A 72,089-nucleotide genomic window follows, 5' to 3' on the forward strand; every position below is an offset into this window, starting at 1 on the left:
ACCTTATAAAAAAACTTACATTTTTTTATTAGAGAAAAATACAGTATAATTATATACATATAGGGCTGCATAAACTTTTTTATAATATATTTCTCATTTACGAACCGAGCGAGTGTATTTGACGGCCAATTTTCATTTCGACGCGCCCAAATCATGATCAAAGACTTTTCTATCGCGTCATTGTAATAACAAGGGACGGTAAAAATGTTTAATAAATAACAAAATAAGGAATGCCCGTCATGTTTCGCGAACCATTGGTCCCTGCAATAAAATTATATACGCCTACCAAATAACAGCGTCCCCTCGGAGACGACATTCTGCATGCAAAATTTAATTTTACAATCCAAGCCGTTTCAATATAGGTAATATTAGAAGTTTATGTTCCATGTTCGAATTTGAATTTCGGAACCCCGTTTGTCGTAAATTTTATGTTGTCTTTCCGTGCTTCAGTTGCGTTTAGTTATTACAATTGCATTTATACATGTACATACTTGAATCCATATCCTCGCACTGTCGATGCATCTATCACGTAAAGAATAAGCTTCTAGAACATGAAAAATAAAAAAGCTAACGGTAATAATAAGCTGCGGGCGTCAAAATTTAATAATCTGACTCACAGGTCCCGACAAGAAAAAACTTTGTAAGACGCAACAATTAATACAATTATGATTGTGGGGGAGGAAAACACTGCGTTAAACTCGTGTTAAAAGGCAAAGTAATATAATTTTCCCGCCTTTTTCTCCCCTACCTAATTACGAGTCGTTTTATTAATAAAGTAGATCGTTACAATTAGAACGATATCATTTCTCAAATACCCGCGAAGATAGCATACAAATTTCTTGATAGTATCAAAAATGAAATGTCTAACTATAAATGTGAAACATTAAAATCATAACACAAATTAAAACTCTAAGAATTTACAAGCAATAAATCACTTGGAACGGTCAGGGCTGCCCACTGAAAATATTTAACCATCAAATGGTCGCGTGGGCTCACGGGTCAACCATTCAACGAAAATATATTTGAATAACGAATGATATACGGTTTGTTTATTGGCGGGCCTGTTCGTTCCTTTTTTGAATTTCATTATTCGGGTGACCGACGCACGGTCGGGTCGCCGTCGGTCATTCAGAGGGGCGCCGTCGCCCTTTCATGTTCACTACATTATGTACAAAGAAATTTTAATATTTTCGCAGCTTGGGCCTCGGAAACCGGTCCAGTTGGTTTCGTGTTTCGAGTTTATTGGAAATTTTACGTTTAATTTATAATTTCGTCGCACGTGTAGTGTTAAAAGGTTAACTTGGGGTGACCTGTCTTTTAAGGAATTATCTACTAAGACGCCGTCAGCGCAAAACTCCAAATAAAAACTATTAAAATTATCGTACTGTTAATTTTTAATTAAATAAAGATAACTCATAGTATAATTTTTAGCTTACTGAAATGTAGTGCAATATTAAATTTACTTAAGTCACTTGAAAAAATATTTTTGATGAAAAATTAAAATCTTTTTTCAGGAAACTTGAAACAAGGTTTTACACATACGAGACAGAATGGAAATTAAAATGAAACGATATTATTTTGTAGGAAATTCGAGCGGCTTCCCTTCAAGGGTCGTCCCCGGGGGATGAAAAACGGGAAAACTTTCCCTATCCTACTTTGTTTACTTTTACACTAGTTATGTTTAAGCGCAGAGAGAGGGTACGAAACAATTTCTTAGGCGTGACGCGCTGTTTGACGAATTCAATTCTGTGATTGCTTTTCGATTTATTTTTTGTTCGTAATATATTGACATTAGAAATCTTCTCTTAGAGACTACTCACAAATGCTTTTTTTTAATACCAACAATAAAAAAAAACTAAATATATAATTATAAGGATTTTGTCGAACATATGTGATGCGTCTAAATATAGTTAATATTGCGTATCGTGTACCGATTTCTGAAAGCATTACGTAAATCGAAATACATAAATGCTTAGAACTTATTCGGCTGTTTGTGCCTCTTCTAGAAATTAAGTAATTTTGATTTGCATGGTACTGTTAGCTAAGCAATGAAATTTCGTTCTAATTTTAAATGTACTGTCCTAAGCCTACAGATAAACTTTTTTTTTTAAATTTACTTTTGCCATTTTTCAGAGTAATGTCACAGTATAGCGAAAGTTACAGTAATCACGCATTCTTGCAAGGCTGTACATATGTAATTAAACAATTAGAGTTGTCCGTTATGCTCGTTGATACTAATTAGTATTCAGATATCGTACTAGTTAGAATGCTGAGATCATTCTACGGTAATTAGCATATACTCCCTCCCTGTGACGTTTATAAGTTAGTTACGTTCACCCTACAAGATGCTGAAGCTGAATAATTAATATGTTCACTCGAATCAGCTTAGAATTTTAAAAATACTGGTGCATCACTGCTTTGGCGGTAGGACCTCGTGTGAGTTTGCACCGGTAGGTGCCACCGCCTTGCCTATTTCCACCGTGAAGCAGAAATGCGTTTCGGTTTGAAGGGTGGAGCAGCCGTTGTAACTATACTGAGACCTTAGAACTTATATCTCAAGGTGGGTGGCGCATTTACGTTGTAGATGTCTATGGGCTCCAGTAACCACTTAACACCAGGTGGACCAGTCACCAGACTGTGAGCTCGTCCACTCATTTAATCAATAAAAAAAATGCTCTGTATTTTTTTATAGATTTAGCTTAAGATTACGTTTCACGTTTTCAAAATCAACATTGTCAGTACGATAAGTTATAATAAATCTTTATTTTACTTATCATCTCACTAGATTTGTTGTTAAAATGTTTGTATAATTAAAATTATATTTACATATACCACAGAACTGTTTTAAATAATGATATATACCTATGAAAATCCTTGTAAATTTTTACATACTTATCCTCTTGATTTTTTATTTATTTCATTAATTATAGAAAAAAATGAATCATTCTAAATGAGAAAACATTCGAATCATGCGAGTAACATAATAATTTTATTTAAAAAGCAGCAATCCTTTGTCATGCAACTCACACATGAAGACGCACATAAATAGGTGTGACCTCTGCGGGTCTTCGTGTAAATCACGACTCACACAACAAACGTGTATGATATGATACTGTCACGCCCTACTGTCGATCTCTTACGTCATATGTGTGTATTTAAAAACCTTATGACTGCATATACTTTGGCTTACTTTTCTTAATAATACGATTAATCAATTGTAAATTATTTTAACATAAGGCATGAACAGAATTCTACTAATAATTTGTTTGACTAATAAACAATGTTACATTAAAAACATATTTTATTACAGAATGAGCGTTGTGTGTTCAATATTAGCTTCCTAGAAATCTACGCTACAAGAAAGCTCGCCGCTAAAAACTCTTCGAAACAATGTATCTCCGTGTACTCTCAAACAATGTCGAAAATGCGTAGGTACATAATGTTCGGACCCCAACGCACACTACTCTAGCCACATAGTAACAAACGCACACATATATACCCCGGTCTCACATACGGGACGTATGTGGACACGTGTGCGCGGGAGGGACACGTGTGAGAGCGAAACGGGGTTATCTTTACAATGCCGCGTAAGAAAGGGATGGTCGGTGCAGGACGAGCGATACAACAAATCAATACGAGCGGTGGTGACCGGTAGCCTGTGTAGCCTGTGTCACCCCCTCCCCCCTCCGTTCTCCCCAGACCGCACGCCTCCACCTACATTGTCAACTACCACAGAGTAATTTAGACCTCCCAAAATTGCTCGCGAGTATATAGCACAAACACTTTGTGGCTTCTCTTTGTTACAATATGCTTTCAACTAACGCTCCGTTGTTCTTGTTAAGGGTAGACGTGAAAATATAAATTATAGTAGTAATTAGCAAGATTGTCACCATTGAGAAACTGTACTTATGTCACGAGTGAACAAAATTATATAGGAGAGAACATTATCCCTCCCTTTCTACATACAAAATAGGTATTAATATTTCAAAGATATGTTAGTTCATTTAAAAATACGTCATAAGTTTTTCGTGAACTAAAATACAAGTAAATTATGTCCTTCTAACATATTAGTTGCCATAGATCCTCTCAAGTCTGTTTTTAACAGCGCTTCTGTAACTTTCAATGCTCTATGTCACAAAATCCGCTTGACCGCGCGTATGGAAGGCACAACGAAGCTCCGACTGAACAAACTTGATACTTGAGAAACTTTCAACTGTAGCATTTGTTAATATATTCGTCGTATCTTTCACTAAGAATTTCTATTTTAGCAATATTAGACACATTTTAAATATGTTTTATTGATGTATATATTTTAGTTTTTTTTTATTGCTTAGATGGGTGAACAAGCTTACAGCCCACCTGGTATTAAGTGGAGCCAATAGACATCTACGACGTAAATGCGCCACCCACCTTGAGATATAAGTTCTAAGGTCTCAGTATAGTTATATACAGTATAGTTATATGTTATCAAGTTCTTATAAAGGTGAATTCTGCCATCTTCCTTGAGATACAAGGTCTAAATCTCATTTGTATGACGGCTGCCCAATTTTCAAATAAGATTTATGATTTGCGATAAAAATATAGGGAATCTTGACATGTAACCGGGTGGGATAAAAACTAGATAAAACGTAATTAAAATTAAATCTAAAAAACACTTCTAAAGTATTTGATGATTAAAACATCGAAACTTATATATAGAAAAATCAATTGAAAAAAAAAATGCTTACAGACGACCTCGGAATGACATAGCACGATTTAGAACAATTCGTATCTGACCAAGGAGAGGACCGGAGAGGGGCCATTTTTGCGTTACTGCTAAGGGTATATTTCGCTGAGTAACATTCATCTAATTCACTACCCTTCGCCCTTCGTTGCCTCATACAGGGAGGGACGATAAACTGTAAAACCGCGGGAGGGACCCACCGCCCCCTCCCGATAAACAGGGCTGTAATTTATGACGCCTAGCGGAACCCTTCCTTGGATGGACTCGGCTTTAAAGGGATTTGGGTGTTTCAGTTATATACGCATGTTTTAGTGTAATTTAGTTCAGAAAGGAAACTACGATAAAGAACAAGGATATCCCCTTTTTTATAACGTGAAATGTGAGTAATCTAAAGTATCAAGTAATGCATTTTATATGTATTTGTTGATTTTCTGACAATAGTAAAAGTTACTATGTAGCATCACAAACTAATCATCTTTTTAGTGATAGAATTGAAGACATTGTATAGAATTTTATAATTTATCTACAGTATTTAGTATCCAATAAAAATATAATAAGATTATATGGTTTAAAATCTGAGAAATGAATGCAATTTCTTAACCTGCAAGAACTTTTTATTTCATTTTTTAATATTAAGTTATGAACGTTCTTCTCATGACGTAAGTGATCCTAAACAAATGTTATTATGTTTTTGGCACACGTAAATGAAATAAGCAAGTTTGCGCAATTAAAAGATAAGTCACCATCTTTGTAGTATGATATCCAAATTGAGGATTAATATCAGTATAGGCTTATGAATATTGAATAAGAAAATACTTTGAAGAAAACCATCAAATGAAGCATTGTACTTGTTTAATGTAAAAATAAGCTTAATAGTGATAAATTAATTAATCCTTAACGAAAATAAATATATAAATGGCAAATATCGTTTTTTTTTTAAATTACCTACAAGAACAAATTTTGCCTTATTGCGAATTTAAATGACAAATACTTTAAGATATTATCTATATTCACATAAAAAGCCACAACAGTCTATAACAATATTTCAAAAGAGCTTCTCTCGCTACGAGCCCCGCAAGACCTCAGGCCACAATCGATACTAACCCCTGACCAATACCAGTACAAACAGATAAATATATCTTTACCCTTATGGCCGGCACGAGGTTCGGCCATCTTGGAATTTTCCCCCTCCCCCGCGCACGCCCACGCTCAATCTTACCCCGAGCCTCCTCGATTCAAGGGGCCTTTGAAAGGCCGAAACCCACTAATACTAATGTCCTCTACGTATGCATGTGTGAGTAACACAGGTTGTGTGCTCAAATTCTGTTTGCGTGCAATTTGATTTTCGTTTGTTCGGAGGGCGTTTAGAATTCGCGTTCACGGCTTAAATTTGTATGTTTCCTCTTAATTTAAACTTCTACGATACGCTTAGTCACACGAGATCGCAGTCCATGACGCGTTAAAGACTACCTTTAGAGTCTTTAGCCGTGTATTAATGTGGCCATTCAGCCCGAGACATGAGGACAATTATAATAGAATCTTCAAACGAGAACAATGGCTGATTTTAATAGAGATACTAAATCTAAGATACTATATTTATGTATATCTATATATTTATGTATTTATTTAATAACGAGTATTTGTATCTATAAATGTAATGTATGTTATATATACACATATGTTTAAGTAATATCACCTTCACAACCTACCAAGGTTCATCTCAGCACTCCCCTAAGGTAGACTGTAGAGAATGCCTATGGCATTAAATCCGCCTTTATACTGTCTAGTATATAAAGCTATAAATAAATAAATAAATCACAAGGACCTCTAATTCACCATCTCACAACCACAACTCCGTATATCATACATGTATTTTCTACATTAGGCCACAATTATTTGGACTATCGATACGCTATGCTTGCCTATGTAGAATAGTGGTATAAATATAATATGGAAATAATATTCGACCACTGAAGGCTGTGTTAATATAAAATTTCATTGTATTGCCAAAAAAAAAGTATTAGTCCTGTTTTTTAATTCTCTATTACCTTAAATCGACTTCAAGTTTACTTGCGTAAATAAATATTTCTAGTTTGGTTGTTTCCCAGTTTACGACAGAGGTTTATAGCACAGTTTTATGATATGTTACGCACATAAAAGTCGAGATTTCCCCTCAAAGGATTCGCTCCTGAATAATTTAGAACTTTAGAGACATGAAAAGTTATAAATACCTCAAATACATTTAGTATTCACTTACTCATAGAAACGAAAGTTAGTGCAAAATACAAATAAGTTTTTTTTTTTTTGTTAAGCACGTCAATTCCAGCAGCACCGATTCAAAACTAGGTAATATCGCTCATGTATACAAGTTTCATATCATAGTTGCTTTTTTATTGCTTTATGGTAAGAGGTGAACCAGTAGGACCTCTTGTGAGTCCGCGCGAGTAGGTACCACTACCCCGTCTATTTCTGCCGTGAAACAGTAATGCGTTTCGGTTTGAAGGGTGGGGCAACCGTTGTAACTATACTTGAGACCTTAGAACTTCTCAAGGTGGGTGGCGCATTTACGTAGTAGATGTCTATGGGCTCCAGTAACCACTTAACACCAGGTGGGCTGTGAGCACGTCCACCAAATGAGCAAAAAAAAAAGAAAAAAAGTTGCAACCGGAGTACATAAATCTAACAATAGTACATTACTACCCACGTCTCAATTTGCATTGAATAACGGTAGTCCCAAAAACTAGAAAGCATGAATGTTTCGCGGCAGAAATATTAATGTTTTTGAAACTCGTTAACACGATCAAAGTGAACCCAACGTTAGATAAATGTATAATGTAAGAAGCAAAATACGAAACATACTCTGAGTTCTAAAAGTATTTACGGTCATATTTCATTAAAATAAATAATATGAATAGGATTAGGTTGACCTGTCAAACTGACATAAAATGTTAGCTATCTTGTACGAACAAAAGAAAGTACAATCACTTTTAACACAAATCTAACCACGGTCCCCCCTACCCCAAAAAAAGCGAAAACAAAAAAGATAAGAAAGTGAAACTTAAAAGCAACCGTTGCGATCCAATCAGTCACCTCAGAGATCATTCGGGGGATAATTGGCAAAGCGCTCAAAGGACGCGGTTGCCGACCCCAAATGCTCACGATGCATTAACAAAATAAAAAAAAATTCAAATCGGCATTCGAAAAAGATTTCCAACAGTTCCGTAACGGTGGCTAAATACAAAACCCCGAAGGTGGCAACACACACACGTGAATAATTCAGTCGCCACTCCATCATTCGTCCGCTGAGAACGGTTCGACACCAATCTTCCATTTGGCAAGAAAATCGATACACGTCCTGGCCATATAAGCATTCCGGGGGAGGCAGACGGGGTGTCTTAAGGGGGAGTTAAGGTTTAGTCCCGAATATTGAATTTCCCTTGGGACAAACCCGTTTCACTTTGTCCCTTCGGTCGGGGTCGTGTGGGCCACGCGATGCCCGGGCGAGGCCCGCTCCATACATAGCTACACTTACACATGCGTACGTGCGTAAGTGTTAGGATAATAACATTGCGAGGCCAGGCATACGTGACTTTCAGGGCGTTTGACGGTCCCCGGAGCCATATTCTCTGCATATACGTATATGTGAGCGTCAAGTGGGCGTTTTACCCTATATGTGATGTAAGGCCTCCCTTCAAAGCCTTTAAATTGGGCCGCTCTAAATGAAAAGCTGAAGGACGAACGCGCTTCAGTCAAAGAACATTGCGTCTATGTTAGCTAATTAGTTTCAATTACAACGTTAATCCACATTAAGTCGCTATGTGAATCGAGCTCTGGCGTCTCCTATTAGATATATAATATTGATCCTATTAAATTACACGGATCGGTATATATTGGTTACGTTATGTATTACCTGTATTATCCTAAAGCTCAACAAATATATCTAGACCGATCAACAGACAGAGCATTCTTTAGCCAGGATAATGAAGTTCATTGTTTCCATAAATTTAGTACAGTGACGTCATAAATTTTAAACAGAAACTACACCGACGTTTCCCTCCTCCTATATATTTAGTTAGTCCCCTTGGACTCCGTAACTGTGTGCCGCTTCACTTAAACGCGCGACGTTTTGTATCATTTGTCTGAGGAATTAAATTGCTACTATTTTATATTAACAAACAACAGTAAGACAACAGTTAGGGTAAAAGACAGACTTGTAACTGTACTGAGACTGTAGAACTCACATCTCAAGGTAAGTGGCGGCATTTACGTTATAGATGTCTATGGGGTCCAGTAACCCATAACACCAGGTGGGCTGTGAACTCGTCCACCAATCTATGCAATAAAAAAGAGATTTTCGAGAATATGATAAACTGAAAATATTAGTGTTTTAGTAGACAAAACAATTGTATTAACAACATAAACGTTCCACAGGTAACGGCCTTAAATTAGGACTATATTTTATGCTATGAGCATCATTTATATACCTCTTATTTAATAACAATTACATGCAGTTACATTACATTACGCCAAACACTATAAGCAAAGATATTGACGTGATTCAGTCTCGGAAAGAAACAGAACTCTATGGTACAGAACCGATAAGCTATTCACGAGTTTACGAACGAGCCAATAAATCATACGAAATCAACGTACTCAAAACTATTGAATAAATTCTAAAGATATATTTATTAATAACAGAAGCGTAAAATAATAATATGTTTAAATATCTAGTCATATGTAAAACACAACACAAACAAAACAAAAAAACACACGAAATTAATTAATTTTTATGACCATAATAGAATTGATTATTAGATAATTATTCGAAATGATGGATAATGTAAAATGAAAACGAATTTTATATTGAACAACTGTTCTTTTATCACTATAAACATGATTATAATAAAAGTAACAAATTTTTTTTCATTTAAAGATTATCTTTCAAATATAAAACATAATTGTATAGTAATATCTCCAGCGAAAAAAAGTATATTAAATTCGTATATTGTGATCCTGTGACGTCACAGACAACAGACTGTGATTGTTTTCATCGTCTGTATTCTAAATTGTCATTCTCGAATACACTTATAAGTCTCGTGACTCAAAGAAGTCATTTCGACGTTATACTCAGAAACTCTAATCACTGATCACTTCTACCGTGAAGCAGTAATGCGTTTCGGTTTGAAGGGTGGGGCAGCCATTGTAACTATACTTGAGACCTTAGAACTTATATCTCAAGGTGGGTGGCGCATTTACGTCGTAGATGTCTATGGGCTCCAGTAACCACTTAACACCAGGTGGGCTGTGAGCTCGTCCACCCATCTACGCAATAAAAAAATAAAAACTTACTAATCACAGCTCTTAGAAACAAAGAGTAATTTCGAATGACCATAGATAATACACATAAATTAGTTATAGATAAGCAACTCAAGCACTCAACAAAAACATTTACAGGCCTCGGCCACTAGATGGCTTCGCTTCGATTGGTTACTCTACTCATTGCTCCTGTAGATAGCAGTAACACATTACCTATCCTACATTTTACTTTTGATGATAGATTTTGTAAGTATTCTACAACAAATAAACACTTGTATGTTTTTTTTTTTTTCTGTGTTTAGTTATACAATCATCAAATGCCTTAACTTTAACAGCATATATATTTAGGGGCATCCGCTACAAGATGTCGCTAGTTTCCAGACAAAAAATATTTGTCTTAAGTAGCGCAGCCCTGCGAATGAATTTAGTTGCAACCACAGATCATACTCTATTATTTTATACCTACTTACTCTCTCCTTAAAATGTTTCCATTTTATGAAAACCAAGAATATAGTGTTCGATTTGTTTTAATTACCTTTCTTTTATTTCGTATTCCCAACGACAAACGTAGCCGCACAAAACACGTAATAGAAGACTTTTATTAATATCCCTGCTCAGCACAGAGCATCCGTGTTACCTGTCGAGGGTGGGGCGGGCAGAGGCGGCCACTATAAATCTCTGTCACAATAAGATAGAGACAAATTCCTTTACGCTCTCCGCTTTCCACCTTTACAACTGAAAGATACTGTTGTACTGTAAATATGAGAAAAGGATTTTCATTAATACAATTTTGCAGTTTGTATTTTAGTTTTATTTTATTTTATTGCTTAGATGGGTGGACGAGCTCACAGCCCACCTGGTGTTAAGTGGTTACCGGAGCCCATAGATATCTACAACGTAAATGCACCACCCACCTTGAGATATAAGTTCTAAGGTTTCAGTATAGTTAGAACGGCTGCCCCACCCTTCAAGCCGAAACGCATTACTGCTTCACGGCAGAAACAGGCAGGGCGGTGGTACCTACCCGTGCGGACTCACAAGAGGTCCTACCACCATTAATTATACGCAAAATGTGGACGTCCTTAATTAAGTTTCCAATTTCACTATACTAAAGTATCATTTGATCGCCTTGTTGATTGGAAGCTTAAAGTTCAATATTGCGTTTTTAAATGGAATACAAAACAACCTTCAGTAAATCAACCTTATACGCCTTAACAATTTCTTAGGTAACGCGTTTCGGCTTTCGGTTATGTTTATACACGATCAAAATAATATATTTTTCCTTTAAAACCTTTCTACAGACAAGCAAAAATACAAAAAATTATATCCACGAAGGCAGCATACGATAATCAGGCCACAGAAGCCCATATTTCCAGATGCACGGTTTTCCAATCAAGCCCACCTTTGTATTGATGTGAACTATCGACATGAGGTGACAACAAAGACGTGTCATCCGTTCTCGTCTAGCCCTGAGATTACTTCGAACATATATTACAGTATATAATACCTAATCTATAAACCGAATACAATATATAAAAGAATAGCGAAGACAGCACTTAGAAGATAGAACACATACATAATATACTTAGTCTGGCCATAAATACTGTTACAAAGGAAAACAAAAACAATTTCTATGGCAAATAACATTTATTACTTTTACAGTGTGTTAGTTTTAATACATAAATATAAAACAATTTAAAGTATAAAAAGATTATTCGAAGTGGTCTCCATTGGCTGCAATACAGTCCTTTAAACGTTGAGGCCAGTTATCAATAGAAGCACGCACTCTTTCCATGGAAAAATTTTTCACTGCCAATCGTACGGATTGTTTTAGGGACTCCAAATTATTATGGCACTTAGAGCAAGCCGTACTCTCAAAAACTGACCATAAATCATAATCCAGCGGATTAAGATCGGGACTAGACGACGGCCAGTCTTCACCTCTGATGAAGTCCGAAACGTTCGTTTCCAACCAAGACTTATCAACTGGAATGAAATTAAATGAAATAAGATGAGATGAAATGATATGGGATAAAATATAATCTTAGTAAAATGGTGGTCATTTACTGAGATTTTTCAGTGGACTTTTTGGAGGAACCCGAGAAGTTACGTCCAACGGCTTTGTTTCATTTTCCCAAATTTATGCACTTTCACAGATATTAAACAGTTAATAAACCACCATTATTACACATTTAAACCTGAAGAAACACTAAATAGACAAAATAAAACAAATCACACAACTTCACTCCTCGCGTTCCCGTCAAATTATTAGACAGAAACAAATTCATTAGGTACTCACGAACGATTTTTAGTTTTTGCAAACATAAGCTTGCAGTGATTAATGTACAAATCAATTATGTATCGTTACATTTACCCCTTCCTAGCTCGGGGCTCACTTGTTAAGGCATCATCGGTCGAGGATCACGTTCTCTTTGAAAAGCGTCCTTTGATGCGCTCGCTTGTTATCAACGTAACAACTAGCGTCCTCGCGACACGTGTATTAAACTTTTATTTCGATATCAATCGAAAACGAACTTACGAGCCTTGTTGATAAAGTCGAAAAATGTTTGAAAACGAATAAAATAATTTCGAGTAGGCTTACCTACGTGCTTGGGAACTGAACCTTTTACTGAGCTGATGAGAAAATGTGTTTTTCACGACTCGGGTGATTTTTCATTTTCTCTTTTTTTTCTCTCTATTAATATTTGAGGTAAGCCACCTTTCAGTCATAGTCACGTTTATTTAGATCCAAAGGGAATAAATAAATATCTTTTCTATTTTCAGGTAAATAATAATAAAACTCTTGATTAAATGTAAAATTATAATCGGTTATGGAATACTAATGAATAAAATTAGAAAAAACTTATACATATGTAAATATGATTAAGAGCTTACAAGTCACGTGAACGATTTTTTTTTATTTATTTTTTTATTATTATTTATTTTATTTATTGAGGATACCAACCGAACAAAAAACAAACATTTACTATACATATTTAGAAAATGGCTAAACGAAAACAAAGCTAGTTTCCACCGTCAAAATCACATATTAGCAGATCTCTGGAATTCGTTGCCATCAGCGGTCTTCCCCAACAACTGCGACATTGGGTTATTCAAGAAAAGAGCATATTCTTACCTGAAGGGTAGGCAACGCACTGGCGTAAACGCTGGTGACCGTGGGCGGCGGTGAATCACTTACCATCAGGTGACCCGTCTTGCTCGTTTGCCTATTAGTTGATATAAAAAAAAAAAAAGTGAATGACAAAAAAAGAAATAATAAATTTTAATTCACAAAAAAAAGCAACACAATACGCACATAATATGTACATCTACTTCTATTTTATTTGTTTACACGTGTATATGCATATTTTAAAACTTAATAATACACATCGGACCTAATTCACCTTCAAAATATTCTAAAATGACATTTCTATATGCAGCGAGTGATAAACAAACATGAGAACCAATCTCAGAGACTTCTCCAAATGAGAAATTAGTATCATACAACCTACAAGATCTACGGACAAAAGAGTTAGAAGCATATTTAGTTCAAGCCGTGGAGAGTTGGAAGGTATGTTTAGAACGCGCGAAAATATGACTACATTTAAATTAAATCTTGGAAAGAAGATATTCTGAATCAATTTTATAATAATCATAATAATAATAACTTAATTTTTGTTCAAAAAAAATCACGCATGGTCTGCGGTCCCAATTTAGGATTTCCTGTGTTGTAGGTTTTTACTGGTGGTAGGACCTCTCGTGAGTCCGCACGGGTAGGTACCACCGCCCCTCCTGTTTCTGCCGTGAAGCAGTATTGCGTTTTGGTTTGAAGGGTGGGGCAGCCGTTGTAACTATACCTTAGAACTTATATCTCAAGGTGTGTGGCGCATTTACGTTGTAGATGTCTATGGGCTCCAGTAACCACTTAACACCAGGTGGGCTGTGAGCTCGTCCACACATATAAGCAATTAAAAAATAAAAAACCTATGTAAATACCATACATCACTACATAGTATAAAACAAAGTCGCTTTCTCTGTCCCTATAGGTATCTGTCCCTATGTATGCTTAAATCTTTAAAACTACGCAACGGATTTAGATGGGGGTTTTTTTAAAAGATAGAGTGATTGAAGAGGAAGGTTTATATGTATAATAACATTCATTAAATAGTGGAGAAATCAATCATAAATTACAGTTTCCGAAGCGAAGCGAGGGCGGGTCGCTAGTAAATAGGTAATAAATACCCAGACATAGAACAAACAAACTTGTTCATCACACAATGTTTGCCCGATGTGGGAATCGAACTTACGACCCTCGGCGCAACAGTCGGGCCCGCTAACTACTGCACTACCGAGTCAGTCAAATCTAAATCCACATTTTTTTTAAATCATGTCAAAACGGGTGTCGCATAGAAAATTAAAACAACTGTAAAATTCAGTGCATCGTAGTTTGGATAAATAAAACCTTAATACCAGAAAAAGCTTGTGATATCTCAACCATAACGTATAAAGAATCCCTCTGATTACCATTTGACGAACAGAATATTCCGCTCTGATAGACTTTTTGAAGCCACGGCCGTAGTCTGCAATTCTGTCGGGAGTAAAAAAAGAAAGATTTAATTTTTTTCAACATGGCTGAGTATTTATTACTTTCTCTCGATGCTTATTTGCTCAAGATTATTGGGGACGGTAGCCTCCTCAGTCTTGGTTTTATTTTAGTTTTTAGTAGGAAACAAAATAGATTTGATACTTTCAATTTTTCTCCTAATTAATCTTCGTAAAATGAATTTTAAAACGCACTTTAGATCGATACTAAGCTCGCCGTTCGAACAGCACCGTTTAAAACAAACAAAAAAATAAGCGAATTAAAATAATGCATCGAATTAACGGGACTATTGTTTTAATCACAATTCGAACAATAAGTTTTGAAGTCACATGCAGAGTTATAGACTTGAGTCCTTTTGTAGCTTAACCCTTTGTCACTGCGGTCTCTTATTGTTTCGGCAACGCGAAAATTAATCTCAGTATATTCCTTTGATGGCGTCCGGGTACAAAGGACCCAGGATTGACAGATTCAAACGTGACGGATATGTAAATAGATGCTTAGTTGTTGTAATAAAACAATGACGACTCAATGGTGCGTTTTTTTTCATTGTTTTGTGTATGTTTGCGTGCGTGTCCGTATTTTCTATTATTCGTTTAATGAAACTTAAATTATTACGGCACCGGGGCAGAACTTAAATGTCACCTTATTCTTTTAGTGTTAGAATTTTATTATTCTATTTGTCAGGATAAACAAAGGTTCTGCATATCTGGAAATCGGTGTTAATGGATTATTCTCATTCAATAAAATAGTAAAGTAGTAGTAATAGTAACTTTTTTTTATTATATTTCTATATTTATAGAAATTCAACTACAAAATCAAAATTATAATATATAAAATGTATCTAAATCTTTCAATTGTTAGGCGAAGGCTAGTTAATTTTAATAACTTACAAAATTTGCAGAGCATGCACTGAAACGCGTATATCTCATTGCAAACAAAAGCAAAACGAATTAGCCAATATTGAAATGAATTACATTGATTTCGGCGTTGTCTTTAGGCATATCCTCTAGTACAAGAGAGCTAATGTACTCGTATCGAACTATGCAACTCTGCCAGTGCTCAAATCATACGGTCAAATATAAATTATTTTAATGAAACCCCCGGTCACCATCCTCTCGTAGATTACGACGAAGAGTTCGGCGAGCGAACTAACCCATAGACACAGCCCACTGAGTTTCTCGCCGGATCTTCTCAGTGGGTCACGATTCCGATCCGGTGGTAGATTCTGCAAAGCGCTGCTCTTGCTAGAGCTAGTGTTAGCAAATTCTCTCAGGTTGAACCCGTGAGCATATCTACATGTCCGGGTGAAACTGGAATAGCCCTTTAGGCTTCCAGCGAATCCGGTCATCGTCCTCGTCGAACCCGTCGTTTGCGACGAAGGGCTCGACGAGCGAATTAACCCATAGACACAGCCCACTGAGTTTCTCGCCGGATCTTCTCAGTGGGTCGCATTTCCGATCCGGTAGTAGGTTCTGCGAAGCACTGCTCTTGCTAGGGTCAGTGTTAGCATGACTGCGGTTTGAGCCCCGTGAGATCACCTACACACGCTAGGGTGAAGCTGAAATAGTCTCACAAGGCTATCAGCATAGGTAGAAAAAGAAAAAGGTAGTGAAACAAAAAAAATTAATGAAACAAGTTCTTATCTCACATTCACGAATGACTTCCACAGTAAATATATATCTAATATTGTATAATAAAATAAAATGAACCGCTAATACTTATATATGTAGATACATCTATAAATTAAAACTTTGTTCCCTTATTAAGATTTACCAAAACACTAAAACGTAAATTATTAAAATTGCAATGTTCAAATGTAAACATATAACACAAACATACTATATGTATATAATATGTAGTACTACGTACATTATTTCACATTCACGTCGGTAGGTCGAAGCAATATCCGGCTGGTATCGCTGTTGCCTGTCAGTTTATTTATGCGAGAACATGTGGAGATCCGGGGAGATCAGGGGGGATAGGCAAATATGTAACCGTGCGGATATACTGTGTACGGTAATGAGCCGAAACGGGTACATAGGTAACGGTCTTCTGTTATGAAATTTTATACACGAAATACTCACGGCTTCTAACCATTTAATATTTGTTTTTCAATTTTATAATAAATAGTCTAATTCGCGAAAAGAACGCGGTTCGATTCTTTTTTTTTTTTGACAATCACTTTTACACTGCTACATATTTGTATATATGTGTTCGCACCAAGACTATTTTTATGTAAAAAATCAAAATCACGAATATACGACCATCTGTCTCTAAATCGCAATTTTTTTATATCGAATCGTTATATGTAGATACAGCGAAGAAGCCCCCAATAACGTATGTGACGCATTGCTTAATATCCCATTACACTTACATCCTAAATTACAAGTGTAGGCTTAAATATTTATCTAAAAACGCAACTAATTATATATTTTTTTAAACACGAGCTTATTAATCTAAACGGAACAAAAATTACTAAACTCATAATTCACATTTGAAATTAAAGAAACCATTGAGCATCGTAACTCGACAAGCGACCTATTTACTGCCTACCAATTTACAACGTCTAATTCAAACCTTAACGAGACAGTATCCGTGAACTTGTACACGCACACACACACATAACAGCGATACTCGGTTAAGCTTTCCGAAAGTGGCAGTATGTGAGGTACGCACACAGGGACGCTAAAGCCGCAAGGCCCGTAACATAAGGAGCTTTGAAATTAATTTAGCTCGGAACTAGCTGGCAAATGGATAGACGTGTGAGCGGCCCGGGTGGGTTCAGCCCCACCTCCCACTTTTGGGGGTTGGGGGGGGGGGGGGGACGTGTGTCGGAAAATTCGGCGCTTAGCCGAACCTTTGTGGCGAACAGTTGAGCTTAGCAGTAATTGTGTTCTGTACGTGTAGGCTTTTGTTATGTGCTCTAAATTAGAATTAACGATGTGTATCGTTACGCAATACGTCTAAAAATGTTGTTTTGATGGAACATAGCACTCATAAGTGTTAATGGATAAACTAGCGATCGGTCCGCCCGATGTAAAGTGGTATGAACACGACAGCGTGAACCACGCGGCCCGCCTGGAAACATTTATTCAATATCACAATTGCACGCGAATGACACGTAATAAACTATTCAACAAGAACACGTGACTTACAAGCTTGGGGATAATCGAAAGATAGACATAGAGAATAATGATTAAATAACATCGCCTGAAAAATAAAACGCAAGATTCTGCAATTTAAGTTAAGATCCTAAGCATAAATATATTACAGTTATGTTATTGTAAATTAAATTTTTTTTAAGACTTAAATTACTACAGCGATTAGACGAATGATTTAAAAAAAATCATACCTATATATATTTTTAATAAGCTTACGTTTTAAGGAATAACTATCTATAAATATACACATAAGTGCGTTGCCTTTGTATGTCCCAGGGATTACCAATATTTTTTGTTGTTAAATTGAATCTTCTAATTTTAAAAAAGCAAACAAAATCTATATTAATACATAATCGCAGATTATTATGACATCCTATCTCCAAGCATCTGATCACACAACGCCCTAACGAGCAAAGAAAACACGCACAAACAACCGCACTTCAATATAGAAACATTAATATGAATTTCTTATTAATATCCGCTCCGTGATGCCAAAGGCCTTTATAATATCCGCAGCGCACGTTCCGTTGTCGCGTGGTGTATGACACTTTATAATGAGAATCTATCACAAATCCGTAACAAGCTAAGTTTTATACTATATACATACGTTTAATTCTTCATTTCTCTGGAAATAACAAATGAGTTGTTTTTCCAAGAGATCGAGGCCTATTACGCAGAGATAATCACGCAAATTTAAATTTTATGGGTTCGGTTTTAATTAATCGATATTTTTTATTGAATTTCGATAACGTCCGCGTTGACTGCCACCCATGGACTTTGAAAAATAATTACATATGAACATTTGTTCGGATATTTACAACAGACAAAAACAAATAACCAAATAGGTGGAGCCATTTTGAAATGATGTTATGTCAATAATATATTCGCTTACAATTAGACAAAATACGTACGATGCGAATGTACTAGGCACCTTATCTATTGACCGTAAAACACTTAATAAACGGACGAGTCGACAAAAAGCTATGGTTTTATTTCGTATTTTTAAGATAATTTTTTTTAATGCTTAGTCAGCTGGACGATTTCACGTGGTGTCAATTAGTTATCAGAGCCCATAGACATCGACAACGTAAATGCCGCCACCCAACTAGAGACATAAGTTATAAGCCTCAGTTCTCTGCTGCCCCACCCTTCAAAATGGAACGCATTATTAGATCTCGGCAGAAATAGGTAGGGTAGTGAAAATACGCTTTACTAGTAATAACTCAAATATTTTTATAGAATTTGAACATCTTAATATTCTTATCGCTCGATACTGGACGATTCTTATCCATTCCATACCATCCTTTCCGTTATAATATCCAAGAGCTCCGGTACTATTTAATACTAGCTGAGCTGTGAACTTAAAATACTTATAAAAAACATAGGAATGAAGTTACTCCTAATACATGTTTGAAATAATAAGAATATCTCTGATTTCATCCCAAATAGATACATTGTTTTTAAATGCAAAAAAAAAACCTAAAGATTTGTCGTCAAAGAAAAAATGCAAAGCAGATATTCTTTTCCTTCGAACGATCACTGGATTAGCTTTTATGATTTCCGGTCGAGACCGCTGTAGGTACATGAGTGTATTTTGATTTTTCATATCAGTTTCATAAAGAAGACTTCAAAGATTCGTATATCAGAAATTGGTATGAAACGTGAACGCCCCGAAGAAAATAAATTAGATTTCTCTTTCTTCTTAACCCGTAATCGATTTGTGCGGTCGGGGGACCTGTAGGGTTCCTCGCCATCTTACTAAGCTAAGTAATGTGTGATAAAAAAAATCTTGTTTTATACTTTTCTAAAAGTATTCACAGTAGCTTTAGTCAATTAAAAATGGCACCAAAACTTCCGTTTTCTGAACCGCGCTTGTATTAATATGGTAATATTTGACTAATTGAAATCGTTTGATCCGTATTTGGCAGATCGCAGTCCTTAAAAAGTCCAAGTGCAGAATGACGTTGCTACAGTCTCGCAATCTGTCTTAAGGGCCTATGCAAACCACGTTTCTAAAACGCGCGTCGACGGCACGCTTTAATCCTACAGAGCGGTTTGTTGTCGTTTGTATCGATACAAACGCGATGCTAAGGCGTGTTTTTATCGCGATTCAAATGCGTATTTGAATTTATACAGATGTGCAAAGGTCTACAGGCTTCGTCTGACTTGCGTGCATATCGCGTCTGTATCGCTACAAACGCGCGTCGACGACGCGTTTAAAAAACGTTGTATGCACAGGCCCTAATAGTCATTCTGGTACACGCATGCATGGGATCAAATCGCTCCATAAATTCTTGGCTTCTTCGCGAGTCGTCGCCAAAGAACTTTTAGGACTCACTTCGTGAGACAATGTAACGTGATGTTTGTACTTAAAAACACATATGACTTTGAAATCAGAATGGTATTCCGGTAATGGTATGTCATGACAGACAGTACTAAAAATTTTTTACGATTACCGATACCGATGTTGGCGCGTAAATCCAGCTCACCATAAATAAACTAATCTGACTAAAAACTAAATAAATTTACTGGTGGTAGGACCTCTTTTGAGTCCGCGCGGGTAGGTACCACCCCCTGCCTATTTCTGCCGTGACGCAGTAATGCATTTCGGTTTGAACGGTGGGGCAGCCGTTGTAACTATACTTGATACCTTAGAACTTATATCTCAAGGTGGGTGGCGCATTTACATTGTAGATGTCTATGGGCTCCAGTAACCACTTAGCACCAAGTGGGCTGTGAGCTCGATCGCCCATCTAAGAAATAAATAGAAAAATAAAAAACATCCTCTAATCCTGTAAGGAAAGATGAGAAGTGTAGAGAAGCTTTCTCATAAATTGCTTGTCAAAATATTAAACAAACTAGTATCAGTCCCATAACAGATCAAAAGCTTTTCTTTATCAAGCATCAGCTCACTAGGCGCCCTGTATCTCGCAAATTTAGTACAGCTCAAATCTTAATTAATAAATAAAAACAAACTTACGTAATTATACATAGTTTTCAATGAGTGTTTCACTAATCCGTATCCCGTTAGGTGTTCCAGCTGATCAACATAAGATAAGAAAGTTTGCTACACTTATCTAACCAACTCTTATTAAATCCTCCTTCGCTAATCCTTCTCGGTTGTAACTGTATGGTTAGCAAAAAAAAACCTAAAGAATTAGATTATTTTACTTAATTGTTTACTCATGTCATTTATGTTCAATATGCAAAAATTTGTTGTTAACACAACAACTTTGAAATAAATTTAATGACATGAGAGTTTCCCGTACATTTTACACTAGTTTTTATACGCGCCTCCACTCGCGTTAACTTATATCTCTTCAATCGATTCACGCAGTTATTTTAGGACGCTCTTATGTACAATTTTGCATAAATTTCAATATGGCGCCAAGACATACAATCTGTAGGCAGTAGTTATACACAAACTTATCAATATCACTTATGTAATTGTGAACAACTTTTACAAATGTACCTCTCTTTATGATATTATGATAATGCAGGTCCGTCATAATAATAATTTTTTTTTCCAGGAAACCACAGGTCTGTTTTTTTGTACCCTGGATTCCTAATCAATACTTAAGGCATGAAAGCATGACACAAACTCGCTTTCATATTAGTATGGATTACGATCAAATTAACCACATATATTTTAATTTTAGCTTTCGTTACTATTCATTTCTTTTCTAAATTTTGTGATGTTTTAATGTGATACTTCGTGCCCTTTTTAACAAAAAAGACAGACTAGATAAAGTTTCACGAAGTTTTTTTTTAATAAACATTTCTTTTTGGTACGCGATTAATCCAAATCGAACACATTTTTAAGATCAAGTTGTAAACTAATTGTCGCTTTTAATAGTAATTTACTCTGTCAACGGTACAGGTAATTAGTGCGACCGTCGTACATAGCCCGCCGTACATAATGTAATTATGCACGTACATACATACGTACGCTTCTAAAACACTCACTCCTAGAACAATTTGGAACTGGAGCCGAAGTTGGTAACCGCAGCAGACGGCAGCCATCTTGTCGTAGCCATGGCAACCGGCAATTGTCTGTTCTCTATGTGTAAATAACTTTACGCTGTGCTATTTAAGAGCTAGATTCTTGCAAGTTGAAAATTGTAATCGATATGAAATATTCAGTTCTTTTTTTTTTCCTACCTATGCTGATAACCTTGAGAGGCTATTAAAGCTTCGCCCTAACGTTTGTAGGTGAGCTCACGGGGCTCAAACCGGAGAGTTGCTAACACTGACCCTAGCAAGAGCAGTGCTTCGCAGAATCTACCACCGGATCGGAAACGCGACCCACTGAGAAGATCCGGCGAGAAACTCAGTGGGCGTCAGTTCTAAAGTGAATCGTTCAAGCTTCTTTGATATAAACAAAGTTGATAATTTCTGTGTATCGCATTTTATCACATAACGTACATTGCGCCGATAAACCACATTATCATACCCTAATAATCGAATGAACGAACGGATGGACACATTAATAAAACGAAAGTCAAACTTATCGTATACGTATCGCAAATGTATTAACGGACATTTTTAACCCACAAAATGAAAATCTTCAAAATTACTACTAAAAAATTTGTCCGCGTAGATATGACATAAACAAAAATCCGAGTCAAGATACATTAAAGATCGTAATGCATCTTCACGGGAGGATTGCTGTCGTTAGCTACATAACAATCGGTCGGAGTATTTCAATATAAAGTCTGGCCTGCCATTAGTGTGCGATGAGTCGCGGTCTCAAGATATGAGTATGCGCTACCCTTAACAGATGCTCAGCTAGCATGGAAAGCGAATATGTAAAAAATAATTTTACGGAGGATACTGATAGAAATGAGATCTACCTATATCTCTTCCATTATTAGTATGGGCTAATCTCGGTCTATTAGTAGCATCTAAGTTGCGGATGATACCAATATAGTTTGAAATGTAATTCACTGGCAAAAACTAGCTAGCAATACATAGGCTATAACTAGCAAAAATTGGGTTTCAACTCGCTTTTACAAGAAAATTTCTTAAGGATCTATTCTGACTAGTTTGCAGTACTACAACTAGAATGTTGTTTTTGCCCTCCCAACTGCTGATGGGTGGACGAGCTCACAGCCCACCTGATGTTAAGTGATTACTGGAGCCTATAGACATCTACAACGTAAATGTGCCACCCACCTTGAGATATAGGTTCTAAGGTCTCAGTATAGTTACAGCGGCTGCCCCACCCTTCAAGACGAAACGCATTACTGCTTCACGGCAGAAATAGACAAGGCGGTGGTACCTACCCGTCCGGACTCACAAGAGGTCCTACCACCAGTAATTAAGCAAATTATAATTTTGCGGGTTTGATTTTTATTACACGATGTTATTCCTTCACCGTGGAAGTCAATCGTGAACATTTGTTAAGTACCTACGTATTTCATTAGAAAAATTGGTACCCGCCTGCGGGATTCGAACATCGGTGCATCGCTAGATACGAATGCACCGGACGTCTTATCCTTTAGGCCAATTAGATTTTCCAGGTTTATCCAGGTTTAGGTTAATCCAATCACTAATCAGATTCAGTTTAAATAAATGCCTCTATTGATTTAAAAAAAACGACATTGTTGTGCACATGATCTCACTATCAACTTAACGTTAGGTAGAAACCCTAACGTGAATACCAGCTCAAACTTCGAGATATGACAAAACTTTATCTCCGATTTCTTTTATAGTCCGACTCCATGCTATATTATAAAACAGAGGACAGACAGACGCAGTTGTGGAGCACTCTTCATTTCGAATGCCTGTCCACGCGCCGCCTCCCACTCTCTTCGTGTGTACACGCCCTATCGAGATGTGTGAATGCTTAACTATGCAACTCTCGATTCGGATGAGGTATTTTAATAATTAGAAATACCTGTAACTATGTTTGTTTATTGAGAAGTACCTGAAGTAGTAAGCGATTGTGCTGTTTCCTTGGCAATTTAGACGTCCATCATTTAGGTAACAACTTAACCGTACGCGAGACATAAACTTAAATTATGTTGATAACATAATGATTCGATATAATCCAGTAAGATAGTTTTATGTCGAAAATAATATGGTTTAAATTGAAAGTGAGAATTTTGCGAGAATTTTTGTTCGAGATTAATCTAGATTAAAAATTGTGTAACCAAAGAAAGTCTTCTTTTTCTCTACCTTATACCACTAGGTGGGGTCAGCACTGCGAATGTTTCTATTCCATTCTCTTCTATCAGTGCCGACATCTCACCGAGTGATTATCTCAACACTCACTCCTCTCTCTCTCATATCGTCATTCACACACTCCATCCTTGTCTTCTTCGGTCGACCTCTTCCCCCTCTACCTTGCATTACCATTTCCATACATCTCCTAGTCACATGCATCTTCTCTACTAACCAAATAAAGTATAAGCCGATACATACGATTTATAATCACTACTTTTTATTATGGCTTAGTAACCAGACCTCTAAGCCAAGTTTTTATTTTCAGAAAATCTTGGTAACCAGACTTTTAAGCCAAGTCTTAATCTCGGACAATTTATAGTAAAAAATTGTTTTCAATACGAAAAGTTACCACATCCACGGATTATTTATTCTCGATCTAGGCACGCATGCCCTTCGCTTCTAGGCGAGTAATGAAGGGACGTGTGATACGAACTCTTCATTGCGGTTATTTCAGCGGGCAGAGGGTGATATGCTGCATGCTTTCAATCGACAACCCACACTAAATGTACACTTTCAGACAAAAGAACGTTGAAAACAACGCCTTTGTCAGGTGTGCAACGTATTGATATTAATACTTCGTTCTCTGATACACAAGTTTGAACAATCACTTAAGAAGTAGAAAAACGCAACATATAAAACAAACTAATGGTACCTCAGTAGTCGAAATTCGGCAATAATTAATTGAAATTATAAGTTCGAACAGTAATATGGCTCTATTGTCAAAGACTATTATTATACCTCAATATTCACTGATTTCGCCAAGACTACACTATGGACACATAATATTAAAGACAAACAATATGAATCTATTCTCAATTTGACTACAGACTTTATAAAATAACAAAAGTTTCACAATAAACAAAGAGTATGTGTTGTGTCAAATACATTATAGTGTGTATAATGTTTTTATTATTGATTTAATTTATTTGTTATGCATTTTTTTTTAAATACATATTAACATTCTGCACTCCTTCTCTATATTCTCTATAAATTTGGGAAATTTTATACTCCTCTGTCTGCGCAAAAAGGGGTACCACAAAGTTTATACTTCACATATTAATTTAAAGATAGTTAAATAACGTAATTTTTTTACTAAAATTTTTTTGCTCTACAACAAATATCTGAGGATGATTCTCCAAAAGCTCTTGACGATCCAAATATCTGCTTTTCAAAGACACGAAGCACTGCTTTTCAAAGATTCAACTTAAGCTACAAACCAGCAGACATGAGTTCGGAGCCTCAGTATTTCAACGGCTGCCCCACCCTTCAAACCGAAACGCATTACTGCTTCACCGTAGAAATAGGTAAGTGGTACCTACCCGGACGGACTCACAAGATATCCTACCTACTACCTGCTACCACCTACCTACTACCAATAGTTAAGCGAACTTCGAAAAATAACCAAATTCGACCGAAACCGAATATCAGAGTATTCAAGATTGAATACCGAATCTACGTAATATATCAAAGGTAATCCGTTTAAGTTTAAGGGGCACTATATATCATGCGACGCTACATAGACCACCCCGCGGTGTTTGGTCGTCTAAGCAGGGTGGCTTGAATGCGTGCCTGGCTGCGGCATAATTGATAAGCGTTTGTCATGAAAACGGCATAGCTGATCTACAAATACCGGTTTTTTTTAATTGCCATCGAAGGCAGACGAGCATATGGCCCACCTGGTGTCGAGTGGTTACCGTCACCCATGGACTTCAACAATATCAGGGGCAGAGCTAGGCCGCTGCCTAAAAATGTACTGGAGAGTCCTTCGGAAAACGAAAATAGGTGTCGGAAATGGTGATTTTCAACAATTTCATAGAACAATAAAACCTGATGCATGTATTCTGCAAGCTTACGTAGCGAACATCTCTATCTTCGCGCTGTAATGCAAATTCCCACGACTTTTACTCACTAGAAGTATGTTCTCAAATTCTGAGATTGATTAAAAACGATATAATTCTTGTTACAGGACAAACTCTCTATTGGATTAACAACGTAGAGCAGAACAACATATTAGAAGAGAGGACATTAACATGATGGATTATTTGCGCCAAAAATACCGAAAGAGAATTTGAAATAGTAAACGCAAAAACGTAAAAGCAAAAGAAAAGAGAGGAGATAGGGTGATTTTTTAAGAATTAAGTTTTTCAGGTTGGCAGCACTGGTTGGTAATGGCGTCCAAACGTCATCTGTCAAAAGTGAAAAGTGTTCAGTATACTCTGCAATTTCATCATGAAAAGACTAACAAAAGAGCTTGAATGGAAAGACTCACAAACGAGTAACGACTGCAAATTGTTGAAATTTACTGTAAAAATTCGTGCTCTGTGAAAAATGTGCTATGTTTCATCATTTTTTGTCAGCTCGTGAAACAATGGACATGTTGAAGGATGAATTTGGTGAGCAGCTTATCTCTCAAAATGGCCCTGTGAGTTGGCCGCCAAGATCATGCGATTTAACGCCTCTTAATGGTTTAACCCTCTTTTGGGGTTACGTAAAGTAGTTAGTCTATGTGGACAAGCCGAACACGATTGAAACCTTACAGGATAACATTACACGTGTAATTTGTGGAATACAGGCTGAAATGCGCGAAAAATTCCGAATGGACCATTTGAAACGAAGCCGCGGACAACATTTACATGAAGTTATCTTTAAAACGTTAATAGCAAAGGTCAATTTATCGATTCCAATAAAAATTTTGATTAAATGATGCAAATTTGAGTGTTTTATTTGATTTAAAAAAAACTACACTTAAAAATCACACATTACAAGGTGATCTGTTTGTTCTATTTGTTACATCAATACGCTTCAGAGCAATATTGCACGAAAATTCGACCTTGAACCTCGACTTTCATCAGCGAACCAGAACCCAAAGACCAACGCTTGCTGCCGTTCACTTTAATATATAGCGAAGGGTGAAAGACTATTTAGTTTAAGCAACATTTTTGCAGTTTTATAGAACGGCCACTTTGAATGGACTAAACATAATTGGAGTCCAATTAAAAACATCGAATTTTTTTTTTTTTTATTGCTTAGATGGTTGGACGAGCTCACAGCCCACCTGGTGTTAAGTGGTTACTGGAGCCCATAGACATCCACAACGTAAATGCGCCACCCACCTTGAGATATAAGTTCTAAGGTCTCACGTATAGTTACAACGGCTGCCCCACCCTTCAAACCGTAACGCATTACTGCTTCACGGTAGAAATAGGCAGGGTGGTGGTACCCACCCGTGCGGACTCACAAGAGGTCCTACCACCAGTAATTACGCAAATAATAATTTTGCGGGTTTCATTTTTATAACACGATTTTATTCCTTCACCGTGGAAATCAATCGTGAACATTTGTTGAGTACGTATTTCATTAGAAAAATTGGTATCCGCCTGAGATTCGAACACCGGTGCATCGCTCAATACGAATGCACCGGACGTCTTATCCGTTAGGCCACGACGACTTCAGTTGATGCTAATAACAAATAAACCGCATCTTTAACTACCTACTAAAATAAATGTTATTAAGCGAATGTCGCACCTCAAGCACCGGTCATCGTTCTTGTCGAACTCGTCGCTTGCGACGAAGGGCTCGACGAGTAAATTAACCCACAGACACAGCCCACTGAGTTTCTCGCCGGATTTTTTTATGAGACGCGTTTCCGATCCGGTGGTGGATTCTGCGAAGCATGGCTCTTGCTAGGGTTCGTGTTAGCAACGTCGTCAGGTTCGAGCCCCGTGAGCTCACCTACTAGTTAAGGTTACGCTCAAATAACTCTCAAGGCTATCAGCTAAGGTAGGAAAAAAAAAAGTCGCTTAATGTTGCCAATAGCCTTTGAAAGGACGACATTACAATTACAATATCAATAATAGTAGACGAGATTACAATATCAATAATATTGATATAGTAGATGGTTCAAATCGAAACCCGATTGATTCACAACAGAAATAAAACGGTGATACCCATGGGAGCGGGCTTGTGACCCGCTTTTTTTTCAGAGGGTAGGAAAAAGTATCATTACCAGTGTAACAGCAGCGATCCCATCGGCAGCATGGCGTTATGTCTCGATTTGAAAACTCCCGACGCTGTATACCTTGGTACTTCTAGCACTAGGAGCAGGCTTAGGGACCCTGGTAAAACGGTACTCGTCGAACTAAGCAAATAGTTCGACGTGGAACTTCACCCATACATTAACCCGATGAGTTCCTCGCCGGATCTTCTTAGCGGGTCGCGATTCCAATCCGGTAGTAGATGCATTCGCGAAGCAGCTGCCCTTGAGCTGTTAGGTCTCCTTGGGATGCGCTCGGATAGCTGTTAGCAGATCCCACCCCTCCTAGCTGTGCCCCTGCTCACGCACCTGTCCTAATGAACTGGAAAGACTGAAGACTGGCGCCACTAGTAATCCTTCTTCTTGAAAATTTAAATAAAAAAAAATGGCACTGTTATATTCCGCTAAAACAAAGTAGTAATTAATGTAGAGAATTAACTAAGACTGCTATGACCGGTAGTATCAGTCGTTCCAGGAGCTCAGGAAGGTTTAGCGGCTGCTTAAAATCCCGTTTTAATATATCACATCCAATTTTCTTTTGCAGTAACACCTAAGAGCTATGTTCTCGTGGCTTGACCCATACCGCTGTGCTCGTCAACTAAGCAGGGAGGCGGGCGTATTAAGGGGGGGAGGCGTTTTCCTGTTTGAAGGCACACGTCACATAGATCCTGTACAGGACAGAGCTCTGAAATTGCCCGTTAGAGAATAAGGGTTTCTGTTCTATATATACTATACATGAAATTAAAATACAAATATATTTTATTAGTAACTAGCCGTACTCGCCCGCTTCGCTGGGCATTTAAAATTAACATTAATATTTATTGTCATTATCATTAGGGAGTCCAACACGCATATAAATATTAGCCTATCCATTAAGTGCATGTATTTTCTACATGGATACCAAGTTTCGAGTCAATCGGATGCACGGTTCAGTAGTTATAACAGAGCATCCGTAAAAATCACTGTAGATTTATATATTAGTATAGATATACCTTTTGTTGTTTTATTGATTGATATGATGAGAGACAAATTACTATGGAACAAAAACGTTACATACCGCGTATGTCTTGACGGTTTCCTCAGAAATTTCGATCGAGGCTTGACTGATAGATATTATCAATGGACTCTGCTAATTTTATAATTAACTAGTAGCAGACTCTAGCAACAGTAGCTATGTCTAATAATTTAAACAAATAGTGTAAAAACCAGAAGCACGAATATTTTTTAAAGATCCTAATTAAATTTCAAAAAATACTAAATTGAATTTTGTTAACGTCAATACACATTATTTACTACATTATTGCTATGTGTAAACTGATTTCGCGTAGAAGCATACAGTAATGGCTGTTTCAATAATGTATAGGAGGAATCTTTAATTAATGGATAATTAGCTGTACGGGAACATGATATTAATAAATTAATAGCTATAATGGAGGCTGGTTAAGTATTAATTGATTGATTAGATTGAATGTTTGGTTAAATTAATTAGAAAATTAGAACTTATTTTTTGATGGGCACAACACACACTGATTAGTCAATTGTTTAAATTTATAATATTGATATTACAATATCATACAACGTATTTTGTAACTGTCTTCGAAAACATTGGCGAGTTAATAAGTCATACTGCAATTAAAAAGGATATTTTTAAAGGTGATAAATGAAATAAAGTGGTATCTATACAAAGTCCTGCAAGATACCTACTAATTCAATGAAAGATAATGACACCGCTGCGCTAGAAGATGTTTTCCTTCATAGAAATTAAGTAAAACAAAATGTATTTCGTAAATAAAATAATAATTTTCTATGTTTTTTTTATTGCATAAATAGCTGTTAAGTGGTTAATGGAGCCCATAGACATCTACAACGTAAATGCGCCACCCACCTTGAGATATAAATTCTAAGGTATCAGTATAGTTACAATGTGTGTAGGTATAAAATCATTGTTTTATTTACGAAAAATCAAAGACAATATTTGCGAAAATATTTGCAAAAAGAACAGACGATGCGAGAACGAAAGAATTAACGGACTACGTGCTCCTTATTCAAATCGCTCTCAAATATCTCATGAGAAATTCCAACAGGTCCCTATTATTGAATTCTTCGATACATCAATCTCGTATTATAGAAATGCTCTTTTGTCGGGCTCTGGGAAAAAATGAAGAACCCAAACAGATCTCAACCCTTTCGACTTTTTCACTATGGAACTCATTTAAATCTCGATGCATCCCCTATTCCGATGCACCTTGTTGCAAATTAAGGATTCAACAACAACAAAAAAAATGTGACCCCAAAGAATCGTGGGTAAAAAGTTTTATCTTCTTTTATTATGCGTTATTGAAATGAGACACCGGGTACGCATATAAAATGGTTTTTTTTAAAAGGGCAACACCGTGGCGTCTGGGTATTCATGTTTTTTTTTACTCGCCAAAAACTTTTAACCCTTCCGTTTGGTCGAGGATTGTTCGCTACGTCACAGCTACGCTTGCAATCTTAATTATTTTAATAATAAGTCAAATAAAACTTTGTCACACTGTACAGTAGTGTTATTTACGCAAATGGAGACATTTTTAATTAAACTTTGTTTCTTTTATCGTTACGCTAAAATTATGAAATAGAGGAGAAGACAAAGAGTCCACGATCCGTGAGAAGCATTATAAATAGTATTGTTAAAATCTTGTCGGTTTAATAGGTCGACGAGTATACGGCCCACTTGATGGCGGTCACCGATGCTCATGGACAACCTTGATGACACGAGCACAACGAAGCCGTTATCTTCCATTGCTCACAATAATTACCATGTCTATTTGTTAATTAAGGCGTACACCGTATACGTTAGTAAAAAAATCACTTAAATAAAACACTTTATAGACAATATTCATGCTAAATATAAACACGCGAAAGCATTACACTGTGAACTCAGGTATAATTTTTTTATACAAGTTTAAAAGGTCAGAGCCAATAATATTATTAAAACAGATGAAGATCTTTTAGATTAGTCATGAAACGAGTATGTTACCACACTATGGATACGCTTTGCGAAAGAAACACTGAGCGGTACCGAGTATCTACTTGATACTTACTTTTTCGGTACATTTTTTTTCTTCTCCTACTCATGCTGATAGCCTTGAGAGGCTATTTCAGCTTGTCCTTGACGTGCAGGTGAGCTCACGGGGCTCTAATCGGGAGTGTTGTTAATACTGGCCCTAACAAGAGCCGTGCTTCGCAGAATCTACCACCGGATCGGAAACGCGACCCACTGAGAAGATTCGGCGAGATACTCAGTGGGTTGTGTCTATTGGTTAATTCACTCGTCGAGCCCTTCATCGCAAGCGACGAGCTCGACGAGGACGGTGACCGGTGCTTGTGGTACCTAAAAGCACCGTTAATGGATCGGGAGGATCCGTAATGAGACGGTACTTATTCGCTGATAGCCTAAGGGACTATTCCAGATTCTTGCGGACGGATAGGTGAGAGAATTTGTTAACGCTGGCCCTAGCAAGAGCAGTGCTTCGCAAAATTTAGCACCGGATAAGATTTGCGACCCACTGGGTAATACTTTACGATAACCTACCTCCCATACATCTTATTTTATTTCATACATAAATAACGGTCGTGATGGTGAATCCAAAACTTGCACTGCAATATTCAAAACGAATTAAAAGTGTAGCAAACGACCCTTTCGGTAGCTCACTATTTTAAACTAGACAATGACAATGGCAGTTACGATAAGATCAACAATTTCACACTTGGCAATACCTCGTATTTCAATTTGACAGCGGAGGGCATTATTTGGAACGATAAGTATCGCTCTTGATTCCATTTGATGTCATTATGTTCGAGTGCTATTACTTATTTAAATTTTTACTCAGCAATGAAAAGCTACTACGCGGTGTTTTTTGGCATTAATTGATTACCGTGGTCCATAGGCCAAGAAGAATCCAGAAGTAAATAGGACTCCTTGTGGACCCACTTTGCATGTCGCATGCACTAATGCATTCCGGCTTAAAGGATGGGGCAAACGACAGTATAATTGAGACTACGACCTCATGTCTCAAGGTGGACGGCGTTCGGTTCTATGAGCTACAACAACCATTGAACAAAAGTTGAACAGTGACGGCTTAACCCATGTATGCACTGAAAAAAATATCTACTGATAATATAATAGGTACTATTTCAAAGTATACAGGATAATCATTATATAGTACAATTGAGATTTGTCTCATGTCTCAAGGTGAGTGGTAAGATTCATATCATAATGGCCACACCTTCAATAAAAATTGATTTGATTGAATCGTATTTTTTAACAATATTCGTTTTCTTTCTTTAAATATAACAATCGGCTTATTACAATTCTATTATTACTATAGTCGAATTTTCTTTTAATGAAATTATACTAAGTCATCGTTCTATTAACGGAACAATCAATGTTTTATCTGTGGGAATAAGTTAAATCAGTTCAAAATTAAAAAAACTATACATATTATAATCAATTGTAATCATCTTATTTTCAGAAAGAAAATAAATCAAATCTATTAGAACATGGTTCGTTTAAAAAAAATTACATCATAAATAACAAAACCTATTGAGCAAACGAAATGTGAAAACAGTACATAAATTCTCAGTCACAGTGTTGCCAAACTCAGCGGCGACCGTCACTCCCCCCAGGACACTGGACATACGCTGCTATTTACCAATAACCCTAGCTGACCCTTAACCCTTCTACCTAAATATGACCCTAGCGAGCCCCTGGTCATTGTGAATCGAATTAATCGTCTGGTATCCCCATTGTGTGACCGCTGCCCATCCGTTTGGACTCGCGTCGTTCATTGTGTTTATATTAAAGGAGTTTTAAGTGCACCTCCTAGAATTTAGGGTGAATTCGCGTAACCGGTTCACGGATATTTTACGTCTAAAGCGGTTCGTTAAATTTCCTGATTGAATTTTTACATGGAAAAGTTTTTCTTTTCGCGACCTTATATTTAGGTAATTGTCAACTTGTGGTCGTCTTTTTTTCTTTCTTTTATAGCACTTTTTACTAAACTTCTTATAATCAAAACGCCTTATTCAAATAAAGTAGTTAATGAACAAGAAAGCTGTAAGGTATGCGAAAAGACGAGAATAGTAAAACAGAAAAAAAATCTCCAAAATATTTTAACCGTAAAAAGTAGTAGTTATGTACTGTTCATCTAAAATAAAGACAGTATAATTACAAAATCCACATAATTATTTTTTTCTTCAGTCTTGTTAGTTTATGACCAGTTTAATATCACTGATTTATTTATCCATTGAAATATTTATAAAAAATTCTTGCATGATAATTTTGCAGAGCATTGTACCTAGCTAGCTCAGGTAAGGACAAACTGTTTTGCATACTCACACCCCTTTATAACATATAACAATTTTATATTGTTATTTATGCACCGGAAATGCACCCCTCGGCAACAGATGTGCATCTAAGGATATTGTAAGTTTCTAAGTTCGACAACTAAAATTTATAGTATTACAATATGTTTGTTGTGGTATGTAACAGTTGCAACATAATATATTTATAAAAGTCTTGATAAAAATACATTTTAAAGAAGGATGAAAAAATACAATTAAAAAATACGATATCCACCAATAATGCTAAATTTTTAATTTTCTCCTGTAACGATATACCTAAAGATAGGTCCTGAGCTTGCCTCTCTGAAAAACAAACTATATACATACGTCAAACCGAATTATGACATTTGCTTTTTATTTTTTAAATAATATTGCAAACGTTTATCAAAATATAAAGTCCTCGATTTATTATGGAGTATCAAAGCGGTTCGAATATTATTTGAAACTGCATAATCCATTTCCCGGTTCCGAATTCAATGCCTATTTATTCAATGGGAACGAACTGTCAGTCAAATTGCATGAAACGGATCAACGCCGAAAGGTGTGCAACGTTCGATATGCAAATTTTTGCACAACCCAAATCTTTCATACCGATTCCGACCGACACGTGATAGAAATAAGGTTGCTTCTTCTTCGAAATGAGGCAAAGAAAAATAAAATTTGCATCATGAATTCAATCGAAATAATTTCAGCTCTTAGTTAAGAATTTAGAGTCGCATTTTGAATGTATTTTCATATTTGAGTATGACGTTTTCGAATAAAGTAACTTTCTAATTTGCATGGCTTATTGTAAAACGAAACTCTATTTTTCGAATCGCCACAAAAGATTTTTTATGAACGTTCGATTCTTTCTAAATATAGAACATCTGCTGCTTAGGGTTAGAAGGCCAGCTAGTTTGAGCGCCGATGAAAAATGTAGGTACCGATTTTGTTTTTACAATATATTTCCAAATGCGGTAATGCGGATATTAAATACTAATTTTACAATACATCAACAAAATTCATTATATTAAAAATCGGTGAGTCCGTGAAACTTCGTTCTAAGTATTTACATAGGTATGGCTTTACGTATCTAGTTATTGGTTGATAATAGTGGATATATAGGTATAGGACTTTAACCTCAAAATCGTATTTTGTAAATATCTAATTCAATTTCTGTTCCAAGATTCGATTTTTTTTATTATTGTTTTAAAATTAACGAAACTAAAAACAGAAAAAAGAAGAAAACGCAAAAAATACCTATCAGTCACGATTTGATTATCAGTCACGATTTACAAAATGGAATTTGTAGTCAAAAACCTATAGGTATATACATACACTAGCGACCCGCCCTCGCTTCGCTTCGGAAACATTAAAACACACATGAAAGCAAAAAAATAAAATATTTTTTTTTTTAAAAAAGTAGCCTATGTTCATCAGGGATAATGCCGGCTTCTAACGGAAAAAGAATTTTTCAAATCGGTCCAGTAGTTTCGGAGCCTATTCGAAACAAACAAACAAACAAATCTTTCCTCTTTATAATATTATTATATTATATATAGTATAGACATCATAGCATGATGAATTACGACATTTTAATTACCGCCCACTTTTAAAGGATGAGATTTGAGAATCAGTTGCACTGGAGCCGGGACAATCGCTTCACGCAAAAACAGTCAGTCAATTATTACTCGCCACTAAACTAGTTTTATCCGGTTCATCTAGTCGTCCGGAGGTAGGCTGGCGATGACGACCAAACTAGTTTCGCGATTCCATCGAAGATTCTTTATCGCGATCCAGTTCCCGATGAGGCACGCTTCGCCATTCGAAAATTAAAAACGTACCTACACGCGCGTTTCATTCAAACAATATTGACGTTAAAACACCGTGAACCAGCCGAAACCGGTTTGAACAATGGCTTTAATACGCTGCCGAATTATTTTGCGAATCCGTGCAGAAACACAATTGGTTACGAACCAGAAATTCTGGTATGTTTTCTTGTAAACTGGCCGGTGGTAGCAACACATTCGCTAATTTTTAGGGTACAGTTCCGTGATATATTTTACTAGATTGGACGAATTGAAAGTTTAAATTAATTGTCCGACAAGTTATGACACACCTTCGCATTATCGTCACCTTATTGACCAAGCCAAAGCGTATTTTATATGTGCTTATTCATTTACTAAGATCACAAATATCCTCAATATACCTAATATAAAAAACATAGGAATAACAAAATCAAATACATAATACAGAATGTATGAAAAGTTAGACAATAGTAATAATAATACTTGAATGATAATTATAATATTTTTACATTTATTTTCCCTCTTAAACGTTAAATATAATAATTTTAAAGTTAATACGAATTAACCTTAAAATTTATTTTCTTAACCTAAATAAAATAGCACTTCATATATATTTATTACAGCACATTCTATAACAACAAGGGCTACAGCATAATATTTCAATTCTCTCGTAGTAAGGGAGTGAGTAGATAAATAAATTTATGATTTTATCAAATATTACTGCCTCACATCAGTAGCTTAATTAAAATCCATTAATAGCGAATTTTTTTACACCAAAAAAAAACATTTATAATTTTAGAATATTGTACAAGCGGAACCCGCGTGGTGACTATGCGTCACGCTTCATATATCATAGCGCAAATTTATCGAAGGGACAAAATACTAAAGGATGTATGTTTTGTACGCAATGACCCGATATGTTAACGAATTATTGAATAGCCAGATAATTACGTAGGTACATAAAGGTCGGGCGTGACAATGTAGCGTGTAGCTATCGTAAACAGAACATAGTTGGCAGATGCCTGAATACGGTCAACGACATTTTCAAGATAATTTTCCATATAAATAAGATATTGCCTTGAAGGTCTTTTCGAAACTGACTACACCCAAGTGATTGTCGATTCAATAAAAAAAAAATGTATTAACGTGGTATTTTTGCGAAATTAAAATCATTGTTAATAATACTCTTCTATCGGTAGAGATGGACGTTTGATCTTACGGTCCACCAGGTATTCTATCACTGCCGTAGCCTATAAGACTCCAGAGCGTGCATAGAAGGCTATGTATGCTCTCTGTTCACTTATACCAAAAACAATAATAATGTCGTTACAGATAAAATGTCATATCACTAAAAAAAATTGGCTGGCAATAAGTTCTAAGTTCAAATGAATTTTAGTTTATAAATATTAAATTCTATAATTATTATTATACTCAGTCAATTGTTAATCGATTAATGTTTTGTTTTAACTACATTTGGACCCTATAAAAATACTACATAATGGAATAAGAGTTGTATCGCGTTAGCAATTCCGCAAAAATGACTCTTATAACGTTCCTATACGGATTGATTTTTTCCTTACCTATTTGCTGGTTAGTCTAAGGGGCTATTCCAGCTGCTCCCGGACGTGAGCACACGACCTCAACCTGAGACAGTTTGCTAACACTAGCCCTATCAAGAGCAGTGCTTCGCAGAATCTACCACCGGATCAGAATCGCGACCCACTGAGAAGATCCGATGAGAAACTCAGTGGTTAACAAAGTTATACAACTAAGTTTTTATTGAAGCTGTTGCCGTCATGATATGAATCTTTCCACTCACCTTGAGACATGAGACAAGTCTCAATTGTACTATTAACAGAGTGAACACTATAAACAAACACATAACCGCATTCTCACTTGCGATAAAGATAAATGGATTCTTGTTAAAAATCGTAAGCAGTCATCGTTTTGGTTAGACCCTGGTTCAGCACCTAGGTAATGCTCCAAATGAAAACTCCTATAAAAACTTCTTCAAACGAGGCTTGTGGAGAGTATTAAAGGGTCCTTCTTCAAACGAGGCTTGTGGAGAGTATTAAGCGGTAGGCAGCAGCTTGGCTCTGCCCCTAGCATTGCTGAAGTCCATGGGCGACGGTAACCACTCACCATCAGGTGACTGCAGGTCTGACTGCAAGGGCAATAAAAAAAACCCATGGTCACTTTTTTCGTCTAGTATCGGTATCACAGCTTCTTACCAAACGCCACAAGCATTTCTGCGGATATGTACTATGAGGAATTGGGCACAATGATGAAGAAGCTCATAAATCCCCAGCTAATGTTGTTTAATCGTTCGCCTCGTTGCTCCTACACGACAACGCTGGACCTCAAACAGCTCAGCAGACGATCTCTTAACTACAAGAGTTAAGGTTGGGAGTTTTGCGTCCTCCACCATAGGCCTATTGACCAGGTCTTACACTGACGGACTACTATTTTTTTTTTACAAAATTTGGACAACTTCTTGGTAGGGAAAATTCAATGTCCGAGAGTTAATACAAAATTACTTTTAAGCGTATATTTATTCAACACCTGAGCATTAAATAAATACCACTGTAATTGCAGAGATGCATCGAGTGCATATTTTGATGATAGAAAAAAAAATGACTTCAACTTTCTGAATTCTAAACGACAATTTTATAGGTAAAACTTATTCTACCACTACGCTATGATGGCCGTTTGTCCACTCACTTTTCGAGAATAAATTGACTTTTCACATCACTATTGTAATATGTCAAAACGGCCATCATAGCGTGCCGATAGTGTAATAATAATATATTCGAGATGCAACGAACGCAAAACTTAAAATCGTTTTTTTTTTTTTGCTTAGATGGGTGGACGAGCTCACAGCCCACCTGGTGTTAAGTGGTTACTGGAGCCCATAGACATCTACAACGTAAATGCGCCACCCGCCTTGAGATATAAGTTCTAAGGTCTCAGTATAGTTCAACGGCTGTCCCACCCTTCAAACCGAAACGCATTACCACTGCACGGCGGAAATAGGCAGGGCGGTGGTACCTACCCGTGCGGACTCACAAGGGGTCCTACCACCAGAAAAAATAATTAATTAAATAAATAAATATTTAATAGGTAGGTAATTGATTAAGCACCAATCTCAATTACTTAAAAGCCAAGCTAAGTATCGATCAATGTATTCAGAAATAAATTTGCAGATTATAAGCATTCGGTAATTTGAAGTTTGGATAGCCAGCGACTAACTTAGCGCCGAACTCCGGACCGCGCCGCCTCACACACGCCGGCTCCGCCCCACATGTGCCGGCCAATCGCACGAGTCTGTACACCCTCGCACGAGCACGCATATTGATCTGCGGCGGACACGAGGCCGCTCGAACCGTTTACGATTCGACATATCACACGCCAAAAAGCGACAAACAATAACATACGGGAAGACCACAATCGAAATTCTGCTTTGCGCATACGAGTTTAAGTCGAACGTCCTGTAAAAAAGCGCATGTCGGTTACGTCGTTACGTTTCTGAAATTTCGGGCTCGTAAACGAATATGTTCGATCTAATTAAAACTTGAAATAATTACGATTACGAAAATTCACTTCTTTATTTTATAATCGTTTAAAACTCAATTTATGATATTTTATATATTTATAAAGCAACGTTTGAATTTTTATTGCCTTTAACACTGTTTAGTACTGCCATCTACCAGGCAAACAAGAAAACATGTGATTTTTTAATCTTAACATTTATCTACTCACCAACAGATGTCATTAAACGAACGTATTCTACAGCGTATTTTCTATATAACACTAGATATTCTGGTGTCCAGCACATACACAGTATTTGTAACAGATTTTTACCTTTTGTAGCCTATGAGTTAATAACTACTCGAATATGATTGAAAATTTTCACAAAAAATGAAATCTCAAATTATATACATATTGTTAAATTAAATTTGTTTCTTACTATTCTACTTAATGTAACAAAACTATAGATTAATTATTTGTTAAATAAAATAACGATCTATATAAAAGAAAAGTCAACATTTAAATATAATTAATTTTATAATTATTTTATAATTAATTTTTAATCGTTTAGCTGTTTCTTAAAGCAAATCATTGCATAAACGGAAGTCGGGTCAAACCATTTCTATATATTTGGTACCATTATTTTTTTAATTTAATAAATTTTCCATTTCTAATAAGTAATTTGCCTTGATTAAACATTTCTCTCTAATCTTTATTGAACAATAAATATGCATTCTCATTTTTATTTTTTATTTTTTATTGCTTAGATGAGTGGACGAGCTCACAGCCCACCTGGTGTTAAGTGGTTACTGGAGCCCATAGACATCTACAACGTAAATGCGCCACCCACCTTGAGATATAAGTTCTAAGGTCTCAGTATAGTTACAACGGCTGCCCCACCCATCAAACCGAAACGCATTACTGCTTCACGGCTGAAATAGGCAGGAAGGTGGTACCTACCCGTGCGGACTCATCAGAGGTCCTACCACCAGTATTTACGCAAATTATAATTTTGCGGGTTTGATTTTTATTACACAATGTTATTCCTTCATCGTGGAAGTCAATCGTGAACATTTGTTAAGTACGTATTTCATTAGAAAAATTGGTACCCGCCTGCGGGATTCGAACACCGGTGCATATCGTTCAACACGAATGCACCGTACGTCTTATCCGTTAGGCCACAACGACTTCTCTTATCCGTTAGGCCACGACGACTTTTGTTGCGTCTAGTTATTCAAAAGACATTAAGGGACCTTTTGTGTTTTGCATCAATACTGCCAAATTTTACCAACAACTCAGACTGAATGAAAAATGAATGGCTTCATTTCATAAAATGTTAATTTGATATTTACATATTATTCTTCTAATCCTAATATTAAATATAACAGTGTTATGTTTAGTGCAAGGTGCGTGTGAAGTTGATGATACAATCAGGAATTGTTTGTACATACAGTGCTTGTAATTAAACATTTGGTTCACTTGGCTTAATTTTAGATGTGGTTTTCTTAATATACTTCATTAAAACCATGCAGCATACTTCAGCTTCATATCAGGCTTCTTGTCTTGTTACATCTTTTCCTGGCTCATTTAACACTAAAGGAATATCACCACCAGAATTCTTTGGTACCCAACCAGCTGACTCGTCTTCCATTTTCTTTTTCTCTTCTTTTAATCTTTCATACTCGTCTATTTCAAGCTGATATTTTGGTGTTGTTATGCCAAAGAAGTTTGCAAGCGACTCTCCGGTATAATCAATTGCATTTAGCACTTTAGTGCCTGATGTATTTGCATAATGCGTAAGCCAAGGCAGCCAAGAAAGGGTTTTCTGGCAACAAAATTACATTAAAATGATTACTAAATAAATAAAAACGGTTCCAAAATGCTACTACTAAATGTCATTGTGTCTCGTGATCATTTTATACAATATATAATTCTTTGTCCATCATGGTTTGGTAGTTAGAGAACTAGAAGATTAGTATGCCATACAGTCTAAGTTAGATTCTTAGTTATAGATAGATTTTTTAAAGATATTGAATTTAAAAATATAGGTATATTACACAGTAGTGTGTTGTCTGATAGTCATGGCATAGGTATCTTATGATAGGGCGTCTAGTAAGCCCAGTATGGCAAATACCACCACCCTAACAAAAGCAGTAAAAAGTTTTGCTTGGAAGGTTGGGACAGCTAATATATTATATACTATACAATTGAGAGTTAGACCTCGTCATGTCAAAATGTCTGTGGAAATAGGCTATTCTTCTAAACATAATAATAAGGATATTCTAGTGATTTCTTACTCTAAAACTACAGTATTGAAGATAGTGATGTCATGTTTATTTATACAATAGATTGCCTTCAACTTCGGCACTAATATCATGAATTTACATAGTAAATGAGTCATGAATCGAAAAGGATGTTTCATATTTTCTACAAAGTATGTTTCCTGAAAACTTGTTTAACGTGCTGTATTGCCAAAGCCACGAAGATACGTTTACCTGTTCAATTTCAAAACTAAATTTGATAAACTTACAGGATCTACGTTCGCTTCCTTGGGTTCGTTTTTTAATTCATTCACTTCCTCTTCTTCCACTATTTCGTCCACTCCGTCACTAAAATGTAATACTCGAGTTGGTTGAATATTTAACTTTATTTGACTATTTTCGTTACTTGCCATTTCGAATAGATGGAATTATTTCAGAATGGATTCAAACTGAAAATACAAATTAAATAAAATGAAATAAACACAACACTTCTGTCAAAGTATTGATGACAAATGCGATCAAATTCAGTAGTAGTAGTTTTACTTTTCCAAATATAAAGGCAAAGATATCACAACATACAGCCTAATCTTCTATATATATATTTTTTATGGATTATGATATTATGAAATGAAATGAAGAATTTGAGACATTAATCAACTGGGATTAAATTAAATGAAATGAGATGAGATGATATGATATGGGATGAAATATAATCTCAGTAAAATGGTGGTCGTTTACTGAGATTTTTTCAGTGGCCTTTTTGGAGGATCCCGAGAAGTTACGTCCAACGGCTTTGTTTCATTTTCCCACATTTGTGCACTTTCACAGATACTAAACAGTTAATAAACCACCGTTATTACATATTTAAACCTGACGAAATACTAAATAGACAAAATAAAACAAGTCGCACAACTTCACACCTCGCATTCCCGCCAAAAAGTCCCAAATTCAAATACCTATGTACTTTTAGTGTTTTTGATTAAAGGCAAAGGAAAAATTTGCCCGTACGCGTTAATTTTTTTATTTAAAAAAATGGAAGCCGATAATCGAAAAAATATACGAAAAATCAAAATGATTGAATTTATGTAACTTCTCAGAAGAATTATGGGTTTTAAGGCTTCTGTGGATTTTGTTGATGAAACTGAGGAGGCACTTACAGATAATTTTCATTGCAATTGTCACACTAATGTATTTTCTCAGATATTAAACGATTAATTTAATTTTTTGCTGAATACATAAAGAGGTAATTTTCATTTTATTTTGTCGATAATATTGTTTTATCGGGCTTAAATATGTACTAACGGTGGTTTGTTAACTTTTTAGCATTTGTGAAAGCCCAAAAAGTGTGAAAATGGAATAAAGCCACAGGACGTGGCGTTTAGGCTCCTTCCTAAAAGTCCACTAAAATGTCTCAGTAACCACTTTTTTACTGACATTTTATTCCATCTCATCTCATCTCTTTTCATCTTCATCCCAATCCCTACAATATATTAATCTGTGATTTTAAATTAAAGGTATGTACAGTCCGCGCGCGAGCTCCGAGGATTCGGGGGCTGAGGAAGCAGGCGTGCGTGCACCGCGCCCGACCGTCGCTTCATACCCCGCACTCTCCCAGTACTAGCGTCGACCTTAACGTGAGAGTACGCTTACCGACTCGGTATTTTTAAGTTTGCGATATTTAGCAGTGTTAATTACGTGTGATTTCCAATATAAATAGTCTTACGCTTATAAGTCTTTTTGTTTGCACAAAGAGCTATTTAATTTAATGAAAAAGGATTGGCGAGCACTAGTATAATAAACATGGCTTAGCAATAGAGGAACATTACTGTCAAAAGAATGGCTTAATGGAGTATGTTGTCGAATCATTTATTAATGAAGTACGCGAGGAGAGTGACAATAGTACATAGAATTCTTCAACTACTGATTAATCTAATCTTTGCGAGAGTAATGAACAAGATTTCATATTCATTTTGTTCAATAAGTATCAGTTCATTAAATTAAATTCATACATGATCAATTGTTTTTTTTTATTTATTTGAAGTACTTACCCTCATAAAACTATTTTATATTTTATAATCGCACTTTGGCTTAAGATTTGTTAGTATCGATAGCGCAATATCGACTAATTACAACACTAGCTCATTACGTCAACATTCCTTAAAATTCCTCGTAGCTCGCGCGCGGACTGTAATTAACTAGTAATAAGTATGGTACTAGTTGTACGTAATACATACTTAATACTTTCATGGTAATTTTAAACAATTAAATAATCTGTGATGTAAACCATAGATAAGATAAATTTAAACAGATGTAAACATTGTAAACACAAGAAGATGAATGCGTTATCTTATTTTACCTGTTTAAAAAAAAGTAATATTTCTCAAACTGCCATAATATAAAATATATTAACTTGATTCGTTCGTAAGTATCGTACCTACCTACTTTTTAAATGATAATTAACAGGAATACTCAATTGTGTTAACTCACTTTTGAAACTCAAAAGTTGTAAACAAAATAACGAAGAGCTAGTTGTATGTATATGAACAAATTGGAATATCGCAGAAAACTGCCATTTCATAATTATGGAGGGGTTCTGTCGGGGATGTCTAATAAAATATGATGAACCTATGGAGCTTGTACAATACAGTGAGAAGAATAGAAGATTGTTCATGTACTCTACTGGTTTGCAGGTATGTATAGCAAAACAGTATTTGTTGCACGTCTCGTTTTCCAATTTAGAAAACTAAGTAAAGACCCCGACAAAATTATATTAAGCACCATATCACCATTATTGCTGCTCACCCTTAGACATTAACATAAGTGTATAAAATTTCAACTTATGTCCTACACTTTAAAACAGGGGAGTTATAAAAATTATGAATATTGGTATTCACTTATTTATGGGCATGCAATGTGCATACCACCAGTACCATAAGTACTATTAGGAAGTTGCAGAGGTAGAATTATAGACAAATGGAGTACTCTGGTTATAGGCAAGAATGATAGTTTAAGTATGAGAGCTATAACTGCTAGTTAGTAAAGTTCTTTAGCAGTGTGTACTGATTAATAGCTGAATTATTATCATTACAATCCTCTAACCTTATTTGGGCAGTGGTTAGCTATGTTCAGACAGAGAACATTTTTATTTTTTTATTGTTTAAATGCGTGGACGAGCTCACAGCCCACCTGGTGTTAAGTGGTTACTGGAGCCCATAGACATCTACAACGTAAAAGCGCCACCCACTTTGAGATATAAGTTCTAAGATCTCAGTATAGTTACAACGGCTGCCCCACCCTTCAAACCGAAACGCATTACTGCTTTACTGCAGAAATAGGCAGGACGGTTGTACCTACCCGTGTGGACTCACAAGAGGTACTACCACCAGTGAACCGGTTTCCAAAGTGGTCTCTCTATCTATCTATCTGCATAGGATTGGAATTCATAGGAAATGTTTTAATTTGTAATCAATTTTGTACTAGTCTGAAGGCTAGATTTGATTCTAGATTAGATTGAACTTGGTTTTTGTAGTGAAAATAATTGAAAAATTTAAATTCCAGGCAAAACGAAATGATTCATTCACGTTTCAACTTTGCAAAGATTGTTATTTAAATATGAAGACAGCATGTAAATTCAAAAAACAATGTCGCTCTTCAGATAAAAAGCTAAAAAATTTTGTGGCAATGAAAAATAATGGCGATGATGTTGATTTCTGTAATTTTTTAAAGAACAGTGACCATCCTTTCACTTTTAGGTAAGTACAAAAATATCACTTAAATTTTATTTGTTTTTGCTTTTAATTATTATTATTCAGATCTAATATGCATAATAACTAAGTACTTAAAAAATATGCTAAAATAATAATGTGTAAATCTGAAAATTATGAGACATCCCTTTCATTGAGAATTACTTTTCAGTTAAAAATCATTCAGATTTATTGCATACTGTTATTACATTGATGCAAAAAATAACATATTTCTTTATAATAAGTATTAAAATTCAATTGACTAATCAATGTAGCTGCTAGAGTAGTAAGATTTTGACCTCATCTTAAAAAGATAATTAGGAAAGATAGAGAAAAATTACATTAACATAAAAATTTCATTTCATTAATTTCATAATTATTTGTTTTAGATTTCCTACAATGACTGGGAACAATACACCTGCAACTCAAGGAGATGATGATAATGGTGAGATCCTTTTCATTATATAATTTATAGCCTACTAAGTAACACACACATGCATACATGCTAAGTACTGCACAACCATTCACACAGACTCACTTCTTTGTTGAGCCATTACAAAAATTTTCATCATTTTGTTTACTTTAAATCATGGAAGAACCATCAAATTTCACCAAATACACTGATACTTCTCTCACTACTGGTACTGAATATTCCTATCTCTATTCTATTTTCTCTGGTGTAATCATGGTGATTTATTAAAAGCTTGCTTTGTCAGTATCATTTTCTCTTGTTAGTGAGAAAAACAGAGTTACTTGTTTCTGTTTATAGAATCTGTATGCACAAGCATACGCAACTTCATGACCGACATCCTACAGGGCGAGGAGGTACCGGATGCTGAAGCCAGGATCATACGAGAGGTGATTGAAGAAGAGGCTGACGTTTTGGATGATTCATTAGATTCTCAGTGGCTTCAGGATGATGTATCCATTGATACAGATTTTAGATTGGACTTTAAGTAAGATTCCTTCTGCTTTTTCTTGAATGATTTTGAATCCATCTATTCTGTATTGAAAAAAATTGGCTACACTAATCATTTAATTTGTGTAAAGTTTTTTTCTTTTTTTTTTCTTTCATTGATGGGTGTACGAGCTCACAGACCACCTAGTGTTAAGTGGTTATCTGAGCCCATAGAAATCAACAACGTAAATGCCACCCACCTTGACATATGAGTTCTAAGGTCTCAGTATAGTTACTTTTTTACGCCTAGGATTCGAACACAGGTGCATTGCTTAACATGAATGCACCGGACGTCTTATCCTTAAGGCCACGATGTATTCCTAATTTACCGAAGTTTTATTTACAAAATATATTTTCGATTTTTCAGTTTCAGTCCGTTTTCAACACCGCGCTCGATTGAGAATGATCATTGTTACACGCCTAAAAAAAGCCCTGTACAGAAGGACCAATTGAATATCAATTATTATGCAAATAATAAAATCATGGACCAACAAAAGGAAAACATTGAAGAAAACGATAAAGAAATCGATTTTTTTGGTTACAATAATGGTGATATTAAAAGTAACGTAATTATTGATAACAATTACATTGATGAAATACAAAATGACCTACTGTATGATATAAATTCTGAGAACTGTAAAGACGATTTAAATGTAAACATTAATGTTGACGCAAATCTCGATTATCAAGTTAATGATGGTAATAAAACCAAAGAAAATAAACACGTAGAAGTAAATAACATTCTAATAGAAAATAATTCACAAAATAATGCTACAAAACAAGAAAAGGTTTTGGGACAATTTTATCTTCCCGGGGACATAACAAAGAAAAATATTGCCCTGGATAATAATGATGTACAAAATGGAGCAAAAGACAACATAGACAAAAACTTGGAGCAAGCCTTGAAAAATGAACTCAATACGGAATTTTCTTTAGAGGGGTTGCTAGCGTCACCGACAGGTATAAATAAAACTTCATTTATTTGTAAATTTAGTATTTTTTGCTGTTTAGATATTTTTTTAAGTATATTTTTTATGTATAGATATTTATTTGTTATTCGATTGAAATTGAACGAGCTCAATCTCAATCTGCCTATAGTGCATTAGAAAATACATTATTTCAATAGGTTGGCAATTACAAAAAAAAAAAAAAAATGTACGGCGTCGGTCAATATAATTAAATACAATATAGAGGCAAACTTAATCTTAACAGATATTTCTATTTTAGTATTACCGAGACTGTCAACGCCCGTCACGCCAATCATAAACAATATTTTATTTGGAGATAAAATAGATTTAGAATCTCAGAGCAATGGAAGCGACCACAAAACTGGTCAATGCATAGAGAAATATGAAAACGTCGAAGGAAATATAGAAATTTTAGAAGAATTCTTTAATATGAAAAATTCTAATTTCAATTTAGACGATGAAAACAGCATGATAGATGCGAATAAAAACACTGATGTCGCGAAATCAATGAACGAATTGTTCGATTTAGAAAATTGTTTCTGTAAGGAATGTAAGAAGAAATTCAAGGATATGAAAGCGCTTAGGATACACTCGCGGAAGATTCATCGTTACACAATTAAGAATCCTAATAAAGACGATCACAGATACAAGCGAAGGATATGCGATAAATGTGGCAAAGAATTCAATGACATGGCTCGTTTCTGTAGACACAAGAAGCAGCATGCAGTATGTCTCAATGCAATATTTAAAATCTCTTTAGTTTAATGTGATTTTTGTAAGTTTTTTTTGTTTTTTTTTTTATTGCTTAGATGGGTGGACGAGCTCACAGCCCACCTGGTGTTAAGTGGTTACTGGAGTCCATAGACATCTACAACGTAAATGCGCCACCCACCTCGAGATACAAGTTCTAAGGTCTCAAGTATAGTTACAACGGCCACCCCACCCTTCGAACCGAAACGCATTGCTGCATCACGGCGGAAATAGGCGGGGTGGTGGTACCTACCCGCTCGGACTCCCAAGAAGTCCTACCACCAGTGAAGTAAGTAAACGTAGCATTTGAATGAACATCCCCTTAAAAAACGGAATATACTCTTCGATTTTGCAAATGGAATATATCATATGTCTATATAAATAGATTGTCTAAGTACACATAATGAGTTCGATTCCCTCATCGGGAAAACATTTATGTGATGAATAGGTTTATTTGCTCTTTATTAGGTATTTGATATCTATATATCTATTATATGTGTATATAATAATATTTAAACGTATTTCACGTATTTACAACGAAGCTCAGTTTGAGTCCGATAATTGAAAATGTATTATTTTCTTGGATTACATTTTTGACAATTTGTGGTTTTGAACGGGACTTTATTTGTTTTATCTATATCTATTTATGTTACGGAATCTTTCACATTTTTCTTTAAGAACTTCAAAACATTCAAATTAAAATCAAGGATCATAGACGACAATACGATAATTTTGTTACAGCACCAAAAAAGGTAACAGGAAACAAACAGTACAAAAAATAAGAGTACTCTTCGAAAGTTTTAGTTCGATTTTAGTGACTACGAACTAACGTTTTATCGTTACGATAAATCGTTTCATTTTATCGTATTGTGTTCACAGAATGAGAACAAAATTTATCGTTGCGACCAGTGCATGCTCACGTTCACTTCGCAGAGGACAAAGGATATGCACATGGTTACGCACACGGGCATAACAACGGAGAAAGTTTCTAAAAAGGTAAGCGGCACATTTTATTATTTCTGTTACGCGCTGAGGGTTCGGAATAAATAAAATTTTACCAAAGTACAACTATAACCCGTATTCAACACTTAGAACACTTAAAACACTCAACAAACACTTTAAAACTCTCAATTCGCTTGTTCCGCTTCACTTCAGGTGATCCGTTCGCTGTTTCGCTTCGAGTAGTTCCGACTACTGACTGACTGCGTGCCATCTCTACAACGCTTTTATAGCCGATACCTCAATCCTAGAATTATCGAGAATATTCCACACATCTCTAGCAGTAGTTTCCGCTATCTGTCAATAGATGGCATTGTATTTATCGAGCGTTCTGGGCGCTACTAAATCCTTCGATATTCGTTCGACTATTCGGCGATAGATGGCGTTACTCTTAACGGCGTAACATTTCACTAATAATAGTCATCGAAATAAACAGATTTGGTATAAAGTCGCTTTCAATATATTTTTCTCTTTCCCACTGTAATTGGGCGATGATATACCTTAAGGTGGGTGTCGGAACTCGCCTTCTGATATCCACGTTCTTCGGTAACCAACTAATGCAATAACCAAAATGCAATACAAGAGATTTGAATCACATTCGTTTTGATCAGAAATTCAATTATATAGTGTTCCCGAGTGGATTGTGTTCGAAGATGCTCATTATGTCTTACAGTCATGTCTATTACTCTTAAAACCTTGTAAATTACTAGTAAATATCGTAACTTAATTAACACGATTTTTTTTATCCTGTGTCTGTGCAAAGAAATGTTTGAATACGCGCGCGTATCAAAAACGATGATGATACAACATTTTATTTATTTATTATAAATATTACTATTGTTATATCATTCAGTGATTTGTTTCCCAGAAATACGTGTGCAATATATGCGGGGTGACGATTAACTCATACAGTAACCTGCGACTTCACATGAAGCGACACGCGAAGACTTACACATTGAAATGCGAAGATTGCGGGAAAGGTTTCTTCAGAAGATACGATTTGACTATTCATATGAGGTAATCTAATAAATGTTTATCATATTTATTTTAATCATATAAAAGATCGATAATAAAACTCCAGTAACAAGGAAGTTGTGTGGTGAAAAATAAAGTTAAAGAAAAAGATAACACACAATTTTTCACAAGCAACCATTTATTTTCATTTTATTTCTATTTTAGAACCAAGGGTATTAATATTGTTAATGATCTCTAATTATAAGCAGCTTTACCTGTGGTCCATTTGTACCTATTCCATACTAGAGGACCCTAGGGTAATGATTGTACACGGGAGCTAAATGGGCTAGAGACGCATTTGTTTATTAAATTTACAATGAAAAAAAATTTACTGAGTATGAAAATTCTTAAAAAAAAGAATGCGGGAGAGCTGTAATGAGTAAATTTGATTAATTTATACGTGTTCCAAAGTTTAACGATAGCCGGAAATCAGAGGGTGGGTAAATCCACGAGAGAAAAAAAGAGTAAAATGTCGATATTAAATAAAAAAAACAATAATTGAGTCGTCTATTATCAAAGGCGGCAATCTGTACATTTGGACAAAAATATTTTATTGATATGTCAATACAGATTTATTTGAATATAATCGTCTCCTTCAAAGAATACGGTTCAAAACCTGCATTAAATAAAGGTTAATAGTTAACCTGTTATTTATCTAAGATGTCGTTCCGAAGAGTTTTGTGACTGCCAATGGAATACAAAGTCAATAATTCGTTTTTCTGATTTACCAATCATTGTCCAAAAGTCAGATTGCCGCCTTTGATAATAGTCGACTCAATTGAGATCCTGAAAACACTTCTTAACATTTTTAACTACCACGACCACAATTGTTCAATTTTTTTTTAATCAGTAGTTTAAGTAGCACTACTATGCACCACAACTTTTGAAAATCCAAGAAGCCTGTAGTTTTCACGCAAAAATTATGTTTCCCCCAAAAATATTGAATAATTTTTACTTTCAGTCATTGAATTTTGAGGTGAATCAGTGACGTTGTATTAATAACATATTTCAAATGGTTTTTGTTTTGGTTGTTTGCAGAACTCATACGGGCGATCAACCCTTTAAATGCGGGTTTTGTGAGCGGTCGTTCTCGAGGCGGACCACCTTAATAAGTCACATACAAACGCACACGGGTAATTAAACACGTTAAAAATATCTAAAAGCTGTTAAACATATTTTCGTGAGAATATACTGTCTAATGTATTATTGTAGTGGCGACAGGTGATATTAAAAAAAAAAAAAACCAGCAAGATGTGATAATTAAAATACCAAAGTAAATGTGTAATTTGGCAGTAATTCCGTACTGAATTATAATTTACCAAACTGACGGTACATCTGGCGAGTGGTTACTGGAATCCGAACTGGCTGCGTAGCCTAGAGTAGTACCACACCGTATGCTGTATATTGTTTAATATGCTGCTTAGGATGTCATAAGGACGACCAAGGGATTCACCAGAGAATGGGCAGCAATTACACAATATTATATCAGCATACTTCGATCGTTGTCAGACACTTTCTCATCCCTAGTGTTGTGAGGCCGCACGTGCACTTATCACTATCCTATTTTCTGGTTTGCAGGGTAGATCAAAAAAGGAAACGCGAATAATATTATAAAAGTAGAGTTATATAGTTATATAGCCCCTTATAGAAATTTCAATTAGAAAAAATGAACTACCTCAGTTTCCAACCGGAAAAGCACGTTTTATTACACGGTTACTTAAGAAAATTAAAAACAAAATTGCTTGTGCCCCACATTCGATCCGCAATTTATAAGCACATCTGGCGTTTACCTGTTAGGCCGTGGCTGCTTTGAATATTGTGTAAAGTTTATTCTCAAACATAACTAATCGTGCATATTTAAATAAATTTTAATAAATACATTTTCATTATTGTTAAACGAATAATTACTTATTATGTCGTGTATTTTTCTGATACTAGGACCGGGTTATGTATGCGACTACTGTCACACAAAATTCGCAATGAAACGATACATAGTGCGTCACTTGATGAAAAGCAAAAAATGTTACGAGATTCGAGACCGAAGATTGAAAACTGAAAAATCTAAAGGAACAGATGCTTCTATTAAGGGACCTAAGGATACGACTGATGAAGAAATATCGACTAATAAAAAAACGCCGAAAAAGCGACTGGTGAATCGTGACTGACAAATTAAAGTACTTACATTTTATTTATGTTCTATTATTTTCAATGGTTAGAGCATGAACTCTTACAATTTCCATACAAAATAAGGTCGATTGGAGAATCCATTAACATGTTTTCAGAAACAGTTGAACTTATGGGTCTGTAGTATGCGTTAAAGACATTATTGTCATACCCTGTCACCAACCCTTTTTTTCCCTTACCTATTCCAGTAACCTCGAAGGTTTATACTACATCCATCGGGCGAGTAAGTGAGCTCATGGGGCTCTAACTTATCGACGTTGCTAATACTAGCCCTAGCAAGAGCAGTGCTTCGAAGAATCTACCACCGAATCGGAAACGCAACCCTGAGAAGGTCCGGAGAGAAATTCAGTGGGCTACCTGCCACTAGAGCGGGGTTCATAATTTGACCTAGAGTCACTCCATTCACATGCTGTGCATTTCAAAGGATAATTTCTGCAACAAACCTCCTCGCTTAAGTTTGTATAGTATTATATAAAAGTTACCATAAAAGAATAGTTCACACAAATTTCAACAACACCTTATTTTATTTCAAATAGGTCTGAACTTACATAATATAAAAAATATATAAAAACTTATCACTGTACAGTTATGGTTAAATGGAAACGACCATAATTAATTGAGAAAACGTATCCCAATTTCGTGTATCGATTTTAATCAATATTATTAACTTAAATGCAATTTCCGTTAGTCATAATTTAAATAAAATAATTATGGTACGCAACCAAACTTAAACAATGACATATTATATAAGAAGGAAGAGTTTATAAATATAAATAAATAACAATGTCAGGGCTTATTTCTCAACTGCACAGTAAAGTCAACTGATGCAAAATTCGTATCAAATTACATTTTATGCAATGTATAAGCCATATCGTTATTTTTCAAATGATACGAAAAAAGAAAAAAATGATGAATAGTATTGCCAGACAACAAAAAAAACTTCACCATAAATTAGTGAAGATTGATAATATACGTTTTATTTACACAATATAACTTTAATTATTATGAACTACCTAATTTAAAACATATAAAACAGCCGGACATTACAAACTATACAACTTTAGTGCCTTGTTCATTAAATCACAGACACAAACTTAATTATTATATAACTAAATACAACAAATTCAATGAACAATGGCCTACAATTTTTTAAATTATAATTAATATGTGTTATACAATTGTTTTATCTCTTGTCTACAAATAATTGGGAGAATGAGTAATTCTGAACTTTATTTAGACTGTCATAAGAGTTGGATAGTGATTTTTAAAGCTTGTACTCTACTGATAAACAAATAACTAAAATTAGTCTTCATTTCGTATACAAATACTAGTTAAAAGACCCCGATTTTACCTGTGGCCCTTTTGAAAACATTTTCTTCGTATATCGCCAGGTACACTTAACAAAAAAAAAGTGTTATTGAAGACAGGCCTATTAATTACAATACAGGAGTGTCCCTCGTATAACACGATTAATTCGTACTGTCCTATACCGAAACCGTGTTATATGAAACATGGTTTGCCATGTAGTATCGAAGCCTTGTCTTGTTATGTCGAAACCGTGTTATACGAGACCTTGAAATTTAAATAAAAGCAATGCGTACCGCATTATATCGAAACCATGTCTTGAAGATATCAATTTTTATGATGCATAGTAGCCTCGTATAAATTTAATGATTTCGACTTTTATCCGCAATTTATACAATCTAAAATTCCTTTTTTTTCTTTCGAGAGAATTGATTCTAAATTGCTTCTTGATATTGTCAAACATAATCTATATTTAAGATCCAAAATTAGATTAACCTTAAACTTTATGAAGTCATTTTTTAAATATCACAAATCAAAATTATTATGCACTTATAAACTTTTAATAAAATTAATGTATGTACTGTTTTTCACATTTCACTTTACTTTCGAAAATGTTAAAAAACAAACCAAGCGAAAACTTTATCAATTTCATTTCTAAAGACATACTGGCCATCTCAAAATGAACTAAACGATTTTTTGGTAGCAATAAAGTTAAAGACTTTCCTTATTAAACGCAATTTAAAGGAAAATTCCAATTTCCAATATATATATATTTTTTTTTAAATCATGTTATATTAAAGCTTTATACCTCAATTCCGGTATCATCTAATATCGAAACCGTGTTCTTTAATGTCATACGAGGGACCTCTGTATTGCTATTTTTTTATTTACAGGAAATCACATGATATTTAAAATACTTTGTGTTAACAAAGATGTTTGGTAATTTTATATATTCAAGAATAATATACGAGTAATAGCTTTAAATCGATTATGTATAGTAACTATTATTGATATCTACATTAATATAAAATTAATTATCTAATTAATTAAAGTATATGAAACTGAATACACTTAAATTCAAATCAAACAAGACACTACTGCCTCGACAGTAAAATTGAAACATAATTTTCGAATGTTGTATGCTATTTAACGAACATTTTTATATTGCATATCTTGTATTTAACTAGTGCTTAATCGTTTATTTATCAAAGTTTTATATGGAGACAATTCTAATCTTATAATATTGAACACATTTTGTGTACAATGAACATAGTTTTCATAAGGAAATTTGTCATACATTCATTTCACTCTCATGACATTTTGACTGCCCAGATGTGACCACTTTGTATCATCCATAGGTATGCTAGACATACAGCACCTAATTATTTCAGTCCAATAGTCTAAACACTAATTAACAGCTTTACCGTGAACTATGATTTTGGGTCTTTTGATTTTTTAGGAATGACCACACAGTTATCAGCGAGCTGGTTTCTCATTGAAGAATTCTCTTTTCGCACTTCAGTCAATTCTTGGTTCAGCCTCAATATTTCGAATACTAATTTCTTGTTGTCTAATTCCAGTTTTTCTAACCTGTAACAACAAGGAATTTGTAAATACTGTATCGAGACTTGAAGAGTGAGAATGAAATATGTATTATGTCGGTATCGCGCCACCTAGTGTCGAGAGGTTAGCGTCATTCGTAGACTTCGGTTTTAGCGGTAGGCAGCAGCTTGGCTCTGCCCCTGGCATTCCTGAAGTCCATGGGCGACGGTAACCACTCATCATCAGGTGGACCGTATGCTCGTCTGCATACAAGGGCAACAACAAAAAAAAAAGACCTTCACCTCAGACACGACAATTGTCCTAATTATCGTGTAAACGTCAGCACTCTGGAGGGCGAGGCTGAATTTTCTATTGTATTGCTGTCACACCCTCGAGAAAGTTAGCAGAATTCATAACTGCTTCACAGCAGAAGAGGTTAGTTTGCAAGCACATTGAATTGCTCAATACTCTCAACCACCAGTAATAACATAAATTTGGGATTTATGATTTTATGCCTCAACTGAAGCTGATTGTGAACGTGAAATTTCAGTACAGCCTGAATCCATGATTTACCTTTTTTGTTTTTCTGTGAGATCTGCAATGTGATCACAAGCCTTTGCCAATATACCACCCTTACTGGCAGAGTCTGGCATTCCCGAGTTGGGCACCATTGCTGCTAACTTCGTGATCCAACTGTTGATTTTGTCTCGACGACGTCTCTCAACCTCATTGTGTGTAGCTCTCCGTTTATCGTCACGCTAAATTTAAAATATATGCATCCATATATCAAAACATACTTTTACAAACTCCATTTTAATAATTAGTGGTAATATAGCACTTCACAAGGGTAAATATGAAGAAATTAATAGTAATTAAAAGTAATTTTACCACAAAAAAAAGTATACAATTAATCGAAGTTAATCGAATCGAATACAAGTTTAGAATCGCTCATAATTAAAGATGTACAAACTAAAATTTCAGTTTAATATTTTTGAATATTGTATTATTACATAATTCAATTCTTTTGTTTATTTGTACATATTGTACATGTACATTACATTAATTTAATACTATTACAATCTATCTTTATTAATTCCTTTTTGATTAACAGTTAGTGTAAAATTTAAATTCAAATATGTTGTAAGAATGATGTTACCTTTTTAGTACTAACAGCTTTGGCTTGCAGTGGATCCCTGCGGATTGGCTTTTTTGCAGCAGCAGATGGTCCAAAGACATCAACTGGATTACTTATCACATAGTATTCTGCATCAGGAAAATCTATTAAATGTAGATACGTAGTAACATAAAGCATTTGCAGCAGTTTTTTTATGCAGAAAAAGAAATAATTTTATAAATTCTTTAGATATTTTAACATTTAAATTATCAATCACAAATGGGTTTAAGAGTTCAAAATCAAATGGCACAAAAACATGTAAGGCTGGTGGGAGTAACCTTACGAATTTGTCTATGGGTCTTATACAATTAATTCAAATCAATATAAAATTATTACAATATTTTTTTATATGAATAAAAAGGTGTTACTTTTACATATTATCTATTTAATTACATGCAATTCAGTGACTGGGATCACTAAGCAACATTCTATGTCACTGTAATAAAGTACCTTGCAAGCATTGTACCCTACTGAAAGTCGTGAAATGCTGTTTAAGTTTTAATTAAACTCACTTAGTGCAATAGTACATTTCAAATAAAAACAAGTTTTGTGTAATCTTTTACTTTATAAATAAATTCTTACTGTGAGGAGGAGACGGTGAGGCATTTGCAACATTTTCTTCACCCGTCATTGTTATTAATTTATATGTTACTGTACCAGCTGAAACAAAGACAAGGTAACATTTTATAAGAATTCATAGTTCAGTAGGACTATTAGTGGACCATATTTTTTATTTTGTGTAAGTCATATGTGGAACAAAATTTCTGAGACAGGTTCAAGGTAACGTTAAGAAGGTAAGGTTATGAATGTTCTCATTGATTAAGTATTAGTTACAAATATGGTGAGAGATGCAATGCTAGGGGCACAGCCACTGCTTACTGCTAATGACTCTCCTCAAACTTAATTTGAAGAAAGACGTGTCTCTAAAAAGATCTCAATAAACTAAGTGGAGGGGACTTCATTCCAAAGGCAAATGGTGTGTGGTAAAAATATAGTATGAATGAACTCTGCTACAGTGCTAGGCAATAAGAACAGTAAAAATTAGGGAAAAAGAGGCGAAGGGATAATCTTGAACAATTCCTCTAAGCACTCTCTCTCCTTGGAACATACAATCCAAAACACAGAAATAAAAGAAGTCCCTCTTTATCTCCATCTATAATATCACAAGTTCTCATAACTAGCTATGGTTGAGTTCTTAAGCTTTAGACGGCAACTTCACTGTACCTCTGACATTTCTGATGTATGTGATGCATTGAACAAAATATTAATAGTGTTCATTTATAATGAAGTAAATTAACCTTTAATGAATATAAAAATAAATACAAGGATTTAAGTGATTTCAAATTGAATTCATCCCATCAAGCATTCTTTACTCAAGACCTAAACATAAGCACAGAGAATTTACTTCATAAAATCAAATTTAGTTCAAATTATGTTTCAATAAAATCCAATAAATATCTTGATATTGCTTTAAAGATCAAATAAAGTTTACAGATAATAAAACTATTTATTCTTGACATTATACAATTTATCAATAATAGCACACACTACAAGCCTTTCCTAATATCCACATTATACTCAGTCAATGTTTGTGTCTTGCAATGGAATCAAAATTAAGATGATTCTTCATTAATTACACAGATCATTCAGTCAATAACATTGAACAGTGTACTCACATATGTCTTTGAAATGATAAGCAGTGGTATTTTCGTTTGTATCCAAAAACGATTGAGGTACTAACTGTGGTCTCGGCGCTGTACTACCTAGAATTAATTCATAATTAAATTTCACATAATTGAATAGAGTTAATTGGCTCAGACAATTAGGGTTACGTTTACAACTCACCGAAAGCTCCTTCTTCACCAATACCGAGATATTCACTGTCCGCACTGTAAATAAATACGAAATTGGGAATCAAAACATTACATATAGGTACAGAATGAGTGGCTACTGATGTTTGAAGTACGTACGTTTTCGTCTGCCAAGTTACAAAATATATTGACCTTCGGTGCATTACAAGTGACAATTATATAACAAAAGGTTTTCCGGGATATTTAAAAACAAATTACCTGTTATCGAGCGAATTCTCATGTATGTCATCAACGTCAATTTTAATTTTGGCCATTGTGCGTAATTATTTTTGAATTTCCACGATTTGATCACGGGAACAAAATAGACGGGTCATGTGATTCAACCAATAGACAAAGTAAACATTTTTTGTATTGCCATGAAGTTTCTTGATCGATTTAATTCAGTTGTCTGTGGTTTAAACTTCAAAGTTTTTATTTTATCTAGGCAAGCGATTTTTGTTCGATATCTGTTTCCCAGGGGTCAGTGGGCCCTAAAATCCTTGGGCCAGCGGTCTGTTCACAACACCATGCAGATCGTAGAATCTCACATACCCCGCGCGCCCCTTTTGCGCGTGGACCTCGTAGGAGGTTCGGCCCTCTACCCAAAAAAAAAAAGGGGTCAACATTTAAGTAAAAAGTGATGTTCCAGGGCAACCAGGCTTAAAAAATGACTTCTATTAATTAACAAAAGTTGTTATTTGAAAATTTCAAGAAACGTTATAGGTACCTTGTGTTACGTACATGGGGATAGAAATAGCAAGTACCATCTTGCATAGTTGAAAAAGTATCCTCTGTAAGTATGTTTTGTAAGTTATTGTTCGAAGACTTACTGAAATAGCGCTAGTGTAGGAAGTAAAAATGGTATGAATATAGATAGCAGTTTTAAGCAGACTGTTGGATTGCATAGAAGGTTATGTTTCGATTTACACTGTGAGCACAGTTCAGTGCTCTTTCTGGGAAAAATTCGTTCCGATAAAGATTCACAGTATACAATCACATTATCCTGGGAAAATATATGACGTCATAAATCGTCGCCATTTTTCTACTGTGAACACTGGTGCTTTCGAAGTAAGGTGCTCTGTGCTTTGATCACGTGATTACTTTTACGGTGCATAACCTCATTTTAATAATTCGGTTATTAAGTAATTATTCCTTAAATAGCTTAGAAGCAATATTTATTTTAATAAAATATTTTATTATATACTAAATTGACTTCACACCTTACAGTGCTTGCAGTGCAAATCCGAATATGCTTAGCCGAAGTGTCTTAGTACCTATAGGACGTTGTTTTTAAAATCGTTCCACTTGTTACTATTGCGCCACCTTATTTGGCCCCTTTCCAGCGGACAATTTATAATATACTGAGATGGTACTCCTAGGTCTACCCTCCATTATTAGTTATGTGTACCAACTAATTCAGTATCTTGAAAGTACCAACAGTTAATTATTGAAGTGAAACTTCTTTAGAATCGTTGTGATTTCAAAATCGATGAAACGAAAAAATAAGTCAATAGACGCAAACACATAAATGTATAGGATTTAGCCGGCGAGAGAATGAGATAGAACACAATAGACATTCTTAGTGTAGTGTTTTTTAATACAGCGCCATCTATGAGATTTTTTAATACGAACGTGTATATGAAACCTTTGTAGTGAAGTTTTAATTTAGGATTATACGTGAAGTTAAAATATCAATTCACAGAGGGCGCTACCTCATACTATAAAAGATGACTTACAATTATTTACTAACTAGCGACCCGCCTTCGCTTCGCTTCGGAAACATTAGACTTTATTATTGATAGCGGAGTCCCGCGATGTTACCCGCGGTTATTGTCGTATCGCGGGTGAAGCCGCGGGGCGAAGCTAATCTAAAAAAAGTAGCCCAAGTTACTCCTTATATCATTAGCTACGTATCAGTGAAAGTCCCGTCAAAATTGGTCCAGCCGTTCCAGAGATTAGCCGGAACAAACAGACAGACATACAGACAAAAATTGTAAAAAATGTTATTTTGGTGTACATATGTACCGTGTATATATTCATATGCATGTAGTAAAAAGAGGCTATTTCAATATTACAAACAGACACTCCAATTTTATTTACAGTCAAACCTGAGTAAGTGAGAACTGGATAAGTGAGAAAACTCTATAAGTGAGAGTAATAGCCAGGACCCGTCATTTTAAGCTCCCAAAACCTCTATTAGCGAGAAACAGAAACCTCTGTAAGAGAGAGTCGTTTTTCCCTCATGGACCTCCGTAAGTGATACTGCTACTTATCTATACCTCTATAAGCGACAGTCGAGCTTTATTTATTTTTATTATTTCAGAGGAACAAATGACAAAACAAATTACAAATTTAACATCTGCTATTTTATGACTCATTCTTAACTTTTGTGGAACTTCCTTCCATTGTTTTTGTATTGTTTTTCGTCAATATTCAACCTTTTCTATTTCGTGGAACTAAATAACGTTGTTATTTTATCGCATTCTTTTCGAATGGACACGTGTCCCTGTGTACCGCCCTGTTTTTCAGACTTACTCTGTTTATCGTTAATCAATTGCGAAGGAAAGTTCTGTTCTGCATCATGTCAAAACGGAAAATTAAAGTACTGTCATTAAGTGATAAACTTAAAATAGTGAATGCGTTTGAATCCCGAAAATCGCGAAATGAAATTCAGAGGGAGCATTATCTAGAAACTCGGGTTAGTGAGAAACCTCTATAAGCGAGAAAGAGATTGTGCTCCCTTCAACTCTCGCTTATCCAGGTTTGACTGTATATGTATAGATAGAAAGAGAAGAAGAAGATAGAAAAAAGTTTTTTTCTCTACTTAGAGATAAAGTAATTTACTTAAGAGGTAATTCCTGTGTGCTGAGTGCGAGTTTTTAACGTTCTCGATAGCGTAAAAGTCAACTTAAATTTAAAAGACTCGCACTAAGCACACTGCTGCGCGCGGACGAGTAGGTGAGCTCACAGACTTAGCCTGAGAGAATTTGCTAACACTTACCCTAGCAAGAGCAGCGCTTCGCAAAATCTATCATCGGATCAGAATCGCGATCCACTGAAAAGATTTGACGAGAAACTCAGTGGATTGGTTTGAGGTATTACTGAGGGTTCACATTTGAAAAAGATCTCTTGCCCAAAACAGTTTGGGAATCCTGTTACTAGACTGTGCACTTTATACAGATGCAATGCACATTTAATTTCATTTCAACGTAGGTACTTATTCAAAACAGCAATCTTTTTTTTTTAAAGAGGATCATAAGTGTTTGTATATAGTTTTCGGGTATCCATCTAAATTAATTGGTAACGAGAAGATTGTTTTATAGTAATACTTTACGAGACAGACATATTATTATGACCACTTTTAATTTATTGTATAATAGAAATTACATAACATATACTTTCACAAGATTGTTTACTATCAATGACCAAATTTCATCTGACTGTGGAACAAAGAACACGTTCGTTATTATTTAATAACGGTATAAAGTAGTTCTAAGTGGAGGTTTTTGCGAGTATTCAGCTCCACTCACTTCGACGAATGTATATTGCACGGTTAGGAAATCATGTATTGTCGTAGGATATAGAATCCATTATGCTTTACATATTGATTTGAATGGAGGATATATAGACGATAGATAATTTTTTGTAACTATTTAATTGATCGACAGAGAATCCCATCAACGGATTGAAAGTTTGCAATTAGAAAATCACAAATGGCGTAGACCCGATATTTTTATTTTTAGTTTTTATTATCACTGGACTAAGCAAGTAGTCCATGACGTGAAACAGCCTTTACAGTACAAATTAAAAGTAACCAATACAAAATATATACTAATACTAATAAAGTACTAAAGTAAAGACAAGACAAGACCTAATAATTTGTTTGTATTAAATACCTAATCTGTAGCAAATGTTATCATATTTGGCGGGAACGCAAGGAGTGAAGTTGTGTGATTTGTTTTATTTTGTCTATTTATTGTTTTTTTCAGGTTTAAATGTGTAACGGTGGTTTATTAACTGTTTAATATATGTGAAAGTGCACAAATGTGGGAAAATGAAACAAAGCCGCTGGACGTAGCTTCTCGGGATCCTCCAAAAAGTCCAATGAAAAAGTCTAAGTAGATGACCACCATTTTACTGAGATTATATTTCATCCCATATCATCTCATCTCATTTGATTTCATCCCAGTTGATTAATGTCTCAAATTAATCATCTTCATTTCATTTCACTCCATACTATAATTTTTCGTAAAAATAAGAATAATATAAATTAAAATAAGACTTGACCTAAAGGCCTTAGTTATCAGGTCATAAAATCCCTTACAAAAAAAAATCCTCGTGGCTGGGTATCCGTAAAGTGTGATTTCCCAGCGCTAAAAAAAGAAAATGTGTGTAACTTCCGAAATGTAATTTCCTTTATTTTTTCAATAAATTAAGAAAGTGTATTGTAGTAGGTAGTTGTTAGTATTACCGTAATAAGATATAGGTGCCAAATGTAATCTATAGATAGTACACATAATAGTAAGAGCGTAACTAACAGAAATTTTCCTTTTAAAGATAAACAGTTATTCATTTATCGTTATACATTTTGAAGTAAAATATACATTGGGATGTTAAAATATTAATGTGGAGACAGAATTCATAGGTAACATAACATAAAACAGCAGTGGTATACCTCCTTTAATTTATGGTAATGAACCAAAAGAGAAATGGAATTAAAAATGATCTATTATCGGATCGGAATCGCGACCCACTGAGAAGATCCCGTGAGAAACTCAGCGGACTCATGTATGAGTTACGTTGCTCTTCGAACTCTTTGACGAGCTCGACGAGTACGGTTACCAACGGCCGCTTACTCTCAACTTCTTGCTTTAATCTTATCAGTTGTTCGCATTAAAGTTCAGAATCGATGGTCCGATGATCACCAGTTATCAGCTTCTTCAAAAATGGTTCGGTTTCATTACGTCGTAATAAAGAATCACAAATGAGTACATGGTTCATTAGGTTTCTTTCAGTGAGCTCGTGAGGTACCCAAATATCGAGCTTTTTTGTGTACCCATTTTTTTTTTAAAATACGCCAAAACTGTTTTGTGGTAAATTCCCAGTTTTTCAGCTACGTCGTAACTACTGACATGCTGAACTTGCTCCACTTTTTCAAAAATGGCATCCATTTTATCCGTAATAGGGCGACCAGAGCGACATGCATCTTTGACATCAGAATTTCCGGATTGAAAACGCTTAAACCAAATTTGTGCTACTCTCACAGACACTGCACTAGGTCCATAAGTATCGCAAATTTTTTTCGCGGCTTGCGTTGCAATTTTACCTTTTTTGTAGTAAAATTTTAAAAAGTATCGAATTTCTTCATTAGATTCACTCATCTTGACCTGATCCTAATTTGAATTTGGGATTATATTCTTTAAAATTTAAACTTTTAATTATACCAAAATCAGCCAGATACAAATAGTATAGCCAAAGATATTTTATTACAACTTCATACATACTATAATGCGAAAAGACTTTTTCCCCAACCTATTATTTCCATCAATAGCTTATCTGGTTTTTTTAAGCCAAGCAACTAATGCAATTTAAATTGCTAAAATTATAGCCTCCTTGAAAATGATTTCTTTCATCACCCAAAAACAATCTGGCATATACTCATAGCATTTAAATTGCCTACACAAATAAATTTCACGTTAAAAAAACGAACGAAAACGGCAATTCGTGCCTCGTTCAGAGAATGAAGTTTCTTTTTGTCCGACCTTTTTTTTTTTTTTTTTTTTTTTTTTTTATGATTGAAAGTTTACTGGTGGCCCGAAGGCCTTTCCAGTTTCACCAGGACAGGTGGGCGAGCAAAGGCTCAGCCAAGAGGGGTGGGATTTGCTAACAACTGCCCGAGCGCCTCCGAAGGAGACCTAACAACTCAAGAGCAATTGTTTCGCGAATGAATCTACTACCGGATCGGAATCGCGACCCGCTGAGAAGATCCGGCGAGAAACTCAGCGGGCTGATGCATGGGTTAGGTTGCACGTCGACCTCTTTGTCGAGTTCGACGAGTACGGTTACCGGGGTCCCTAAACCTGCCCCTAGTATTAGAGCTGAAGGCATCTAATGCAAAGGTTATTGGATCTGATGGATCCGTAAGGACGTGTCTAGGGCGTCGACGGTGACTGGCTCCTGCATGATCAGGATTCGGGGAGTAATCAGCGGCGGCAACGATAAGGCGATTATCATGACGCATAGCCTTATCGAAGTATCGTTCCGACGCTGACTTCATGTATTTCCGAATTGATTCGAGGCCCAGGTCGTCGTGTAGGTCAACGTTCCTCACGAACCACGGAGCCCCGACAGCTAACCTGCAAAAGCGGGATTGTAGGGATTGGAGGGTGTCTATGTGTGTGCGGGCCGCGTGAGCGAACACCACACTCGCGTAAGTCATGACGGGCCTTATGCAAGTTTTGTAAAGTGTCACCTTGTTCCGAAGGGACATTTTACTCCGCTTACAGATCATGGGGTAGAGTCTACCGAGAATAAACGCGGCACGGTCACGGACTGATTTTATATGCGGGCGGAATGTCATCGATGCATCCAGGGTAACGCCCAGGTACTTGACCTTCCTGGCCCAGGGTATGGGTTGTCTAAAGAGAGTAATCGGGGGTGTGAGATTCCTCCTCCTAATCCGGGAGGAAATCCGTGTGGAGCTTCCCCTCTGAAATAGCACCGCAGTACTTTTCGCTGGGTTGATGTCTATGCGCCATTTTCGGAACCACTGTCCTAGTGCTAGGGCTGCGCTCTGAAGCTTCTTCGCGATTAGGGACTTATTTCTACTAGAATAGTAAACAGTCGTGTCGTCGGCGAATAAAGCTAAATGGGTCGGCGGCGACCGGGGAATATCGTTGACGAATAAGCTAAATAGGAGGGGTGAGAGGACAGAGCCTTGCGGGACTCCAGCTGTGAGAGGTCGTGGGGAGGAGCGGGTTCCCTCGACTCGATATCGAAAAGAGCGGTTCGACAAGAAGTCCCGTATGATGAGCACGAGACTATCCGGCACGCCCATGTTGAATAGTTTGAAAATCAAACCATTGTGCCAGACTTTGTCGAACGCTTTTGCGACGTCGAAGAAGAGAGCTCCCGTGTATAACGGTTTTGGTCGATTAAGCCCCACAAGAATGTGCTCCGTGAGGCGGTGCACCTGTTGAACGCATGAGTGATTTGTACGGAATCCGAATTGTTCATCGATAAGAATGCCCTTGGATGAGACGAAGTCTCTGAGGCGTTTGTAGAGCAGACGCTCATACAGTTTGCCTAGAGACATGAGGAGGCTAATCGGGCGGTAGCTCGTCGGATGATTTTTTGGTTTACCGGGTTTATGTATGCCGATAACGTCCGCTTCTTTCCACACCGCGGGAAAGATACAGTTCGCCATAGCGGCATTGAAAATAGATGCCAACATCACGATGAGTTGGACGGGTAGAAGTTTAATAACGCGGTTGGATATACCGTCGGAACCGGGAGCCTTGCGAGGACGTAGGTCTTTGATCAAGTCTTTAACTTCCATCGGGGTGACGGGTGGTAACGCATCAGAGGGTGGCAAGGAGGCTCTGCGTTCTACCTCACTGTCTACTAATTCTACATGAACAGGGTCCACGGATTGAGTGCTGGGCGTGCACTGGGTTTGCAATGTATCGGCCAGCAGCTCTGCTTTTTCGTCATCATCGAACGCCGCGAGTCGGCCTGAGGGGCCTACGAGGGGGGGCATAGTTACTACCGTATCCGATTTGAGAGTACGAGCTAAGCGGTAGTAAGACCTTTGGGAGGGCGCGAGTCCTTCTAAGAAATCAGACCATCTGGCATCTCGGACTTCGGCGATGCGAGACTTTACGTCGCGTTGTAGGGCACGCATTCGAATACGATTTTCCGCGGTAGGATACCTGTCGTAGGCGCGTATCGAGGCGTTCTTAGCTCTAAGGAGTTCCCTAATATCGTCGGACAATTTGAAGCGGTGAAGGAAGTCCTCCGCTACAACTTGTTTCGATGACCTATCTAATGTCGAGGTGATGTGTGACGTTAAGATGTCTATGGCTTCAGCGGTATCCTGAGGAGACGGGATAGAGTCCGGGTTAAACGGGAGCGATGGTGGATCAGATTCAGCCAGGCTGATGCCCAGCGTGTGCCAATCCACCACAGTCCTCGTGACGGGAACGGAATCGGGAGCGCGACCGAGCTTCATAACGACGGGACGGTGGTCTGAATCTAACTCTGAAACTACTTCGATCGAGTGTAAGCGCAGAGTTACGTTTTTTAATAACGCTATGTCGAGTATATCCGGGCGATGCGCGATATTTAGCGGGTAGTGAGTCGGGGTTAGCGGAGCGACGATATCGAAGGCGAGATCATCGACTAACGCGTCAAGCCGCCTGCCATTCGGGGTTGTGGTGTGTGAGTTCCACCTGATGTGTTTACAATTTAGGTCGCCCGCCAGAATGACAGAGCTCCCCATACCGAGCAGCGCCTCGATATCACTGCTTAGAACGATCTTATCCGGTGGAAGATAAACGGACGCGATAACGATCGGCGCGTGTCCCGTCAGTGAGATTCGGCACACTGATGCTTCGATGATGCGAGCGCGGGAGGATCGAGCGGGACGCAATGCAGGGCTCTTCTATAGTAAATGACGGTACCACCACCACGGGCAGAGAGCCTGTCGTTCCTGACCATGTTATAGTTCGCGATTTTAGGGTCACGGCGCGCGGGCTTAAGTAGGGTCTCCTGCACTAAGAAGATATCAATTTGGTGGTCACGCAAAAAGTCAGAAACCTGATCACGTTGATTTGCGAGACCGTAAGCGTTAAAAAATCCTATCGTTACGGATAGGGGCTTTATTCTACTTATATACGCCATTGATTACCGGCGGAGTGAGGGGAGGACGTACGTATTTAATGACGCGTATACGTCGGCGTATTCCTGCACAACGGCGATAAAGTGTTGTGCAGTGGAGGCAGCGCGAATGGCGTCGCCCAAAGCGTTAACGCGCTCAAAGTTGATCGACTGAAAGAAGTCGATCGCTAAAGCGAGATTGTCGGACGCGGTCAGAGGGCAAGTCGCGGGAGAGGGACGAGTCGCGGGGGCGGGACGAATCGCGGAGGAGGGAGTTGTAGCCGTGTTCGTGTACGGCAGCGGTTTTGCCCAGGCCGAGACACTGGGCACCGCCGCCGGAACGAACGCTGGCTTAGCCTGCGACGCAGAGGGTGCCGAGGCTTTGATGTCTGGGCCGGAAGCTCGGAGGCGGTTTTGGCGGGCGACGCGGCGATTTATTTTAGGGGCTCGGGGGCAACCACGGTAATTCGCAGGGTGACCCTGTGTTCGACACAGGACGCAGCTAGGCGGTTCCGTCGCGGTTTTTTGGTCGCGAGCGCAGAGGGCCGTGGCGTGATCGCCCAAACACTTAACACATCGGGGGCGCGCGTGACAGTTACGGGAAGAGTGCCCGTACAATTGACAGTTATGGCACTGGCTAGGAGTGCCTTTTTTATGGGGGGCTTCGACAGCGATACCAGAGAGCCTACAGACGGTCTGTGTGTTAAAGATTTTCTTACCCTCGGGGGTAGGCTGGAGAGCGACTAGAACCATATTATATGGCTCCCTACCGCGACCGGTGTGCATACGGTGCACAGAATTCACTGGTAGGCCTTGTTCTAACAGGTCGGCTTTTACGAGCTCTACATCTAACTCTTTAGGGATTCCGCGTATTACAACGCGGAGTTCGCGCTCCTCCTGGAGCGTATACGTATGGAAACTTATACGCTCCTTACGGAGGTAAGAAGAGAGGGCCCTATGGTCGTCGGGTGTTTGAACCTTAATTTGAATGCCGTTCGCGAGGTTACGGGCATTCGTGAAATTTATATTTTTGGCCTTAAGGGCCAGGCAAACTCGATCCCAAGCTGCCTTCTCCTGAAGGATAACCGGGGGAGGGGTCTGGGTTTTATTTTGTGCCACCGGACGCGGCGACGGAGTGGCACGGGCTGGGGGCGCAACGGGAGTCTGAGGGCGGGGGCGCGACGCGTTCACGGCTTTGCTAATTTTAGCGGCCGCGGGAGCTCGAGACTCCGCGGCACGCTTCTTACCCTTCTGTACCAGGGTGAATCCATCCGTCGATGAGGCGGGGGCGAGGTCGACCTCCATGTCCGAGTCAGAGTCGGAGCACGAGGAGGCGGGTGCAGGCGACCTACGAGCAAGTGTAGGTGTTTTAGAGGGCGCGACGGAGGCCGCGGATGATCGCTCAGCTGAAACGATGGTCACGGCGGACGACGCAGCAGCTTTTCTCGCCAGTATAGGCGACACGGGAGCGGCAGGCACGACAGAGGCTGCGGTGCTCAATGCAGAAGCTCTGCACGCAGGTACAGGCGACGCAGGAGCAGCGAGCGCGGCGGAGTCCTCGAGAGGGCTCGCAGTGTGATTGGCCTTGAAGGCCAAAAACTCCGAGGCGAGCTGTGGGTGGCGAAGTCGGAGGAATTCCGCGAATACAGCGTCCATGATCGCTGAGTACCCAGGTGGGGCGGCCCCGGGTCTTGAAAACACTCGCCTTGCGGCGAGGCCCCAACTTCTCGGACCTGAGCGGTTCTATTGAACACAGGTGGCAATGCGGCGCGATTACTACAGGACAAAGAAAAAGCACAACAAAACAGAAATTACGAAAAGAAACAAAACAAATAAATACTTGCAGGAAACCACTTTGTCGGCAGATGTACCACGAACACAGAAACAACAAAAGGAAACAAAACAAATAAAAACTTCCAGAAAGAGCACTTAGTCGGCAGATGTACCACAAACACAGGCCGCGCGAACAATGGCCGGGCTAACAAAAGCCGGGCGAACAAAGACCGGGCGATCGAGTGGACGATGAGCACGTCCGCACGTGACGGGTGCCTCTATCGGAATGTTGTCCGACCTCTTAGATTAGGTCCGCTTTGTCTCACAAACCGTTTCTCATTGTCTTTGAAATTTTACGAATTCCATTCGGCCGGAATAAGGGATGTAGGGACGAAGTGATTTGTGCTATATAGATCCCCGAGCCTTGGTTTTATTAACAACGCTTGTCACTCGACTCTGTTAGATCGTGATTTGTTATTAGCAAATTATCTTGAAATCATATTATGAACTTAAGAACTTACTGAGATTTTTGTCATATTTATTCCTGCATAAATTTACTCGGATTACATAATTCAATTTAAGATGAAATTTGGTCAGTTATATCCTTACCGAATCCCACTGTTATTCTCCATCTACGAAAGAGCATTAATTTAATACTCGAAAGTAAAGAAATCATGTGCTAAAACCTATTATTTTTTCAAATGAAAATAATTTACATGTTTATAACAAGATGTCATTTTATAACAACTTGATTTATTATATACCTTAGGCAAACAGACCAGTGCTTCAATTGAAATAATTGTCAATCTTTTATTATAGGTATTTAAAACTAAAATTTTGCTTGAACGATCTGTTTTTACGAATGGAAGTACCGGCTATCTTTCTACGATAATCAGAAAACAATTTTATAACGAGACTATTTTACGACTATTCTGAGGGCCGAAAATGAACGACCATAATTAATTCACAATGACAGATCACGTAGAATACCTTGGTTCCGTATCAGATATTTGAATAAAGCCCTGGACTTTGGTAATAACTTTAAAAAGTCATCAGTCATCAGTCCTTATAACTATAAATATCATTAGATCGTAAATCAATTTACACAATGGTTTCCTGCACCGAGAAACCTTAAGCCATTTAACCACGGCCATTTCAAAGGAAAACTTCGTGTAATGAAACTTTAACAGACTCTAATAGAAGTTGTCATGTGGCAGGATTGTAAGTTATCTCATCAATGTCTTATCACGTTGACTCGGGCTACATCAATTAGTTCGACTATTCGCACTTTAATGGTTATAAATTTGCTCTCATTTGCTCCAGTTTCTCATTTTGTCACGCTGTGACAGTAAAATTTAACGACTAGCCAACGTCGCAACGTCGTTTATGTACCAAGGTATACTAGAACCATTTGAATTTTGATGTGACGAAATAATTTGGCGATTTATCGACGAGTGTATTAGAATTAGCAATGATTGTCTCACGGAGTCAGGATTGAAACGTTTTTAATTACGACTATAATGTGCCGCTTTTCCAGATAAAACGAAAGAAGAAAGAAACGAAACAACTTTATACGTGCTCTCTCTCTCTTCCCAGCTATTTATCCCACATGGTGGTGGGGTCAGCTTTCCTGACTTTACTCCTCCACTTCGCTCTGTCTTCGACATCCTCGTCAGCAACATTGCATTATCTCTTGTCCTTCAGCACTACGTCCCTCCACCTTGTCTTGGGTCTACCTCTAGGTCTCCGACCGGGGAGGTCAAGCAGTAGCGCCAAATTTCCGACGTAGTCAGGTGGCTTCCTTTTCACGTGACCATACCATCTCAGCCTACTCTCCTGCATCTTGTCGGCGATGTCCCGTACACGTAGACTTCCACGCACGTACTCGTTGCGGATTTTGTCGAGCCTAGTCACGCCGCACATCCACCTCAGCATCTTCATTTCAGCAACTTGGATGGTAAGCACGTTCCTTTTGGTTGCCGCCCATGTTTCGCTGCCATACATAAGAACAGGCCTTATTATGGTCTTATAGATCATACCCTTGAGCTTAACGGGCATCCTCCTATCGCAGGCACCACTTACTTCTCGCCATTTTAGCCACGCTGCGGCTATTCGATGTTGGAATAACTTTATACGTGCATTAAACACAATATTCACAGTAAGGCCACCAATATTTTAATATACTTACAATGAACGTTTCATCACTCGTTACATGGAAATTGTTTTCTGGGTTTCTCTTAAATTTAAACGAAGGTCTAAAAAGCCTGATTACTCAGTCACATGTGACCCCTTGTTGCTTGAGTAATCAGTATAAACCAAGAGTGCCTGGTAGATAATTTGACCTTATTATGCAGTGAAATCGAGTTATCTTTAGGTCTACATAATGTTTATATGTACGTATATGATCGCACGACGCAGTAACTGAAGGCACTATGGTAAAATACCTGCAGCGCGCGTATTAATATTTATTTAATTCTTTTTAGGGCCTTTATACAGCATAGAGTAGGAGTTAGGAGAATAAATAGAGGAAGTTAAGCAGTAAAGTAAAGAGTAGATGCAGTGCCATGATAATGATACGATTTCGAAATACGACGTTGAAGTCAATCGTGAACATTTGTTAAGTACGTATTTCATTAGAAAAATTTGTACCCGCCTGCGGGTTTCGAACACCGTTGCATCGCTTGATACGAATGCACCGGACGTCCTATCCTTTAGGCTACAACGACTTCAAAACCTCCGATTAACTTGAAAAAGTTGTACACACAGTAAGGTCCGATGTCAGTATCATAATTTTATAACTTAGCTCTAATATCCTGACCGGTATCTACAGGGGAAAAATGATGAAATTGACTATCAATTCGATTTTCTATTTAAGCGTGTTTTATTTAAAACATAAAGATTAAACAGAACACAATTATAGTACTAATTTATTATAAGCCTTAAAATATAACACACAAAGCCCATCAACGTTTTGTAGTAGAGGTGTGTCAGAGGCACCCGTCACGTGCGGACGTGCTCATCGACCACTCGTTCGCCCGGTCTTTGTTCGCCCGGCTTTTGTTAGCCCGGCCATTGTTCGCGCGTCCTGTGATCGTGATACATCTGCCGACCAAGTGTTTTTCCTGGAAGCTTTTATTTGTTTCGTTTTAGTTAGTTATTTTTGTGTTCGTGGTACATTTGCCGACAAAGTGGTTTCCTGCAAGTATTTATTTGTTTTGTTTCTTTTTGTTATTTCTGATTTGTTTTGCTTTTTCTTTGTCCTGTAGTAATCGCGCCGTATTGCCACCTGTGTTCAATAGAACCGCTCAGGTCCGAGAAGTTGGGGCCTCGCCGCAAGGCGAGTGTTTTCAAGACCCGGGGCCGCCCCACCTGGGTACTCAGCGATCATGGACGCTGCATTCGCGGAATTCCTGCGACTTCACCACCCACAGCTCGCCTCAGAGTTTCTGGCCTTCAAGGCCAATCACACTGCGAGCCCTCTCGAGGACTCCGCCGCGCTCGCTGCTCCTGCGTCGCCTGTACCTGCGTGCAAAGCTTCTGCATTGAGCAACGCAGCCTCCGTCGTGCCTGCCGCTCCCGTGTCGCCTATACTGGCGAGTAAAGCTGCTGCGTCGTCCGCTGTGACCATCGTTTCAGCTGAGCGATCATCCGCGGCCTCCGTCGCGCCCTCTAAAACACCTACACTTGCTCGTAGGTCGCCTGCACCCGCCTCCTCGTGCTCCGACTCTGACTCGGACATGGAGGTTGACCTCGCCCCCGCCTCATCGACGGATGGATTCACCCTGGTACAGAAGGGTAAGAAGCGTGCCGCGGAGTCCCGAGCTCCCGCGGCCGCTAAAATTAGCAAAGCCGCGAACGCGTCGCGCCCCCGCCCTCAGACTCCCGTTGCGCCCCCAGCCCGTGCCACTCCGTCGCCGCGTCCGGTGG

General features: G+C 37.0%; 3 protein-coding genes and 1 long non-coding RNA gene across 7 annotated transcripts; 2 read left to right on the forward strand and 2 right to left on the reverse strand.

Annotated features, from left to right (window-relative positions):
- Positions 1-26,138: 26,138 nt before the first annotated feature.
- On the forward strand, positions 26,139-26,741 carry LOC134200551 (uncharacterized). Its single transcript, XR_009975519.1, has 2 exons — positions 26,139-26,424; positions 26,571-26,741. It is a non-coding gene; the product is annotated as an uncharacterized LOC134200551 (long non-coding RNA).
- A 12,075-nt stretch (positions 26,742-38,816) lies between these two features.
- On the reverse strand, positions 38,817-41,548 carry LOC101739831 (protein FAM177A1). The gene is made up of 2 exons (XM_004928147.4): positions 41,295-41,548; positions 38,817-40,589 (listed from the first exon to the last, which is right to left on the reverse strand). Exons 1-2 carry the CDS (start codon positions 41,436-41,438, stop codon positions 40,314-40,316), a joined length of 420 nt encoding a protein of 139 aa, XP_004928204.2. The 5' UTR covers positions 41,439-41,548; the 3' UTR covers positions 38,817-40,313.
- Positions 41,549-43,189: 1,641 nt separating this feature from the next.
- On the forward strand, positions 43,190-52,155 carry LOC101742108 (zinc finger protein 569). Of its 3 annotated transcripts, none has more exons than XM_004928334.5 (11): positions 43,190-43,715; positions 44,584-44,777; positions 45,158-45,213; positions 45,538-45,724; positions 46,094-46,686; positions 46,954-47,420; positions 48,324-48,440; positions 49,312-49,460; positions 50,496-50,590; positions 51,396-51,631; positions 51,830-52,155. In XM_004928334.5, exons 1-10 carry the CDS (start codon positions 43,608-43,610, stop codon positions 51,620-51,622), a joined length of 2,193 nt encoding a protein of 730 aa, XP_004928391.2. In that variant the 5' UTR covers positions 43,190-43,607; the 3' UTR covers positions 51,623-51,631; positions 51,830-52,155. The 3 variants fall into 3 exon arrangements, with proteins under 3 accessions (XP_004928391.2, XP_021204974.1, XP_021204975.1); XM_021349299.3 differs by lacking the exon at positions 51,830-52,155 and having other exon boundaries at positions 43,213-43,446; positions 43,588-43,715; positions 51,396-51,645; XM_021349300.2 differs by lacking the exons at positions 43,190-43,715; positions 51,830-52,155 and having other exon boundaries at positions 44,636-44,777; positions 45,585-45,724; positions 51,396-51,645.
- LOC101739969 (upstream stimulatory factor 1) lies at positions 52,147-57,891 on the reverse strand. 2 transcript variants are annotated; one of them, XM_004928149.5, is made up of 7 exons: positions 57,732-57,891; positions 57,508-57,551; positions 57,339-57,425; positions 56,245-56,322; positions 55,645-55,751; positions 55,062-55,246; positions 52,147-54,536 (listed from the first exon to the last, which is right to left on the reverse strand). In XM_004928149.5, exons 1-7 carry the CDS (start codon positions 57,785-57,787, stop codon positions 54,377-54,379), a joined length of 717 nt encoding a protein of 238 aa, XP_004928206.1. In that variant the 5' UTR covers positions 57,788-57,891; the 3' UTR covers positions 52,147-54,376. The 2 variants fall into 2 exon arrangements, with proteins under 2 accessions (XP_004928206.1, XP_004928205.1); XM_004928148.5 differs by having other exon boundaries at positions 55,645-55,766.
- Between the last annotated feature and the right edge of the window lie 14,198 nt (positions 57,892-72,089).

This window comes from Bombyx mori, chromosome 18 (genome assembly GCF_030269925.1).
Source record: "Bombyx mori chromosome 18, ASM3026992v2".
In the NCBI taxonomy this organism is placed as follows: Eukaryota; Metazoa; Arthropoda; class Insecta; order Lepidoptera; family Bombycidae; genus Bombyx; species Bombyx mori.

Bases quoted from the DNA above. Each gene is read 5' to 3' on its own strand.
- LOC101742108 (XM_004928334.5), top strand. From the start codon at position 43,608: ATGGAGGGGTTCTGTCGGGGATGTCTAATAAAATATGATGAACCTATG. The intron at 46,687-46,953 runs GTATAAATAAAA...TTTCTATTTTAG, and splicing joins GTTGCTAGCGTCACCGACAG to TATTACCGAGACTGTCAACG. The intron at 49,461-50,495 runs GTAATCTAATAA...GGTTGTTTGCAG, and splicing joins GATTTGACTATTCATATGAG to AACTCATACGGGCGATCAAC.
- LOC101739969 (XM_004928148.5), bottom strand. From the start codon at position 57,787: ATGGCCAAAATTAAAATTGACGTTGATGACATACATGAGAATTCGCTC. The intron at 57,552-57,731 runs GTAATTTGTTTT...ATTTATTTACAG, and splicing joins GAGAATTCGCTCGATAACAG to TGCGGACAGTGAATATCTCG. The intron at 55,767-56,244 runs GTAAGAATTTAT...TACATTTAATAG, and splicing joins CTCACCGTCTCCTCCTCACA to ATTTTCCTGATGCAGAATAC.
- LOC101739831 (XM_004928147.4), bottom strand. From the start codon at position 41,438: ATGGCAAGTAACGAAAATAGTCAAATAAAGTTAAATATTCAACCAACT. The intron at 40,590-41,294 runs GTAAGTTTATCA...TTTTGTTGCCAG, and splicing joins AGGAAGCGAACGTAGATCCT to AAAACCCTTTCTTGGCTGCC.